The following is a 66,647-nucleotide window of genomic DNA, read 5'->3' as shown; positions in this document are numbered from 1 at the left end:
CTGATGAGCACTGTGGGCCTTTGCAACACAGGCCGTTCTGTATGATTCTGTATTTGCTCTGAAGAGATTGCTGACAGTTGTTCTAATGAGACTTCAGGTGCTGCCAACCAACTGTCAGTCCCTTATAATAAGGTATTTAAGTAACAAATCTCTTGTGTAATACTGGAGAGAAGAGTGTAACAGGAAGGCTCCTCAAGCCAAAACCATCCGAACCTCCACAAGAGGGCTCTATGGCCATGGCTATACTCTGCGGCTGTGCTCATGCTCAGATAAAGACTCTGCAGTGAGAGAATCAGAAATACTCAAGAGCTCGCAAACAGCCCTGTCCCTGTTCAGCTCATTCAGAGCATCCCTTGTGAAAAAGGAGGCAGATAAGATCTGACTTTTAGGCAGGAATTAAGGAAGCATACTTCACATCAGTTGTTATTATCACTGCAAATAATATCCCTGTTCAGGGGGTGTCTGGATAGGGAGCTAGGAGATATGGTTTAGTGGTTTTCTGTAGGTATGGTAAAGGGAGGACGGTTGGACTAGATGATCTTGTAGGTCCTTTCCAACCTTGTGATTCTATGGTTCTAACAGCTGAACAGAATACATGTCATGATGTTCATTTAAACTAGACACCTTGGCCTTATGGATATAAATTTTCACCCTTAGTGTGTGATATGGCTGACCTTTACATGCTTACATTAAAAGACAGCCAAACATACCTCCATAATTTCCCAAGGAGCTGCACATTTAGCCCTTCTGTCCTTAAAAGCCAAAGCTTTCTTAGTTTGCAGCCTTACATACTTATAGTAATGGAAAAGTGCAGTTACACAGCATGTCAGAAGTTTACTGAGGCTTTCACCAACTGCTAGGGACTTCTTAATTGAGTAGGACTGTTACTGGGGTGACTCATCAGTCAAAACACATCATATTTGCAAAGGATGTGCTGTAATTAAGCACAGATCACAACCCAGAAGCTAGTGTTGCTTTAAAAACTAGATCTCATGTTGTGCTGAACCAAAGGAGCATTTCAAGGGTAGGTACTAAGGAGAAACTTCTTTGGCCCTGAATTATCCCAAGGCACCACCTTGTGTGGCATCCCCAGAGACCATGGCGGAATGCCATAGGAAGACACTTTATTCTTCCCCCAGCAGACAAAAGCAACACTTGTTTTGTTGTTTATTTTTCCACGGGGTTGTTTGCTGTGCCTGCATTTTAGCACGTCTTCCAGCAGCAGCAAAGTTCACACTGATACGCTTCTCTTGTGGTCACTGTTGTTCAGTCAGAAACAAAGCAAAATGCCCGTCCATTAGGGCTTCTCATCAGAGATGTTACAAAGGAGAGGTCTCATTTCACAGACAGAGAAATGAAAGCACCGAGGACTTTCCTACCTAAACAGAGAAACTGGAATGCAGTGCTGGCATCCCAAGCTCAGTGGGAACACAAATGGGAGTTAATGCTGTGTATTGATGCAGATAATCCCGCAGCCCATGCTATCTCCTTCCTCCACTTCACTTGCCTGATACTGCAGTACGGCTCTTCTGAACCCAATGCCATTTTGTAGTGCAAAAGAGCTAAATTTTGTTTACTACCTCTCATTAACATAGAAATTTCTATAAGTATAGTTTTTAAGCAATGCTCTGAGAGAAAAATCCATGTTCAGCATAGCTAAAAGCCCAAGCTGGGCTCACCATTCAGCAGCCTGCCTTCATGCCTTAGCTGTATTTCTTTAGAGAGTTGCTGAGCACAGAAGTCCTGTTCCTACCCCAGAAAGAGCTGCATAATGGATGGTACAAGTCTGCACATCTCAGAGGACTCTGTTTAGGTCACAAAGTGCTTTGAGGTTTACAGCTCTTAATGAAATGGCCATTGTTATTCTTGTTTTTAATAGCTGCTGACCATCGGGAGGAAGGAGTTGTGTTCCTGAGCAGAACTTTACGTGAGGACTCCATTATATGTTTGGGGTAACTTAAGAATCATTATGTTAACGTGCCTGGATTCACACAAGAAACCACAGATGGACTGGAATCAGACTGATACAACAAAGACTGGCATTTGCACGTCTCTTTGTGGGACCAGATTATAGCATGACAGAATGGTTGGCATTGGAAGAGACCTCTGGAGACCATCTAATCCAATCGCCTGGTTAAGTTAAAGATGTTGTATGCTTCATCTTTGCAGGGATAGCTTGAGTTTACTGGAGCCTGAAACTGAGCATTTCCGTTCCGTGGCAATACAGTTTCACACTGTATTTTCATTCGGAGTGTGAAAAAGTCCCCACAAGAAGAAAAAACTTCCTGCCCACGTAGAAGTGTGTTGCTTTTAAGCTACGTCTCCAATATATATGTTCACATGGATAAGAAAATTCACTACAAAATGAATGCCTGAGATTAATCAAGGATGAAAACTGCTTGGGCTTGTCTCCACTAAGATCTTATGTTGACTTAGCCATCTGACTTAGAGATGAAAACACCTTTCTGAAGCTTGTCAATGAAGATGTTTGGAGTGGAATTCTTCAGACCACATGTGGGTGTCTAAATCTGAGATTACCCCAGGCTCCCTTTATTGTCAATTGGAAGAAGAAGACATTTAGAGTGTGAGTCATCTGGCCTACTTTAGATGTCCATTTTGGAGTGATGAGTTGTAGATGAAATGCTGATTCTCTTCATTGAGTACCTAATGAGTAGAGGGCAATTAGCTTAGATACAGATGTCTAATGGGATTAGACGTACTCCTCCCATCCCCATTTCAGAGTACAATGAGGTTTTGCTTTGCCCTGTCAGCAGCAAATAGCTTCATCACCCAACCAAACCCCGTAGCTAATATGAAATATGGCCCAAGACTAATCTGCATGGAGATTAGAATAGCCAGCGGAATATCCATCTCCACTTGGGAATGATTTACAGCTTCCTGAGGTTAATGGGAATCTTTCCATTAGCTTCAGTGGGCTTTGTAAACCATGGGGTTCAGGCATACATTTATTTAGCAGATGAGTGCCACAGTTTAAGATAACATCATTCTTCTGTTTTTTATTATTCATGTTTTGCCACTCTCAAAGCAGAGCTGGCAAAGCAAAGTAAGCTTACAGACTAATACAAGGTCTCAATCAACATAAAGGCTGGGTAAATACTAGTCTGTGTATGTTAGCAAGATAATCCCTTCCTTTAGTGCACAATTCTCTTATATGGTGGATCTAGTTCACTGTCTTCATTATCACAGCAATCAATATTTAATCCCTCTGTGTTTCTAATCCAAAACTACCACTGGCCTGTGGTTTACAAAGAGAAGCATCCCTATCCAATCTCAGTCTTATCCCCTTTGTCAGAGACCCAGCAGTCTGATCAGTTGCCTCCTCAGGAGTAAATTAGGGTGCCTAACTTAAACAGATTAGCTGGGATCTTATTATGATCTGTAAAGGTCAGATCACCTGTGGTTAAATGGAGATGGGATAACGTTTCACGTGGATGGTGCCCAACTGTGCTTTACTGAGTCTGTCTGGATTGGAGTCATAGAATGATAGAATGATAGAATGGCCTAGACTGATTAATCTACTTATTTTCTATGTGTAATTTCTAAGATTCATAAAAGCAAATATGTATAGTTAAAGTCAATAAAACTCATGATACTAAAAGTGCGCTGAAAGTAATAAATTCATGGTATAATTCATAGAATGGCCTGGGTTGCAAAGGCCCACAGTGCTCATCACCAATAATAAGTACCATAAAAGAACACTGTAGATTTTGGGGCAAGTGAAAACTGTGGAGAGTAAATGTGAGGGTTTAAGCATTAGTTTTCTTTTGTGGCATTGTGGGTTCTTTTGCAATACTTTTACTCACCCCACTGCTTCAATCTTCCTTTTCAGTTTCTGGGAACAATTGCTCTATTGTGCTTGGAATGCCCAAGAGAACATGGTGTTGCCCACTGGCAGAGCCTTACAGGTGCGTACAATCCTCTGTGGCAACAAAGCAGCAGCTTATGTTGTTCAGGGCACTTGCAAGCAGCATCTGTCCTTCTTCAGATTACATGCATCTCCATCCAGAGCTCCTCCCTTTCACCACTGAGTCTAGTCAAGGTCTGGGAGATGAGTTTGGACACAATCTGAGACTTTTAAGTGGTTGTGTTTAGCTGAAATCTGCTTCTAATGTTAAGGTTATCAAATCAATGAAGGACATGTGATGGACAGAGATTCTAATATGTTTAGCAGGAGGTTTAAATAAACCTTGTTTCTAATGTTAGGGTTATAAGTACATATGATAGACAGTTGGATATTTACATATATTCCATTACAGGCTAAACCAAACTAATATTCTCCTGTCAGCTCCACACAGTAAAGTAAAAACAAGTCAGGATCGCTGAAACGATGAGTAAAGAAAGCATCTTAATTATGGCTCTTGACTTACCTCATGGACTGTGTGTTACATTGCTGTGGTCAGGGTTTTTTACATAAATGATGGCCTAGAATTTTCCCTTCTGAAAGAATAGAGAAATTCTCTTCTAATGAGGAAACGGGGCCTACAAACAAACAAACAAACAAGCAAGTTTGCAACACAGACTGAATAGAAAATGCTTCTGGGGAGGGATGAGGGATGCTCCACCTATGTGCAAGCGTTTTGATGGGTACAGACAAGAAGAAATCTTTATTGACATCCATAGCCATTTGGGGGCATGAGGCACAGAAGAATTTAATCACTTGCCAAACAGCCAAGAGGAAGGCTGTGGCAAGGCAAGGAAATGAACCCAGCGCTCCCCACAGCCCCCACCCACCACAAAGCTGGTTTGGTTCTTTTTCCCAGGCTAGGTTTATCTCTGGTTTTTCAGTGTAATTGAGTGCAGAAATTATTACAGTTGTTGTTGTTGTTTTTAAGCATGGTCTACTACAGAATAATCTGAACCAGCGTCTTAAGGGTGAGGTAATATTTTGAAGGCTGAGAAGAAGACCTGAACATGAGGTTGTGGACTTGATAAAGAGCCCCAAGGCGACAGAGGGTCTTGAGATGAAGCTTCGGGTGCCATCCCTTGAACTCACTCAGCCAAGCAGTATCTTTCACAAGAAGATAAAGCTGGGGAAGTTGCCTTAGCAGCGGGATGCATCAGCAGGCAACTGTGTCCATGGCTGTCTTTAACAAGGTCGTTTTGAATGGTCCTCTTGGTGCCACCAGAGCTTGTTGTAGAAGTTTTGTCTTCCCCGGTTCCACATAATCAGAATTTGGTATCATCATTTGTCTCCGTTGTGTCTTTGTTTCTCAGTCTTTCTGCCCTCTTTCTCTATTAAACATGTTTTAGACTGAACAAGGATCCCGTTCTTTTCCATCCAATAGAAGCATCTCCGTGTATTTCCACTTACAGTTTTCACTACGGCTTTTACGGCATTCAGTCTCTCAGCTATTTTCCTCTCTAAACAATAACTTGTAATCCCAGCATTTCTGAATTCCCAGTGTGGGTCCTTTTAGAAATTAGGAACAGGAAAATTAGCCAAATCCTAATATGAAAGAAAATTGGCCTCCTCCTTTAAACTATTGTTGTTGCATTATAATGGTGCTGAGAAGCACAAGTCAACACTGCATTGCTTCCACACCCTGAGCAGAAATAGTAGGAGGTCAGTGAGACCTTGACTAATGCACAGTCTCAGGAGATAAATCAGAAGCAGAGAGAAGAAGGAAGTAACCTGATGAGTGCCATGCTGTAGGCAATGGCAGGGTGGCAATAGCAGGGTTGGAGTAGGACTTTCAAGCCCATCTGTAGTGCCAAGTAGTTGAGTTCCTGATTGCACCCTTGAGCCCTACACCCCTGTATGTCTGCCCCAGTATACATTTCAGCTCTTTTCTTGCAGGTAGTCAAAATTACTTTGATCTCTTGTAGCAACCTTTCCTCCGACTGCCTTTAAATAAACACAACTAGCTCCCTTCAAAACAAATCCCTCTTTTCTCTCCTCTGGTGCAGCACACAGCACAAAAGCAGAATGCAATAAATGGGCTCTACTAGAGGCAGCACTGGGTGTATTCTGTTGCCCTCATACCTGTGTTCTAAAGAGTCCTCTTGTGTTTGCCCTCCCATGTGATGCTCTGCCAGACATCTCTATTTGTGGCCATCAGCACCACAGCCTCTTCTGTCCTGTGTCAGTTCTCGAGATGCTGTACCTGCTAACAAAAGTCATAAAAAGCATATGAAATCCAAGCAGGCTTGCATTACATCAAGTTCCACGCTACAGGCAGTGTTATTCAGGCTTCTCTTTTCCTGACAGAAGTTTTCATTTCATGTTAGCACCTTTGGTGCCATTTCCTGCCCACTTGCAGTGTATTAGTGTCTATCTTATCACACCTTGCACAGAAACAACTGCAATAAGCTTCACGCTGGCATGTCGAATTAACCTTTTCATCTCTCATTACTATCTTTCCCTTCTCACCTCATGCAGTGTTTCTGCCTTGCCTTGTTTTCGCAGTGACTCTGAAATTAGTGCCTTTCATTTTAGAGCTGGGAATTGTTCAGATATATGCATGTCTGTGCTGTCCTTGAGAGGGCAGCCCATTGCCCTGTTGGAGAGAGCTGGCTTGTCGTGGCAGGGTCACAGCACAGCTTGACTCTAGTGGTTGGTGACCCTGCATGTAGCAAGAGGTTTGGGACGAGATGAGCATTGCGGTCCTTTTCAACCCAGGCCATCCTATGACTCTGTGACTCCACATACGACTTCACTCATGGCTGCACATCTTGCCCTCTCCTTTTCACAAAAGCAAACTGGTTGTGAGCCACAAACAAATGACAGCGTTGTTGTTTAATGGCTGTGAGTCTCTAGCTTCAGTTCCAAGCTGTATTTAATACTGTTAGCACAGAATTGCACATTTCTGTTTCCTCATATTTCAATAACCGGTCACTCATTTAATGTCGATCTGCTCTTTACTCTGACCTCAGAATATCAGTAGCCAAATCTTAAAAGGGAAGAACAAGAGTGATGCAAAATGTGTTTAAATCAGCTTTCAGTTCTGTATGTACAACGTGGTTTCAGGTTTGGAGTCCATTTTCCTCCTGTGACAGTGTGAAATGGGGTCAAACACTCATTGGTATAACAGCCGCAACTTGGGTCTTCCTGGTCAGTCTCCAGTATCTATGGAGATTACTTATTACCTATGAAACTCATACACTTCTTTACACTGATGATAAGAACTTACATAGATATTTAGATATCTATAAATATAGATATTTACATAGAATGATTTCATTATGAGCTCGTCTTTTGGTTTAAAGTGTCACATGAACTTTATGCATTGATCAGGGGACAACTTTATTCTTCCATCTGCCTAATTTAAAGCCTGCTTCCTTAAATTGAGAAGAAGTTTCACTAAATGATTCTAAACTGTGATCCTCCAGAACCGGGCATGTCAAGATGGAAATGTTTGACTGTGCTTCAGTTGTAAACAGAGAATACAGATGGATCTGAAGTGCAGAAAGATAATAAACACACTGTGTACAACTTGCTATTGTTGAACGGCACATGAATGATGCTGTGGGTTTGGGATCAGTCAACTCTTCTGTTTTTAATCATTGGTTTTCTTTCACCCATTTCATAACTGAATTGTTGATGTAATCCTACCCCGTGTGATGTGAGGTTCGGGGTTTCACAATAAATGAAATGCCATCTCAACCAGCAGGAAATATCCACACAGTGTTATCTAAGTGCTATCTACCCATACATTTTGCCTTTCCATCATTACTGCAGCTCAGTTTTGACAGGAAGCTCACAACATTTGTGTCTTCTGTGATGAGATCTATCAGCCCAGCAATTTCTATCATTGCATGTGCTTCATGAGCTTTGGAGAAGAGCTGGTGGACTGTCCCGTCTCCTTGCACTTATCATAGAATCATAGAATCACCCAGGTTGGAAAAGACCTCAAAGATGATCGAGTCCAACCGCAGCCTAACCAGAACCCTAACTCTAACAACCCTACACTAAATCATATCCCTGAGTACCACATCCAAACGGCTCTTAAACGCATCCAGGGATGGCGATTCAACCACCTCCCTGTGGAGCCTATTCCACTACCTAACTACCCTTTCTGTAAAGAAGTTCTTCCTAATATCCAACCTAAACTTGCCCTTAGAGTTTTTCAAACTCCCTGAAGTTTTCAGGGCAGAGTTCCCTTGTGTGTGAACCCCAGGACACTTCAAGAAGGGATGAGGACAAAGACATGCAGCAAACCCAGGCGGCAGCATTTCCATGCATGGCCAGTTTTGCTTTATGGTCAAACTTGGGGCTTTTAGAGTCCCTGAGATTCCCAAGGATTTTGGAAGTTTCAGGTTGCTTGGAGATCTTACAATTCCCTGTGTCTGGACAGAGTGAAATAGGCCAAGCAGAGCATGATGCTAATGCAGCTGAGCACATCCATGAACTGGAATTAAATAATTGAGAATAGATCAGCTCTTCACCGTGGTGGCTGCATGCTGCTTGGGCTGAAAGTCATGTTAATAGCATTGCAACTACAGGTCTGTATGCTGAGCACACCAAAATCCAGGCCTGCATTGTACACTAATAGACGCACCTTATTTGGAGCCTGGAGCAAAACAGCCTCGTTTATGACGGTGAGAGCGTTATAATAACTTTAGGCTCAGGTACTATAAGAAGAACATAGATTTGGATGGGAGGTTTTACTCTGGTTGCTTCCCCGGTAACAACAGAAGAGTGGCACTGGGATGATGCAGCACTCGGTTCTACTGCTCTGCAGCTGTGCTCACTGCACAGAGCATCCTGCAGGTTTGCCCACCTGCAAGAACAGCCCAGGTTGGAAGGGACCTCAAGGATCATGAAGCTCCAACCTCCTGTACCATGCAGGGCCACCAACCTCCACATTTCATACCAGCCCAGCCCTGTAAGCACCCTGCACATCCTGCCTTCAGTGGTGCAGCTGTGAGCCTTCAGAACCCTGCAGCAAACAGCTCTCCTAATTCCCCCCACCCCAGCCTCCAGTTTCCCCTACACATCCATAAGACTGCAAAGCAAAAACCCTCATCTGCCTTCCCCTGCGCTATCTTTCAGCCTGGATTTATTTCCCACGGCTGCTGATGGATGAATGACAATTGTTTTTGGCACTCGCAAGGGATGTGCATTGTGAAGCTGCTTGACAAGACAAGTGGTGGGAGAGGAGGGGTGGGAGGGGAGATGTCTGCCAGGCAGGCGGGCGTGCAGTGCCACTGGCTGCACTGAGCTTTCGCTGTGTCCCCAGGGGCTGAGCCTTCCTCTCACCCCAGCCTTCTCCTCTGCCACACAAGAGGGGGAGAGAGAGGAGATAGCAGAGAATTCCCTGGCCCTGGCAGCATCCAGCTGCCTGGCTCACATCTGCAGCAGGTGAGCCATAAGGAAGAGCCTCTTTGCCACCACGGTCACTTCACCTTCAATTTAAAACCTTCACGTGCTTCCACAAGGGATGATGGAGGAGCAGTACATCTCCAAACTGCATCCAGTAGTGGACTATGGAGCTGGGGTCTTTCTTCTGATCATTGGTAAGTTCTGCTTGTGCAGCCTGTTATGCTTGAAGCCTGGCAATGAACAGAAAGGGGCTGCCCCATCCTTTGCTTTCAGGACTTCCCAGCACAGGTTTGCCTCTGTGGCATCACAAGTATTCAAAGTAAACTGTCTGCCCCTTACTGCGGCATCCCAGCCCTGCACAGTGAGGGAGGGGGCAGCCTGTCCTGCAGGGTCGAGCAGAGAGGGCAGTGTGTGGTGTGACCCTTGGAGGGTTTCCTTGTGCGTGAAGGGCAGCTGTGTTGCATGGACCCTGTTTGTGTACAGCTGTTTATTTGTAGAGGGGCTGGACTGGGTTAGGTGTGCAGTCCCAGGAAGATCAGCATATGTATTTTAGTGTGTTGAAAGGAAGGATTTTGGCAGCAGCACTGGCATTAGGGTTTCACATCTCACACCTCTCCTTGCGCTGCTATGCACTGTCCCCTCGGTCATGCTGACAGCAGAGAGTAGAATTCATCATAGGAAAAATCAGCATCTGCACAACAGTGAAAGGGTTAAATAGAAACCAAACCGGGATGTCAGCTGCTTTCTCACCGAGGACCAAATATAGAGCTCAAGTAATGGGATGGGACAGCAAGAAAGGAACTCCTTTGGCTACTGCTGCTGCTGTTGTGATATTGTTTGGGTTGGAAGGGACCTTTAAGACCATCCAGTCCCAAACCCCTGCTGTAGGTAGGGACACCTTCCTCAAGACCAGGTTGCTCCCAGCCCCATCCAACCTGGCCTTGAGTGCTTCCAGGGAGGGGCATCCACAGCCTCACTGGTCAACCTGTGCCAGTGTCTCACCCTCTCTGTTCCTGTATCCTTTCACTTCTAAATTCAGAGGACACCTTTGCAGGAAAGCCTTTGATCACAGCATTGCTCCAGTGCAGCGTTCACTTATAAGATATGATAAAATGAGTTGTTTAGATGCATGTACTTTTGACACTGTTGTCCTGAACACTTTAAAGCCCTATGGCATCACTGAATAATGTATATCTAACAGGTACTTCTGCAAAGCAGGCTCTCCAGTTTGCCTCTGGCAAAACAACTTCTTCTCATAGAAAGTAACCAGGGGTATTATAGAGAGCAATGGAGGTGGATAGGTCCATTCTACCTATGCAAGGTACTCTAAGAGAACAGGTGTGAGCTACTTACATAAGGTTGAATCCAGGGGTGAAGAAGTGGAACGTAGCACATGGAACAGGGAGAGGAGTAATGTGGACGTCTGGTGATGGGAAGGGGCTGCTTTTCATATGACAAAATTCCTCCCAGTCAGTGAGGCTGGCCAGCACCTCACCGAATCATGGAATCATTTGAGTTGGAAGGGACCCTTAAAGGCCATCTGGTCCCATACCCAGAGGCTGCGGGAAGAAATGCAAAGCCCTCTTTGCTCTATCAAGTCCATAGCAGGACCATAGACTGACTGGTGAGTCTTCCAGTACATCCCATCCACCTTCTACCCTTCAGCCCCAGGCGAACAACTGCATTTGTCACATCCTTTGTGTAGTTGCACCTCATAGGTGTGCTAAGTCCATGGTATTATTCTATGCCGATTCTTCTCTTCCAGCCATCCTGACAATCCTTGGAAATTCCGCTGTCCTTGCTACAGCAGTGAAACGCTCTTCCCTCCTGAAGTCACCGGAGCTGCTTACAGTCAACCTGGCAGTGGCGGATATTGGGATGGCCATCAGCATGTACCCGCTGGCCATTGCATCTGCCTGGAACCACGCCTGGCTGGGAGGAGATGTGTCCTGTGTATATTATGCCCTGATGGGTTTCCTTTTTGGTGTCTGCAGCATGATGACGCTGTGTGCCATGGCTGTGATTCGATTCCTTGTTACCAACTCATCCAAATCTAACAGTAAGTCACTGCGTCTCTGGGAGCCTCATAATGATGCATTTGGGTCATTATGTTCAGAGAGGGACTCTGCTGAACATGGGGTGGAATATCAGATCAGTAACTGTCTCAACTTTAACTGCAATATCAAACCTCTACCATCCCTCAACTAGAGGGATCTGGCTGAATTCCTTACTAAGCAGTGAGGCTTTTCACTTCTAAGTAATATCGATGGAACAACTTAGTTGTTGGGAATGGAGATCCCAAATATTTGCTGAGCCAGATTGCCCTATCTTCTCGTTTCTCTGCAAGCAGAGGTACTGAAACTTGAGTTGTGTGCTGGTGTTCCATGTCTGGGACTGCAGTACACTCAACCCTGTATAGCAGCATGACTTAGCAAGCTGTAGGCTGGCACTGAGGGCTGCACTCATGGCTCTCACCTGACCCATGGATACCTCAGCATACTTGTAGCCACCATCCTTACACTGGAGAACTTGCAAAAACTGTGGCTGAGGTGAGATTCAAGTAGATTTGCTCTCTTCTTTCTTGCAGGTAACAAAATCTCTAAGAACACTGTTCACGTCCTGATTACTTTCATCTGGCTCTACTCTTTGCTCTGGGCCATTCTGCCCTTGGTAGGCTGGGGCTACTACGGCCCTGAGCCATTTGGCATCTCTTGTACAATAGCCTGGAGCAAATTCCACAGCTCTTCCAATGGCTTTTCATTCATCCTGAGCATGTTCTTCCTGTGCACAGTCCTGCCTGCTCTGACCATCGTCGCTTGTTACTTGGGAATTGCCTGGAAGGTTCATAAAGCATACCAAGAGATCCAGAATATCAACAGGATCCCTCACGCAGCTAAACTGGAGAAGAAGCTGACGTTGGTGAGTTATCCCAGTGAGGGGAAGGGTCTGTGGTGGCCAGGGAACTGCTTCTGTTCATACATGGTCTGCTCATGACCCTTTGTTGCATCTGTCTAGTAACGGTGAAAGATGGCGATGTAGTTACAGCCCCACCCATACTCTGACCCCTTCAGGAAGCTCCTGGAAACTCTGCCATTTCAGGAGCATGGTCAGGATTATATGCTGCAGGTACCATGCGAGCTATCTGTAGTCAGATATACCTGTGATTGTTATGGACATAGAGATTTCTAGTCATGCTGGAGTAACTCATGAATCCATTCACACGGTAGTTGGAGTGGAGGTCCTGTCCTGCCCAAGTGTTTTAAATGACTGAGTGACTGCTCCAGGTGAGAGCATCAGGTATTTCACATGAGCCCATGCCACTTGCCCTGATCAGGCAGAGGACTGAAGCCATGTTTCCCTTTCAGATGGCCGTGCTCATCTCAGTTGGTTTCCTGAGCGCGTGGACGCCGTACGCAGCAGCCAGCTTCTGGTCCATATTTAACTCCAGCGATTCCCTGCAGCCCATCATCACGCTGCTGCCGTGTCTGTTCGCCAAATCTTCAACCGCCTACAACCCTTTTATTTACTACATCTTCAGCAAAACCTTCCGTCATGAAATCAAACAGCTGCGGTGCTGCTGGGGCTGGCGAGTTTGTTTCTTCAGCGCTGATAACTCTGCGGACAATTCTGTCTCGATGATGTGGAGTGGGAGAGATAACCTACGTCTCTCCTCCACTGCAAAGGTGGAGAGCCAGAGGGCTGCAATGCACTGACACGTAGTGATGCTCACAGAACATACGTCAAGATTCTGACTCAACTCGTGGGTCCAAATAAGCAGGAATGCAGCACACAGAGTTGTTACTGAATATCTCATATTAAATATTAAGCTGTAAGTATATACTTTTCAAACCGCCCCCAATTACTGTTTTTAAGATGCACAACAAGAAGAATGCTGTCTTTTTTTCAAGAATTTCCACTTTAGAGGAAATAGATCTATGTGCTAAACAAGACCATCATCACCTTTGGTCGCACTTACATTCAGGGAAACGGCTATAATTAAAACATATATATTTTTTCCTGCTTGTAACTTTTTAATGCAGACTATATGGGGACCCTTGGCTCTGCCAGTAGCAGCCATCAGAATGAAGCAAGGGCTGGACACAAAGCGTTACCAAATAACTACAGCTGAGAAAGCAGCTTTCCTGCATCACTGAATGGTTTGGATTGGAAGGGACCTTGAAGCCCGTCCAATTCCAGCCTGCTGCTGTGGGCAGGGATACATCCCACAGAGTGGGGAGGTTTAGGAAGTTTTTCACCCAGTGGGTGGTGACACATGGTAACAGGTTGCCCAAGGAGGCTGTGGATGCCCCATCCCTGCAGGCATTCAAGGCCAGGCTGGATGTGGCTCTGGGCAGCCTGGGCTGCTGGTTGGTGACCCTGCACACAGCAGGGGGTTGGGGCTGGATGATCACTGTGGGCCATTCTATGATTTATCTGAGAAACAGTGAAACATAGGAGAAGTAATGTAGGCTAGAAGTACGCAGTTGCTCCTATATGGGTTATGCAAGACCCAACATTATTATCTCATTAAATGAACCAGAAACTTAGAAAAACTATTGTTTATTTACTTACACACAAGTGAGTTGAGTCTGATTAACATTAACATCGAAGTGCTGATTAAGTCAATCACATCTCTGCTGAACTTTAGTGATTTTGCCTGAAGACTCCAACACCTGCCAAATACAGGCTTCCAAAATTCAAATGGTTATCTGTATGCAAAAGTGGTCAACCAAAGAGCTTGAGCTGATATTTTATTTATCAGTATATCTAAAAAAAGAAAAAAAAAAAACCCAAACCAACAGCAAATCCACCTACTGAATTCCCTTGATTCCTTGAATTAATAGCTTCAGAGATAAGATTTTCTTGTAGGTTAATACATAAATAACCCTCAAACAGAACAAGCAGAGAATTTATAACTTTCTTAGAAAGCACAAAGCACCAGACCACGAGGCACTGGAACCAAAGGAATGTTGCTGGTCATCCTTCGCTGACGATTACATTCCAAAAGTGATTAATCTGAGGCTGGTTGAGTAGTGTTGCACTTCAGCATTACATGGATTGCTGCCTCTTCTCCAGGCATTTCTCAATATCATCCAACACTTGGACTGCTGCTTTAGGAATGCGAGTCCCTGGGCCAAACACATTGGTAACGCCGGCTTTATATAGGAAATCATAATCCTGTCCAGAAAGAAAGGTGACATCTTTTATGTAACGGTGCAACAGAAAATTGACACTCACAGTGACTGTATGTGCTGGGCCTGAGAAAATATGCATCAGCTCCCTGAGAGAGGCAACAGAGCACCAAGGGAAACGGCAAAAAAAAACCCAGTAACTGAAAGAATAAAGGAATATTAAAAGCATGTACAAGAAAGGTCTTATTTGTTTATGATCAGACTGATATCAGAGGTCAAATGGTCAAATCACTCTGAATCTCTCCAAACAGAAGACAAACCTAAAGATGTTACAGACACATCTGATTGCGAGGGAATCCAGCAAGGTTGGGAGAAATAGTTAATGAGAGGGACTAAGCTTGATGACAGAGAACATGAGGAGCAGCTAACTAGGGAATGAAATGTGCAGCCTACAGCTGCTCTGATTAGCCATGTCTCTTAGTCACTGTGCCTCTTCAGAACCATTACTGAGCATCACAAATTCTCTTCAGATGGGAGCTAGCCTGTACCAGTACCATGCAAGGTGCTGGTAACTGAAACTAACAGAACATGAAAAACACTTCCCTGAAGCTGTTCTCCTCACAGCAGAACTTAATATTCCATCCAACAAACAATGTAAGTTAAACCAGGATGTGGTGTACAGAAAGCTCTACCAACAAGATGTGGCAGCACTCTGTGACCTTCCTGCAGATCCGTGCTGAACCTGGTGATGGCACCCAGCAGCCTTCAGCACTGTATGACATCTCTCACATTCAGAGTCACTAAGAAATAGCTAAAACTAGCAAAGGTTGAAATGATACTGATGCATACCTGGGGTGGGATGACACCTCCACATATGACAAGAATGTCTGGGCGGCCAAGGGCATCCAGTTCTTTGATGAGTTCAGGCACAAGAGTTTTATGACCTGCTGCAAGTGTGCTCACACCAACACAGTGTACATCTGCATCAACAGCCTGCTGGGCCACTTCACGAGGAGTCTGTATGGAAAGAGGATTATATGACAACTAACAGCCCCAGCCTGGTTGCTCAGTGAACATTAGGGGAAAAACACTACGTTTGAAAGACATGGAATCAAACACTGCTGAGTCAGTCATACCTGGAAGAGGGGACCTATGTCCACATCAAAGCCAATGTCTGCAAATCCCGTAGCAATAACTTTAGCTCCTCTGTCGTGGCCATCTTGGCCCATCTTTGCAACCAGTATACGGGGCCTGCGCCCCTCGCGATCCATGAACTTGGTAACTCTGATTGAAAACACCAATTATCTCATGGTTAGTCACTGTGATTCACTAGAAGCATTTCCACGAGTCTAAAATAAAAGCAGCAACTGCAGCTTAAGTTCTGTACATCAAATAAATGATCTTCCAAATCATTGTTTGCTTATGTAGTTGGCACAGTTCTAACATTTATCTTATATGATTACTAATCCATTTCTTGTACTTACTATTCTGAACAATAAAATATTCTTTTTTGAAGAAAATCACTACTTTTCTGCTTTGCAATGATAAAAATACTGCTTTCTATTCCGGTGCCTCCCTTTTGTTTAGTGGCAGTTCAGATGTCAGTTGAATTAAAAGTGACTGTGTAACCACAACCCCAAAGATTAATCCATCACCTCACCTCTCTTCATGCATATACTGCCATTATCTAATCCTTGAGCAGGAAGCAAAGACAACTGATTCTCAGAAGCATTACTAAAAAGAGTCTTTTTTAATATTGATTATATTATTCTCAGTGTTCTTTTAAATGATGGAGCTGGTGCATCTCCAAGCCAAATGCTGACTTGACTGGGTTAGTCACTGTAGGAATCCATTGGTTTAGCCTGGGGAAAAGAATGACTCAAGACAAAGCATTTATCAGCACAGAATTAAACAGTCTCAGTAGACTGTGCTAGGAGAAGAAAATGCATCATGTAAGAGCAATAAATAAAGCACTCACACATCCTAAAAGTGAATATCACAAGAAGCAGACTAACCAATCTTCTGCTTGAGGATCTAGAGGAGTTGGGCCTGCCTTCTCTGCTCCTAAGGACCACTGAAAATACCAACCAGGTAGTATCTGCATTTATTTATGAAGTCTTACAGTTCTTCTCTCTATTGTCTTCTTTTTAATGTATAATACTCAACAGAATCACAGAATCATAGGGGTTGGAATGGACCTCCAGAGATCATTGAGTCCAACCCCCCGTCAAAGCAGGTTCCCTACACCACATAAACGCAGGGAGTTGCACCCATCAGCCCATATTACATCACTGCCCACTGTAACAATTCAGTCTCTTCACTTAGGAGAACAACAGCAAAGGCAGAAGCTGCCAAAAGGCACAAATACTCACTGCTTTCACACATATTACCATCTTCTGATGTTTTCTCCCAAGTGATATGACTAAGTAACAACCACAGACAGGAAGTTTTATGTTGATATCCAGGCAGATCTGAGCCTTACAATTTTAGGAACAATAAAGAAAGAAGCTGCAGGGACGATTTGTGAGCAGCAGGTTTTACAGATAGGAATAATTAGAAATATTTGTAGAGATTACTATCACACAGTCTTCAGACAAAGCAATCCAGTATATGAGGATTTCAGACAGTGTTTCTCAGCTCTTCCTTTTTTAACCCTAAGGCTACCTCATCTGTTTCAACAAAGTCCTCCAACTAAAAAGCCATCTCAGTGTCTGTTCAATTAATTGTTGACTTTTGTCCTATTGCACTTACTGTTTTTTATCCTGCTTACTGGCTTACTGGTATGGGAATGCCTGTTTTGTTACAGGGAAGGCTTTTTTAAAGCACAGTAGCATGTACACTTAATGTGAACCTGTGTTTGGCTTCCTGCAAAGCTCTTCTCACCTGTTGATAGCATGAAGGATTTCATCGCTCTCCCCAAACTCCTGTCGGTAAGCTCCGCTCACCATTCGGTCACTGGCTTTATGCTCCCCAAACACCTTCTTCATTGCATCTGTTATTTCTCCAACGGTGCACCTAAGATACAGAAACAAAGTATTAATGCTATCAGCTTATATGGAAACAGAATACAGAAATAACTGGCAGCAGCCTAAACTATTCACCTTGCTGTAGGAGCAAAATCAGTTACACTCACTTCTCCTGTCAACCTGCAGCTCTGGACATCTGACTTGCATCTCACTACTGGAACATGAAGAGTATTTGTAAGAAAATACTGTTCTACTGATGTGAGAAGTGACTTTACATATGATGAGGCACCTGGGGCTGTTACATGGCAAAATACCACAGGGAATATTTTAATGCTCAGCTTGCAGGATCCTACATTTGGACTCAAATACTAAGAAAAGAAAAAGAGCACACATGAAACCAGACTGCAACGTAACTTGTTGCTGGAATTTGTTTGCCTTGACCTTGCTGTTTATATTTTAGTACTTCTTATCTGCTTCCAGCATAGCTATTTTATTGACTGACAGGCAGAAGAAGCTGGGAAAATCCAATTCCATGCAAGTGGCAAGCTTTGTTTGCTACTTGAGACACTGAGCACGCTAGGAATGATACACATTTTACTGTTATAGCACAATTGCCAGAAGCAAACCAGGCTGTGCTGCCTTCTCATACAAACAAATGAAACAACAGCTTCTGTTGCAAAGCATTTCAAGTCTTGTGCTTAATGGATTCCACCCTTCCATGTAAAATCTCTCATGCAGAACTGTCCCCAAAAGACAATGCTGTGTTTTAATAACAATTGAGCCTACAACCAAATACTGAGGAAAGGAGATGGATTTTTGCTGTATCAACTGGATCCTTTGTACCTCTCAGGGATGTGTTTTACTTCCTGTGGCTGCCCAGCTATTTTGCTGCACTGTCACTGGCTCATGTGTAGCATAGTCATCAAACTTAACAGTAGTTATAATCTAAAGCTACATCAATATCAAATGGCAGAAACAGCACCAATTCTATCTTGAGCATGTAAGCAAGATCTCTAATGCATATGCCTGATGTTTACTTTGAAGCAGAAAATAGCCTTAAAAGCATCTTAAGTGAAAAAAAAACACAAAATGAGACATCTTCCACTGGGCTCTAAAAGAAGCCTGACTGCTCTATTCAGGAAGATCTTTCACACTGTTGTTTGTCTAAGGAAACTTATTCTCCTTCAGTGATAAAAACGTTTTCACACCAAGCTCTAGTGCAGGGGAAGATGAAGCAACAGACCGTGCTAAGATTGTGCACATCCCTTTTCACATCTCAGACACTTCTCAAGCCCCCTGACCTATGAAATGGCAGGGTGGCAGAAAAAGGTAGTTGTATCTTAAAACTGCTAAGATTCAGAGCTTGAAACAACACAACTTCTGTGTACAACATCGATTCAGATGAGATACTTTGTATTCCCTTTGTTTTTCAGTAGATATTCATGCATAGCTTTAATAGACTGTAAAATGTAACAGTCCTATCTTACAACGTCCTATGCACAAGTCCTTATTTACTTCCATCTCCAAAATAAAATCCAAAAGACCTTGAGACCAACCTCACTGACACCATTCCCAAGAGTAGCTGAAAGATTAATTACAGAATCATAGAATAGCTTGGGTTGGAAGGGACCTCAAGGATCATGAGGCTCCAACCGCCATTTGCCACAGGCAGGGCCACCAACCTCCACATTGATACCAGCCCAGGCTGCCCAGGGCCCCATCCAACCTGGCCTTGAACACCTCCAGGGATGGACGGGGCATCCACAGCCTCTCTGGGCAGCTGTTCCAGCACCTCACCACTCTCACAGTAAAGAATTTCCCCCTGAAAATGAACAACCAGTTTTTAGATACCAGCCGGATTTTCACCTTCATCCCTAATACCTTGAACGTGCTGCTTCCACTGCAAGAGCCAGGATATTGCCTTCACCTGTGGCTGCACATTGTGTCAGAGCATCAAGGCATCGCTGAGCTGCTTCAGGGTCTCTGCTGGCCTTCACCTGAAGTAGAGAAGAAATGTTACATGCTTTGAGTGTAAAACATGGCACTGAAATTAATGACTACTGAAATTAATGAACTGAAATCCACCTTCTCCACTAAAGACTAGAATGGATCCTAAGTGATTTAAGGGTCATGTTTTTGGGAAGCCACGTTTTCTGTAATATTTACTCAAGTTCTATCTGCGATTTATTTTTAAGAAGGTATTTCCCACCTTATTAATCTTCTCAATTTGCTTGTTACGGACTGAAGAATTATCAATAGCCAGAACTTCGACTGTCTCCTCTTTTTCTAGCTGATATTTGTTCACTCCAACAATGACTTCAGAACCTATTTCCAGTGGAAACACCAAAGACTTAGAATATATGAGCAAACTAGTGTGAAAAGACACAGTATTTATAGGAGAACATTTTAAGTAATAAGATACGGTGCTTTGCTTTATAACATTTCAAATACTTTAAAGAAATATAAGAAGGACTTAAGTCCATTTCTCATATTTTGCTGTAAGAGATGATTATATGCATGATCAATCAACACAGTTAACACTACCTAACACTAACTTCATAGTGTTACTCCTCTCTTCAGGACAAAGTAATTCACCTCGGGAGAGGAAACATCTTAGGATTGTTCTTTACTGGTCTTAGTCAAGAATCTGCTTCAAATTTATACTTAAAAAAGGCTTGTACAACTTCTTTCCTGTTCAAGTTATCCCTGTAGACTAGAAAAACTGAATAGAGATAATAAACATATATATATATATATATATATATATATATATATATATATATACATACAAACACGTATTATTACAGATATACATGTGTGTATACATGTACATATTGGCACATAAACACACACCTCCACAAACACTCATTGATTGTGATTATGTATCTATACATATATAAAGAACTGCATCATCTCCTAATATGAAATAACTGCATTTTTCTGCTCTTCAGGAAGAATAGGCTCTTCTCAAGGAAACTGAGACGCTTGGCCAGATGCATTCAACCATTCAACACTGCCATCTGCTGGCCACCACAGTTTTACACCCAGGAACAGCAGTTTAGATGTACTATCTCAAAAAGAAAGAAAAAAAAAATCCCTTCTTTTGCCTTCTTGCTCCCTACCAGAGTCAATCCTGGCTTGCCTTCGGGCTGCACACTCTTCAATACGAAGTTTGGGAATTCCTTCAGCAACAGCTTTGGCCATTCCACCCATTTCTTCAATCTCCTCAATTAGCTGAAGCGCAGAAGATTGAGAAAAAGAGGATTAGTAAGGTTCACAAAACGAGCTTTGCAGTTGCACTACCATCCAAATTCTCACTGCATCCAAATAATTGATCAGATCATCTAAATCTCCCCTCTTTTAGTTTAAAACCATTCCACCTTGTCCTATCACTATCTGCCCATGTAATAAGCTGGACTCCCTCCTGCTTATAAGCTACAAGTACTGGAAGGCTGCAGAGAGGTGTCCCCCATGTCCATCATCTTCAGGCTGAACACACCAAGCTTTCCCAGCCTTTCTATATAGGAGAAGTGCTCCAGCCCTCTTAGCATCATTGTGGCCCTTCAGTGGATCCATTCCAACAGCTCCATGTACAGTTGGACAATTTAATTCAGGACTGCCACTAGTCAGGCTACTCTTGTGCTGCACCTTTTATTTGCAACTAATAACTAGCAAATGAAATGTATTATTTGGAAGAAAAAAAATAAAACTTGGCTTGCAATAGCATCCAGTTTCTAAATATGAAGCAGAGTAACACACACATGAGGAGACATAGAATCATAGAATATTGTGAGTTCTAAAAAGACCATCAACTCCTGGCTCCACATAGGACCATCCAAACACTGTACTTTATTATAAAGATCATCTACACAAAATCATTGAAGCTGAAATGTTAAATAATTCCTCCCTGAGAAGTTAAAAAGATACAAAACAGTCATCTCTCAAAAATTCTATAGCTGAAATTTTCCTACAAAACAGAAAAGGTTGGATATTAGGAAGCACTTCTTTACAGAAAGGGTAGTTAAGTACTGGAATAGGCTCCCCAGGGAGGTGGTTGAATCGCCATCCCTGGTTGTGTTTAAGAGCCGTTTGGATGTGGTGCTCAGGGATATGATTTAGTGTAGGGTTGTTAGAGTTAGGGTACTGGTTAGGCTGCAGTTGGACTTGATGATCTTCAAGGTCTTTTCCAACCTGGGTAATTCTATGATTCTATGAAAAGAGCATTTAAACCAACCTTCAGAGCAGCCTCATAGACATCATTGGTGAGACACTCCATCAGGTAAGATCCCCCCCAGGGATCTGCCACCTTTGGAATCCCTGATTCCTCTTGTATTATGATCTGTGTATTGCGAGCAATGCGAGCACTCTTCACTGTAGGCAAACCCAAAGCTTCATCAAATGAATTCGTATGCAAAGACTGGGTGCCTCCAAACACTGCAGCCATTGCTTCAATTGTAGTGCGAATAACATTGTTAAAGGGATCCTGAAAGGAAAAGGAAAGCTCAAAAGATCAAAGCTTCTGCCACAGGGCTGAGGTGCACTGATTTAACTTATACTGCTGAACATAAATCAATGCAAGATTCCCAATAGAAGAACTGTAATCATACCAAAAGCCGAAAAAGAAAGCAGTCAATGGGAGACATCCAATGAAACTGATATATCACTCAACAGTATTTCAGGCAAAGAGATTCATCAATAAAGCAAGCCAGAATTATTGATGTACAGGTAAATTGGTCACAATAATAAAGCAAAGCCCAGTTTAGATTTAGTTGGGTTACAAATAGCTTAATTAATTCAAAGTAAAACATGAGAACGTGTTTTAAATAGGAAACAGAGTACAATTTCTAACCTGCTCAGTGAGTGACCAGCCTGAAGTCTGACAGTGAGCTCTCAGCAGCAGAGATTTGGGATCTTTGGGCTTGAACATTTTCTCTATCAAGTGAGCCCATAGCTTCCTCCCTGCTCGAAGTTTAGCTATTTCCATATAGAAGTTCATGCCAATTCCCCAGAAGAAGGAAAGCCTGGAGTAAGAGGAACAGGATAAAACATTAAACCAATCTAAAAACTTAATTTCAGTAAATGACAAGAGCTACAGTAAAGCCCCCAGTTAAAGTAAAGCCCCTCCTTCTTTTGACAACTTTAGTCCAGATCCAACATCTGCTTAATGCAGATAGAAAATAAGTAGATTAATCAGTCTTTACATTTGTAACTTCAGTCCATAAAACCTGTGATACTAAAAGTGCGCTGAACGTAACAAAGTCATGGTATAATTCATAGAATGGTCTGCGTTGCAAAGGCCCACAGTGCTCATCCAGCTCCAACCCCCTGCTGTGTGCAGGGTCACCAACCAGCAGCCCAGGCTGCCCAGAGCCACATCCAGCCTGGCCTTGAATGCCTGCAGGGATGGGGCATCCACAGCCTCCTTGGGCAACCTGTGCCAGTGCGTCACCACCCTCTGGGGGAAAAACTTCCTCCTAATACCTAACCTAAACCTCCCCTTCTGATGAAGATTAAAATTAAACTCCAGGGACTTTACCAAAAAATATGAGTATATTATTTAGCTCACCTTGGTGCAAATTCATCAATGGTAAGGCCGGCTTTCAGTCCAGTTCTGCAGTATTCCAAGCCATCTGCTATAGTATAAGCTAATTCCAGAATGGCATCAGCTCCTGCCTCTTGCATATGGTATCCACTGATTGAAATGGAATTAAATTTCGGCATGTACTGCAAAAATAAAAGAAAGAAAGTGTAAGAAGGGAGGAGGAAACTGAATTTCCAGGGCATAAACCCAGGGCTTCACTCCTTTCCTTATCTGCTTTCTATGCTTTGTATCACAACACAAGGCCTTTAGATTTTCTGCCTCCTTGCTCCTCTTACAGCTGAATAATGCTTCTTAACTATGTGGCTTCTCCCTTTGTACAACAAAAAGCCTCTCTACTCCTTGTATCCAAGCTTCCTGACACCCTTTCAGGCTTGCCTGAATCTGATTTTGATTTGCATTTACTTAATCCTAACATTTATAAATGTCTGCAAATGATTTGAGACCATAACTTGTCTTGATTTGTCTTCCCACCTTCTTCTACAATTGCATCTTTGTTCACTATGGCAGGTCTTCCCGTTCTCTGCTTTGTTCTGCATTGCTACTTATAAACAGAATCATAGAATCATAGAATTACCCAGGTTGGAAAAGACCTTGAAGATCATCAAGTCCAACCACAGCCTAACCAGTACCCTAACTCTAAAGACCCTACACTAAATCATATCCCTGAGCCCCAAGTCCAAATGGCTCTTAAACACAACCAGGGATGGCGATTCAACCACCTCCCTGGGGAGCCTACTCCAGTACCTAACTACCCTTTCTGTAAAGAAGTTCTTCCTAATAGTTAACCAGGTATAAAAATGAAGTACATACACTTAAACAATAAATACCTTTGAGGTGTACTGGAAGATGTCAGCAATAATCCTCATTGATGGTTCTGGAGGGAAAATGTATGTATTTCGGACCATGAACTCCTTCAATATGTCATTTTGGATTGTCCCTGTCAGCTTGGCCTGAGGCACTCCCTGTTCTTCCCCAGTCACAATGAATGTTGCCAGCACAGGGATGACTGCTCCATTCATTGTCATAGAAACTGACATTTTCTCTAAAGGAATTCCATCAAAAAGGATTTTGGTGTCTTCCACCGTATCAATGGCAACTCCAGCCATTCCAACGTCCCCTCGGACTCGTGGATTATCTGAATCGTAGCCACGATGGGTGGCTAAATCAAAAGCAACAGACAACCCCTGTTGGCCAGCTAAGTGCAGAAAAGAAAACAAAAAGAGAAGAAAAAAAGGTTTAGAAGTGTTGAACAGCTGCATTAGAACTGGATCTCAGCTCTCTGAAAGGGTGGATAATAGTAGGACAAGGGGAAATGGTTTGAAGTTGAAGGAGGGAAGATTTAGGTTGGATGTCAGGGGAAAGTTCTTTACTATGAGAGTGGTGAGGTGCTGGAACAGCTGCCCAGAGAGGCTGTGGATGCCCCGTCCATCCCTGGAGGTGTTCAAGGCCAGGTTGGATGGGGCCCTGGGCAGCCTGGGCTGGTATTCAGTGTGGAGGTTGGTGGCCCTCATGATCCTTGAGGTCCCTTCCAACCTGGGCCATTCTGTGACTGATCTAATTTTATTCAGTTTATTTTTCACCACTCAGGTTCGTGCAGTAAAACCATTTGTTGCTGCTTCCTGTTCAGATTTCTCCAGAGTCATCTAATACATGGTCATTTTCAACTTGCAAAGCTCAGCTGACCAAAAAATATTGTAGTCTTTCCATCTCAGCCACATAAGGCCACATTAGGTTGGATATTAGGAAGAACTTCTTTACAGAAAGGGTAGTTAGGTACTGGAATAGGCTAAACAGAGAGGTGGTTGAATCGCCATCCCTGGTTGTGTTTAAGAGCTGTTTGGATGTGGTGCTCAGGGATATGATTTAGTGTAGGGTTGTTAGAGTTAGGGTACTGGTTAGGCTGCGGTTGGACTTGATGATCTTCAAGGTCTTTTAAAACCTGGGTAATTCTATGATTCTATGATATGAGATAGAAAACCAAAACAGCAACAGAATGAACTGATTTCATAAACCTAACTGACAAAGCTCAAGTTTTTTTGTCTCTACAAGCTTCTACATGCTCACAAAATGAGTGAAGCGTTCCATGAATTCTCTACTCTTTGGACCCTGGGATGCTGCCAAATTTTGTCAGCGTTAAGTCAGAGTAGCTAAAGATAGCATTTAACACGTTCATCTTTCCATCTCAATAGCAAAATGAATTAAGGGGAGTTTCAGAAGTGATCCAGCACCATTGGGAAGAACCTGTCAGAAATCAAAACTCACAGCGCTTCATAGAATAGATTTACCCAGGTTGGAAAAGACCTTGAAGATCATCAAGTCCAACCGCAGCCTAACCAGTACCCTAACTCTAAAAACCCTACAATAAATCATATCCCTGAGCCCCACATCCAAACAGCTCTTAAACACAACCAGGGATGGCGATTCAACCACCTCCCTGGGGAGCCTATTCCAGTACCTCACTACCCTTTCTGTAAAGAAGTTCTTCCTAATATCCAACCTAAACTTGCCCTGGTGCAAATTGAGGCCATTTCCCCTCGTCCTGTCACTTGTCACTAGTGAGAAGAGACCTGCAATGATCACATTTGCCATATAAGTTTTCATGTGAATGTTTCCCATTGCTTAGCTCGGTGATATCTTTCCCCAGCACAGCTGTCTTACCTTTTATGTTGTCCTTGTAGAACTTATTGCTCTCCTCCACAGTGCTGAAGCCAGCATACTGGCGGATGGTCCATGGCCTGTATGTGTACATGGTTGGGTACGGTCCTCGAGTGAAAGGTTTCACCCCTGGCAGTTCCTCAGGAAGCTCCTTTGTGTCCCTTTTGGAGTACAAGGGCTTGATGTCGATCCCCTCTGGGGTATGCCAGATTAAATCCTTTGGATTCTTGCCTTTCAGCTGCTTTTCAGCAAGGGCAGCCCACTCAGGGTGCAGTGGCTGCCGGTGCATTGAACGCCATGTGAGCCTGTGGGCTGGAAGCTGCGCTGAGCAGATGCAACGGCAGGACTGCAGGTATAGAAGAGCATCCTTGGCTCTCAGCATATTTGATCCAGTGGGAGGCCAGTATGGTGTGAGCTGAAGGGATTAAAACCACATATTTTATATTATCATATAAATCTGACGTGGGAGAAGCGTGCATGACAACTCAAGCAATCAGCTGAAGCCAAAACAATTACTCAGGGATAAAGTCATAGCATCACAGAATCATTAAGGCTGGAAAAGACTCCGTCATCACCACGGCCATTAAACCATGTTCCTCTCTGACACACCTACATGGTTCTAGAACACCTCAAGGCACAGTAACTCCCACAGTAACTGTGCTGCCTCTACCAATGCATTACCACCCTAATATCCAACCTGAACATCCCCTAGTGCAACTCGAGGCTGTCAGCTCTTGTTCTATAGCTGTTACCTGGGGGCAGAGCTGACCCCACCTCACCACAACCTTCCTTTAGAGGGCTATAGACAGCAATAAGGTCACCCTTGAATCTCCCTTTCTCCAGCTCCCTCAATCCATCCCCCATATCCTCCACATTGAATACCAGCTCAGGCTGCTCAGGACCCCATCCAAGTGCCTTGAATAGCACCAGGGATGGACGGGGCATCCACAGCCTCTCTGTGCAGCCGTTCCAACACCTCCCCACTCAACATGAACCTCCTCATACCCAATGTAACGTGCTGTATCTCCCCTTATCACCACAGACACTAGGGATGAACACCTACCCATGCAGCAAACACCACAGAGCCCCGCTCGGCCCCACAGCCGGGCCCTCCGCTTCCACACCCCCCTCAGTGACCAATAAGAGTGTGAACGGCTATTTGAAGCCTCCCTGAGGCCTCACAGCCCCTGTCCAGCAAGGAACGAGGAAACTATAAGGCTCAGAACCGACCCCAAAGCCACCCCGGCCCCAACAACCCGCTACCTGCTGCCAGCCCCCTCACGGCACAACACACACCGCTCTCTGCACTGCGCATGCGCGTATGGCCGCCCCTCTACGCAGCGGGCGGTGGCTGCCAATGCGCATGCGCCGGGTTGGGCGCGCTATACGGTTTGCTAATGGCTGATAGAGCAGACGCAAGTAGGCCGCAGTGGGATCGCTAAGCAGGTTTTAGAGTGGTGAGTCTCTATGGGGATCTATGGGGTCTCTATGGGGATCTATGGGGTCTCTATGGGGATCTATGGGGTCTCCTGGGCAACCTGATCTAGTAAAGGTGTATGTTTGGTGGCCCTGCTAGGCAGGGGGGTTGGAACTACATGATCCTTGAGGTCCCTTCCAACCCTGGTCATTCTGTGTGATTCTGTGGTAAGCGTGAGGGAAAGGCTCCTTTCTATGTGTCATGGGGTTTCCCTTCTTTGGGCTCGTTGCTGGGTGATTTGGGCTGTCTGCAATTGGGTTGGTGGGTTCTTTGTGTTGTTTCCTCCTGTTCTGTGTTGCTTACAGACCATGAAGCGCCGCCGTGCATCTACTGAGAAAAGGGGAGAGACCCCCGATGGGGGAACGGCAAAAAGACCCACCAAGGCACGCAACCAGCAAGGACCTGCCAGCCGAACCAAGGGAACAGGGGGCAAAGGAAATAAACGCGATCAGAAAAGAAAGGTAAGTCATTATTGTGGGTAAAGCGAACTAGAAATGTAACCTATGAGGGAGTTCTGCCTGCTTTTCTGGTGTAATTGATAATGAATCCCTCATTAAAGCTAGTCCTTGTGAGGAAGTGCCCATACAGACACTGAACAAGGCCATGAGGACCAACCTTTTGCCTGGACAGAGATAAACCAAATCTTTGGCCACGTATAAAATACATAAGTTGCTCAGAAATAATGCCTCGTTTTTATTTCCATGGGAACCAGAACAAAGAGTGTAATGCCACCATTTGATAGAGAAAATTCTCAGCTACAAAGTGCTGTTTTTCAACGTAGCCACTACCATTAGGTGTGCATTTTCACTAGTCACAAACAAGAGCCTTCGTGTTACCCTCTTGAAAGTCTACACCAGTGGAGGTGACCACTTTTGCTGTCCCCACTGCTGATAGGCACCACCAACCCCTCATATGCTGTCAGACTGTCTGTATGTAATGGGCTATTGATCATAGAATCATAGAACCCAGGTTGGAAAAGACCTTGAAGATCATCAAGTCCAACTGCAGCCTAACCAGAACCCTAACTAAAAACCCTACACTAAATCATATCCCTGAGCACCACATCCAAATGGCTCTTAAACACAACCAGGGATGGCGATTCAACCACCTCCCTGTTTAGCCTATTCCAGTACCTAACTACCCTTTCTGTAAAGAAGTCCTTCCTAATATCCAACCTAAACTTGCCCTGGCTCATGATGATGGGTAGGTTCAACCTCTACTGCCACCTAAGTAACACTTGACTCTGATATCATGGGCCAACATCATAAAACAGGAGGCATTACTTTCAGAGCAGCCCTTCCATGAACTATAGTTGATGTGTATAAGCAACAGGTTTTTTATTTTCTTTATTTTTATATTTTTATGCAAACATAAAATGAGAGAAAGCAACAAAATTATAAAAACAGAGGGATACATGACCTGTTTTTTCAACGCTAATATATCAGGCAGATTCTAAGGCCCTGGCTCCCATTCATAGTGAGCTCTCAAGGTGTTTTAAGGGGTTTTCAATGAAATTTTACTCTACCTCTGCTTCATCCTTGAGAGTAGTTGTTCACAAATGTACGTACTGCCAAAAAGAATTGACATGAATAAGGCATGATTGTGGATCGAGGGATATCTCTCCCTGGAAAGACAGTGCTTAAACAAGTCTGATAAAGATACATGATTTGATTTTGTTAGTCCAATGTCTGATTGCAACCCCATACAACCCATGTGAAAATCTGCAGATAATATGCCTATGTTAACAAAGGTGTAGTTGCAAATACGTCAAAAAAATTATGATTTTTTCATCAGTCCTGAAACCTGTTCTCAAACTCCTTTATCGGGATAGAAAGCACAGCTACATATCTTTCTCTGTTCACAGGAGTGGGTTTAGTCAATGCATGAAAATGGATAACATTACTTGCCATCACTTGACTTAGCACAGCCCTGGTTAGCCAAAAATATTCTGTATTTCATGAGCCATCCATCAAACAGGAGCAACAAAGAAGAATGAGTTGCTTTCATTAACCTGCTTGAGATGAATTACAGCGTTATGGTTCAGAAAGCTGATTTTGTTGTTGATCACTGCAGTGCTTTCCTGTTTTAGAGCAGGTTTCTGGTAGTAAATAAGTGATTGCACAGTAAAGAATGTTTCAAACTTACAGCGTTTGTGGTAAATATTTCTTTTCAGCATGTCACTCAGGCAGTCAGAAGGAAAGATGAGGAACATGATGATTCTTCCTCCGCAGGTCAGATCGTGTTCTTCCCTTATTTTTTTTGTCTCATACAAGAATAGTGCTGGTAGTAACTGCTCTGTTGAAGTCATTGATGTTTAAGATACATCATTGAAATAAGTCAGAGGGAACTTCTTATTTTTTGAACAGTAATGGTGTATATTTGCAGTACAGCTCTGCTGTAGGAAGAAACCTGTTTCTATGAGCCATTACATCTTTGTCTGCTACGTGAGCAAGCTGAATCATGAGGCTGTTTACCAACATTTGGCAAACCATTTCTTCTCCTTTCTGCTTTTGTGTTAGCAGAACTCAGAGGTCATTCAAAAAAGGTGAAGCTATCCAGTGCTACACTAGGATCATGGCAACCGCTCTCGGATAGCAGCAGGAAGTTTCTGGAAAGTGTAATAGACTCAGAAATACTGTAAGTGTTGAATATCCTGGTGATTCTTTTCTGCTTCACAAGGAATAGACTAAAAATAATAATGCTGCCTAGGTCGGGAAAGTTTTGGAGCTCTTTTGGGTGATATAATTGGCTAGATAGGTTTTTACTTGTCATAGAATCATTTAGTTTTGAAAAGACCATTATGATCAAGGCCAACCCTAACCTATCTACCAAGTCCATTACTCAGCCATGTCCGTAAGCACCTCATCCATATATCTCTTAAATACCTCCAGGTCTGTGTGCTCTACCACCTCCCTGAGCAGCCTGTTCCAAGGCCTGGCTGCCCCCTCCATGAGAACATTTTTTCTGGTCCTCAATCTAAACCTCCCTTGGTGCAACTTGAGTCTGTTTCTTTATGTTTTATCACCTGAGAAAAGAGACCAACACCCATCTCACTCCATTCTCCTTTCAGGGGAGTTGAAGAAAGCAGTGAGGATTCCCTTCAACCTTCTCTTCTCCAGACTGAACAACTGTTTTCCCCTCAGCCTCTCTTCACATGTCTTACTTGCTCATTCCTTCACCTGCTTCATTGCTGTTCTCTGCACATGCTCAATCAAGGCAACTCAGTGTTTTCCTTGTAGACAGGGGTCCAAAACTAGACACAGTACTTGAGATCTGGTCTCACCTGTACTGAATACAGAGGGGCAGTCACTTCCCTAGTACTGCTGGGCACTGTTTCTGATGAGAACCAGGATGCCATTGGCCTTCTTGGCCAGCTGGGCTCACTGCTCACATTCACAGGGCTGTTGACCAAAACCCCCCATGTTTATATTTCTGCCAGAAAATGTATGATATGATATACTTTGACTGAAGCGAGGAATTTTCATCTAGAGAAGTTGTGACTGTTTCCGCTTGTCTCGATGTATTCTTCCTGTTTTCAGGCTTTCTGATAAAATGTTTTCCTTTCTTTCCAGATCTATTTTATGCCAACAAAGTAGGGGAAAAGAAGACGTTCAGAAACACCTCAATTTGCTGAAAGAAAGGTGAGAAGTTATAATCTGGGGTCTGGTCATCTGGTTTACTGTACGTGTGGTATGATGGCAGTCAAGGTGATCTCCATGACTTTCCCTGGCCCTGAGATCAGACTGACAGACTTGTAATTCTCCAGATCCGCTTTCATGCCTTTCTTGTAGACAGGTGTCACATTTGCTAACCCACAATTCTAATGAATTTTAGAGTTCCGCTTTGGAAAATAACATAAGACAGCTTTTCTTCCCATCTTGATCCTTTTATTTCACTGGCAGCAATTGTGCTAAATTGTTTTATTTCTCCTCAGAGAAGTCATTAGTTAATTTTCTTTTTATTTTGCAAAAAAAACTCATGACAGGTCATTTTCTTTCTTCTTCTTGTAATGAAGGGTGCTGAGAGTCTTCAAGACCTTAAAGGTACCCACAGGGAAGCAGAGCAACCTGAAAAATGTCCTGAGCTTTCAAGTGGAACAGGAACAAATGCTTGAGAAGAATGAAACAGCTTTGGTACAATTGCAGGTATGAAATGTGCAGAAGGGAAGGAAATTAGTTTTAAGCTTTTGCTATTCACAAAATGGCCTGAGTTGCAAAGGCCCACAGTGCTCATCTGGATCCAACCCCCTGCTGTGTGCAGGGTCACCAACCAGCAGCCCAGGCTGCCCAGAGCCACATCCAGCCTGGCCTTGAATGCCTGCAGGGATGGGGCATCCACAGCCTCCTTGGGCAACCTGTTCCAGTGCGTCACCACCCTCTGGGGGAAAAACTTCCTCCTAAGATCCAACCTGAACCTCCCCTGTCTCAGTTTCAAACCATCCCCTTTGTCCTATCGCTATTCCTTAGTGTGCTGTAACTCTGTAGTAAGACTGCTGGCTGTGCCTGCACTGCTGTGAAGGTGCAGTCTGCTGTTTGTCACCAACCTTTGCTGCAGAACAGAGTATCTTTTAGTTGTTATCAGTTGTTATCAAACTGTGATTGACTTGCAAAGTACTAATGAAGATGGAACTTATTAAAGAATCTTTAAGTTCAATTGCTGTTCTGTTTGTTTTTTGTGGGTTTCTTTTTCCCTGTTCTTCATGACAGTGTATGTGGAGGTTTTTATACATTTTCTTACATACAGAATTCTTGCTGTTGATGTTGTTCTGTTTTTGTTGATATTTCATCGTAGGAAGAAATAAATGAAGCTGAGAAATCAGCAGAACACACAGAAGAAACTATGCTGAGTCTGCAGCACGACATCCAGGTGCTCAAAAGCCAGTTAGAGGAAGAAGAAAAAAAGGCCAGGAAGGTACTTACAATAGGTATTGCTACATTACAGGAGAAGCTGTACAGAAGAGCTAGCAGAACCAAACTGTTTTGCAGAGGATGTTGTGTCAGGAAGGCCTCATCTGCCTTTAGAAATGTACCTTTTCAATTTTTCAACTAAAGCTGCAAAATTAAATAACACGTGGGTGATGACAGTTTATTTTCCTACTCATGTGTCTGATATTTGTTTGTACTTATTTGTTTTATTTATTTTTCCCTTCTAGCTGTTCTGGGACAGTGAAACTAAAGAACTCCACCTTCCAGAACTCCCCAAATGCAGTTTACAGGCACCCACATTGCAGGTGAGTGTGGAGTATATTTTCAGATGCAATTTGATTGAGAGAAGTCTCCTACTGCTTCTTAATGGGAAGGAAGGCAGCAGAAAGTTTGCTTATCATTTAACCAGTGCCAGAAAGGCTCATCTAGCTGAAAGTTTTTTGCTTCTTCTTTCTTTTTGTTCAGAGCATATAATTGTGTTTTTAAAACAGAATGAAGCAGTAGAAAACATGACACTTAAAGGAATACTTGTGTTTGGAACCCTATGGTCCTAGGGAGCATGTAATCATTTCTGAAGCATATCTATGGATGGAAGGAAGCCTATCTCATTATGTGCTTTTGAATCTCGTTTATTTTTAGCTGTATCTAAATACAGTGAGGCTGCATGAAAGTGTGATGGAGTGAAATTCCTTTTGGATTTAACTTAATGAGTTTTTTATTGCCTATTCTTTCTTTTCAGGAAGAAATTTTGATGGTAAAAAATCAGAAGGGTCTTTTAGAGGATATGAACACTATTCAGCAGTCAGCTGATATGAGGAATATGTTGACCTTCATTGAAAAGATCTATGAGAAGGTGGATGTTGTTTGAGAAACAAGTCTTCTCTGAAACAAGAGTTATGCCAGTGTGCTCTGTGTTACAGTGGGATGTTGGTCTTGGAAATGGCACTTGGTTCTTGATAGCTTCACTGTTGTGCTGCTGAATGTAATACAAGCTGTAAATTTGTATCTGCATTTTATTTTCTTGGACCTATTATTGCTTCTTATAATGCTGAAGTCTGTTGTCTTAGGAGAAGGAAGGGAATAAGTTGTGCATCCATAGGTAATTTTATACAATAAAGTAATGTGTTGTATTTGGACATTTTGTATTTTATCTGTAAATTGTTGAAATCAGTACATCTCAAGCTAACACTTGTTTTGGGATTAAGTCCTCTTTAAACCTGAAATGCAGTACAAATATGTTTATCTCATACTCAGTTGCAAGTCTCCTTATCAACTTTTTATTTAAAAGTGACCTAATGAAGCCTCCATGGCAGGAGATAAAAATTCCTGTTGAACTGGTAGAAACTGTTCATTTCTGTTTATGTTTTAGAAGCAGCAAACATGAAAAATACACTTGTATGTTGTTTATGCTCATGATTGGAGAAAGCAGGTAAGAAAACAATGGAGCAAGTTTCCAAATTGCAAGTTGTGTGCTCACCTCATTTCATTCATTGCCAGTTATTTTTCAGCTTTAGTGAAAGAAAGCAAAGTCAAACATCCATTTTCACATGCATGTAGGTGAGCTACAAGCCTCTGATTTCATAGACTCACAAGGTTGGAAAGGACCTACAAGATCTAGTCCAACCATCCTCTCGTTTGTTGAGATACTGCAAGATGTCGATCCACGTTCCGTATTGGCTCTACCTTGTGCTGAAATGAAGCATCCTTCTGCACTCTCTGACTAATAACATTTTCACGTTGCTTCTATAGATTCTACTGTATGGTATAAGTTACCAAGTCATGGCCAAAATGGCAATATATGTTAGTATTGTCAAGGTCAACTAAGCATTGAACAAAAACTCAGGGCAAATGTGGAGGTGTCACCTCAGCTCATGCTTGGGACGGCATAGATTAATTGTTATTCTCTCTAACTCCAAATTTGTTATTGCAATTTGGAGCTATGAGACAGAACACGTAAGCATTCAGGTAGTCTGTCAGTGCAATGTTTATTTCTAATCTGAAAATACTTCCAGATATAGAATTATAAGAGCTGTCCTTATGTAAATGTAGCTATTAAATACATGTGATGCATCTAGGTATAGTTATGTGTGTGCTGACACAGAGCTATGGTGAAGCAGAAGCAATTTTCCCCTTCAGCACGGTGAAAAAATGCAAGTGGGAGCTTTAAATAAAGATAAATATGATTGGAGAATGAGGTTTTCTGTTGTTTTAATTTCTACGTTTGCTGATTGAATACATGAAGCAGTGGGAGGGCTTGATCCTGGTGGTGGATCAAATGGATGCTGAAAGGTGGCTTCTTATCTGAACACCAAAGTCTTGAGTTGAGCAGTCTGAGCTTCAGCAGGTTCTTTTCTTTTGTGCTTTTGTTTGGGAGAAATTCTCTTTGCAGTATTAATTCCATAAACTTTTGGTTTTGCTTCGTCAACAGAAGGGTCAGGAAAAGCAAAAAGCATGCAGATAAATCTTTCTCATGCTCTTGGTGAGGGGAAAATTCCCCTATGCTATTCATGGTGATGGCTCAGCAAACAGCATTGTGCAACAGCATAAGGCCAAAGGGTCCTAATACGTTTGTGTGCCAGCCCTGAGTCATGAGTACTTCTCAGCTCCCACTATTTGCTGCATGAGAGCAAACTGTGAAGCGGGATTGACCGGGAGTTACATTTGCTCTCAATTTCCACTACCTTTTACCGTCACCAGGAGGTGGGAGCCCTCTGCCAGCTGGAATTTGCAGACAGTGTTTATGCAATATTTGATAGCTAGTAAGAAAGTGTTCTACAAAAGCAGCAGATATTTGCCAGGGTTGTTTGCTGTGTTTACCTAGGTTATATAGTTACAGAAAAATCAGGAATGATCTTTTGGGGTTTCTGGACTAAGGTCAACTTGTTTACTGCTCAGGAAAAGTCTTAATCCAACTGTTATTTCTTCTCTATCTGTGGTGGACTTGTAGGATACATCCATATTAATAAAACAAATGTATTGGGTTGTAGTGTTGCAAGTCTTCCATTGTTGCAGAAAATCAGTAGCTGCTTAACAAATGCAAATGTTGTTTAGTGGAGGAAAATTTTGTTTCCTCTCAAGGTGAGAAGCAGTCAGACAGCTGCTGTGTTTGAGAGCAGCATATCCAAAGCGTCCAGTAGATAAAGTATTGTCATAATTACTGTCATTAGCCCTTCTGGTGGCCAGCAGTCACTGACTTATGTGAAGGTGCACCCTCAGGAAAACACAATGTAGTTGTATCATCTCCTTCAAGCACTGAAGTTATGCCTTCAGTTATCTCATTAGGCCTTGAGAATTTTCATTTGTAAGATATTCAAGATTGGAATATGGACAAGCTGGATAGCTGGGCTGAGACCAATGGGCTGAAGGTCAAAAAAACCAAGGGCCAATTGTGTAAAGTTCAAGTAGACAAAATTCCAGGTCCTGAACTTTGGTTGCATCAACCCCAGGCAACTCTACAGGCTTGGGTGGTCATTTTCTAAAGCTGTTCTCACTGACTTTTAATACTTCTTCTCTTGTCAAAGCCTTTTTCAGACTTTGCCTTCCGTGGAACCCACCCTGTATTTTCATACATGTCCACTAACATTTATAGTTCAGAGGCAGAAGAAGAAATGAAGTTGCTCTGTTATTTAGCCCAGTTTAGACAGTTAGGTTCATCTGTGAGTCATCATTAATTCTGGTCAACAAGAAGTGCTCTCTCAGTAAATGGGTTTTTTTAATGGTTTAGTGGCTTGTGGTAGCGATGGTAATGGAAGGATGGTTGGACTAGGTGATCTTGTAGGTCCTTTCCAACCTTGTGATGCTATGATTCTAAACAAAATATAATGTTTTGGTTTAGGTGTACTGAAGACCTTTATTAGGGTGCAGCACTGTGAATATTTTTGGCCAAAGGAAATCATGGAGAAGTCATAACATTTTCAAGTCGAATTTATGCTGATTTGAGCCTTAAGAACGTGCTACAGCACAGATTTTATAGGGTTTGGGGACGACGTTAAATGAAATAGCAGGGCTGAGGTCCAGGTCTGAGGGAGAAACTCCAGGAGGAGGCTGGAAGGTGAACCTCTGCAGGAGGCTGGTGAAGAAGAGGAAAAGCTCCATTTTGGCAAGAGTCTCACCAGCACAGATCCTCCTCCCTGCAATGAAATACAGAATGTGTGGGAACAGAATCAGCTGGAGCTGCTTCTTCAGTGGTTGGAAGATACGAAACACCTTCGAGCACCTTTTATCCCGAGGAAGAACAATGACTTGAAATGCCATGTCCCAAGTAGGAACAAAGGACAAAGCTGCACTCAAGTACATGAGAGCATGAGAGAGATACTTGGATACTTGCTCTTCAAAGGAATGATTATAAACTCTCCTAGTGATTATTTTCTTTTCCTAAAGTGGGTTGGTAATATGCTTGTATTTGGGGATAAATGCAAGGAAATACCATCTAAATTTCTTAACTCCAGTTTTCAACAAACTGTGTATTCTTCTTCTCCAGCAGGGATTTATTTTTAGTTCCTTGGCCAACTGTGACTGGTTTTGTCCAGACTCTGGCAAGCTTAGCATAATCCAAGGCAATTTTTTATGTTATATATTGACAAAAAGACCTCAGAAACTCACTAATGTTGGCTAGGGCAGGACAGAGCAGTGAGAGGGAGGAAAAACTCTATGGAACACCTTATTGAAGCCTCCTTTAAGATCTGTTGTGAGCTTAATTTTTTCTCAGTCCTGGTCAAATTCAGCAGCTTCTAAACTTCTTAATAATAATTCAAGGCAAGAAATAACAATGGCTTGAACTAAGATTTGATTTTAAGTCCCCTTTTTGACAAAGTAGAAAATGGAGCACTATGGCATTGTTGTGCTATGAACTAAACCTTCCAGGGAATGCCCTGATCTCACATTTCCTGGGTGTGCTTTCAGCTGGGATGTTTAAACTTCAATCTGACAAGGAAGGTCTGTGGATTGGGAATATCAGACATTCTTTTACACACACACACACACACACACACACACACACACAAAGTGGATTTTACCATATTTTGGATGTTGAATATGATGAGAAAAAGCATATTCAAATGTCACACAAAACATATTCCAGTCCTATAAAAAGTACAGTGTCCTGTGGAAATGTTGGCCAGAAATTAATTATAGGAACTGAACTGAACAATAACAGAGGCTGAAGAACAAGTGAAATGTCTGAAAAGGAGAGCATTGTTGTGAGGGTAGGAATGTCCTGGCCTTTGGAAAACCATGCAGTATGTAAGATAAGGTGATCATCATTCTCTGTATGAGGCTCAAGGGCAGCCTCTTTACATCCTTTGTTATTAAAAGTAGCTTAGGTATTAACATAATGGAACCCTTGTTTGTTGTATTAAGTATTAGCAGAAATACATCCTGAGAAAGTTGTGAAATATAAGTATGGCAATGGTCCCATGAAAAAGGCAGTATGGGGGCTTTGATAGCAAAGAACCACCAGTCCGAGCAGTCTAAGACTGGTACAACAGCAGTAAATAAAATGAGAAGGTACCTGCTGAAAATGGCATGAAAGCATCTTTCTTCACAAACTTTCCTTTGGAATCAAGAAAGTGCTCAGGATAGAACGTGTCTGGTTTCTCCCACTGGGATTTGTCTCGTAGGACAGAGGTCAGTAAGGGGATGATGTAGGTTCCCTGCAAAAAGAGGCAATAGAGATATTCTGTGGTCAAATATTTCAGTGTAGGTTATGGCAGTAAGATTTTACTTAATTAGTCTGACTGCTGTTGTGTAGCTTCACAAAGGCATTCACCTACCTCACATTACCAGGGTTGAGATTGGAGAAAGGCTAAAAGAAACACTCCCATAAGCATCTCACCTTGGGAATGAAATAGTCCTTGAGAATGACATCTTGAGCAGTCTCATGAGGCAAATCCAATGGCAGGATATTAGCAAACCGCTGAACTTCATGGATAACAGCATCTGTGTAGGGCATTTGAGTTCGATGCTCAGTGCGAGGGGGGTTTGACCCAATCACTTGCTCTATCTCTTCTTGGACCTTTCCTGAGGAGAGAAACCAATGCAAGAAAGTGATGATGATTCCTTCATCCCTCAGACCTACTGGGCTGCACTGATGCAAAACTATGGAAGATCCCGAGTAGAAGCCATACTCTCTCCCAGTCTCTTAATAACGGGAGGTGAACAGAACTACGGTGCCTGATTGTTTCTTTGCCAAGAAGATGGATAATTTAAGAAGGCTCTTCAGTAGTAAATATTTTTCCTTGTCAACTATTATATTATTATATATGTGAAAGTGCATATAAGTTCTGTTTTCTCATATATCCTTGCATTAAAATATTAACGATGGAACCAGTAAAATTACTTCTTTTTTTTTTTTTTTTTTTTTTTTTTTTTTTCCATTTCACGTTCTCTGCTGGGTTCTGTGTTGCTTTCTGGAAGGTGGAAGGAGCAGTTTCAGATCAGTTCCCTGAATACTCTCAGGGATTTGAAGTCTCTTCCACTGGTTATCCACGGGGTGTTTCTGAAGGAAATCTGGAACAACTTCATCGCCCAACTCAGGAAGAGCTCTGTTCTTTTTTGTTCTTTTTCCCCCCTAATTATTGAGATCTTACTGAGAAAAGAACTTGGCCCGTATAAGAATTGTCAGCATTTTACAATGTAGACTGGTTAATGTGTCCGTCACTGGGTCTGAACCGCAGGGTGTAGTCATACCTAGATAATAATTAACTGAAAATCTTGTCTTTCTTTTTAGCAAATTCATTAACCATCAAAGTTGCAGTTCCTAAAGAGCTGAGTTCAACAGCATCTGTTGTAAAGCCACTTACTCTGAATTTCAGGGTACTTTAGCATTAGCAGCAGGCTCCAGTTTAGTGTGGTGGAAATGGTCTCAACGCCAGCAGTGAACAAATTGCTCACCAAGCTTAGCAGGTTGCCATTATGGAAATACCCATTGGTAGCGGATTTCTCCTGAAAGAAGTGGGTGAGGTAGAAGGGTGGAAACTTAAAGCTTTCCATGAAAAATGCAATACAGACAGCGAAATATTTGCTAATAAATTCTCTATTTAATATAAAAGACAAAGAGCTTTGGTCTTATACCCAGGCAGCTGTTGTCAGAGGTTTTGTTTTGCATAACTCTTGCTCATATTGAGGCCAGCTTCAAAGAGAGTTGGTTTATCAATGTAAAAGGTAACTAAGATGAATCACAGCCACCAAATAAGGATCCCAGTAGAGCCCAGGGAGATCTTTTGCTCTGTAATGCATTATGTTTTTGGAGGAGTCAGGAGGACTCGGACAGAGTGTATGGAAAAGTGTAGCCTTGATAAAGATACCCAAATAGTCTGGAGAAAAGCTTAAAGAAAGAAATTTTTGCTGATTGAAAGGGGTCAGAACTGCAACAGAGTGACATGCATTCATTCAGAGTGAAATATCCATTTATACCCACTGATTCCTCAGCCCTGTTTGGTTGAAGATAAATAGCCGAAGAAAGCAAGCTATGGTTATTAGTACTCAAAGGAAATGGTGAACGACTTCACAAAAGCATTGAAGTTTGAAGAAAAAAGATTCAGTTACCTCCTGCTGTTTAACAAGGAAAGCATCTATGAAACTTCTTTGATCATTTTTGTCCAGAGTTTTGAGGTTCTCTAGAAAAGTAACTTTTACATAAGCATGGAATTCATCTCTGTTTTTGAGAAGGGTCTTGTTGGCCCTCAGGAGGAATCCAAGGTATGGGAAGATGTTATACATCTACAAGAGTGAAAGATGTTAGCATTTAGCTGCCAGAAGTCTTAATGCCTTTTACAGGGACAAATGAATAATATCATGTTCCTTTTTCAGATACAAAGAGCAAAACTTCACATTAATATTTTGTTAGTTAGAACATGATAAGACAAATTCACAATGAATACAGGGAAACAGCAAATATTCAAGGAGTACTACAGTTATCTTTTCAGTCCAGATTTAACCCTCATCTAACTCTAAGTTGTTATGAGGTTAAAGATTTGGCTGTTGGCTTCATGATGACCTGATTGCCTTGTAAGCTTTGTTTTGTCCCAAAGTGATTGTAAAATTATTATCTCTCAATATCTTAGTCTTTTCTTTGTTTAATATCGTCAATGAACTATCGGCATAATTTCCACTATAGAAGAGCAACATAAGGAGGTTTAACATTACCGTAACCAAAGGTTTTCCTGCAAGCCTCATGCTTTCATTGGTCAGATGCTGAAGCCTTACAAATCTTGAGTCTTTGTAGTCAAATCGTTTTCCGAGTAATATTGATACAATAATGTTAGCAACTGCTGCATTAATCATTTTACTAGCATCAAAGGGTTTTCCTACACGATGAACAAAAGAACCCATTACACTGTGGGAAGAGACTACATAAGTTAAGCACTAATTATTACTATTTATTTCTTTTTATTATTAGTGATTAGCGTTTATGGTGAGATAATCACACCAAATCAACAAAGAAAAAAGCCAGAGGAGCCAAATTAATCAAATTGATTTATCTCAAAGTAATCAGCTAAAGAACCTGAGAAGGTTATTGTCAAGCCTGGGTACCTGGGCTGGATGGGGCAGTGTGCAATCTGATCTAGTGGGTGTCCCTTCCTGCAGCAGGGCAGTTGGAACTGGATGATCTTAAAGGTCCGTTCCAACCCAAACCATTCTGTGATTCTATGATAATTCGGACAAGACCTTAGAGAACTGAAGAATGTCTCATCTACCCACCTTCTTGTGACCCGATGTTGTCTATCAGATAGCCATACTCCTCCACAATGCAGTCCTCAATGGCTCTTTTCCCCATCCCGAAGTCTCGTAAGGTTGTGAGAGTAAATCTTCGCATCACTTTCCAGTTTTCACCATGAGCAAAAACAATCCCTGACACAAAGAGGAGATTCCAGGGCAGTGGCAGATTTAGACTAACCAGTTTGCAGACATGACAGCGGTAGCAGTAAGTTTGGAAACAGGTTAAATTCTATCTGACCAAGGAAATAAATGTTTCCCTAAATTTGTTCAGGCTTCAAAAAAAGAAAGAAAAACAAAATTTGGTTCAAAATTGGAATAAATCCACTGAAGTCAATGAGGTTTTGACTCCCTATTTCCAGTGCCTTATATTTTCTCTGATTATAAGTGACGTGACATCCATATTTTCTCTGATTATAAGTGACATGACATCCTCTGCTTTTTATGTAGGAAACAAAGTTTTTTGATTAGGAAAAAGGAAACCAACTCACCATTTCCTCTGGTCAGATCTTCAAAGATTGGGATTTTAGGTCTCTCTGCAAACGCATCTGCCTGGTTAATGAGAGCTTCCTTCACCGTCTCATACCCAGAGATCACCACTATTTTCCTCTGCCCCATCTGGACGCTGAAGACAGGACCATATTCTTTTGACAGCTGTCAGAAGAAGTTAGCAGTGACTTAACAACTTTTGCAGCCTACAGACAAATTGACCACTTTTTCAGTGCTGCTTATTTACCTGCCTATGAAAATGTTTTCATAAGTAGTTTTGCCTGAGCTGATACCTTTTTATCTTGGTTTATTTTTACTTAATGTTTTTGGTCCTCCTAACAATATGGGGTGGTTTGCATGACTAAATTCCTTTCTAGAGTGTTTGTACAGGGAATCTGAAGGTAAGCATTTAGCACTGGCAGTCAAAGCCATCAGCAGCCAATAAGTAAGTGTACTTGTACAAAATGATGTAGCAGCAGTGACATTTGTCTGAATTAAGGCCTTGGGTGGGGGTATTGTCATCCCAGACTCTTGTATCTGCAGCAGAATTTGATCTTTACAGAGGGTGTTCCTCACTAACAGCCTTCTAACATTTGCAGTGTTGGTGCTGAGGATGAATATATGGTTTCCAACTGTGTTTATGCGCAGAATATGTGTGAATTCCAAGCCTTGTGCTGAGCTGAAGTTGGGGGATCAGCATTCTCTGATAGAATAGACACAGCAATTACAGCAAAGATATACTGTTTTTCTTGACCTGCTTTTGCCAAGCCAGTTAGATTGCATGGGATATCTACTCATTATTTTTCAAAACTGCATCTGAGTGTTCTTTCAATCCATGATTGTGGCATTCATGCAGATATGTAAGTACAATTTGTTACTTTAGTTTGTTTAGATCTTTTCTGTATATTCTGGCAACCACAGGACCTGAAAATTAGAAGTTTATAGCTGTCTTAATCTTTTGGGAGGAAAGGAGGAAAGGAAGATGAGAGAGGCTGCTAAGTGTGTGAGGCAGTAGGCTATGGTTACATAACCCACACAACCAGTGGAAGATGGAGGGAATTATGAGCACTTGTTATTGCTGTGAGAACTGCTTGATGCTGAAAACCAAATGCATGAAGCTGCAGTGAAGGGAGTTATTATAGCAAAGAACAAACCTTGCTGCATTCAAATAACTGCTCAAATGATCAACTCCTGTCCTCACTGTGGGTCATCTGTGAGGTAACATATCAAATGAGGTAAGGGAAATTCTCTGACATCTCTGACTGTGCAATTACATGTAATTATGAGAACAATAGGATCATAGAATATCCTGAAGAATAGGATAGGATAGGATAGGATAGGATAGGATAGGATAGAATAGAATAGAATAGAATAGAATAGAATAGAATAGAATAGAATAGAATAGAATAGAATAGAATAGAATAGAATAGAATAGAATAGAATAGAATAGAAATCCTGGAAGCGATCTACAGGGATCATTGAGTCCAACATAAAAGATAATGACTACCTGTAAGTAAGTCCTGTAGGGTCTCTTCAAATCAAACAGATGAAGGTTTCCAATGATGGGTAATGCCCTTGGTCCTGGCGGAAAGTTCTTTCTCCGGTGGTTACTCCAGACACCTCCAATTTTCATAATGAACAAAAACGTCAGGATGAACACTAAACCCACGGTAGTGCAGCTGCTCCAGTCCATCTCTATTCAGCTGAGTGTTAGCTACAAAAGAGACAAGAGCAATTGCAAACTCCGGATTTCTGTCTTCTTGGAAAAAAAAAAAAAAAAAAAGAAAGAAAAAATAAAAACTATAAGAAAAATTAGTCCGTATAAACCTCTATTCCAGCAAAGGGTGTTGTGCTTGGTGACTAGTTTGCTCTCTTTCCCTGTGCTTGTTAATGAGTTACCAGTATAGTACAGAGTCAGTCAAATGTTTGCTAAGCCTGTGTGGCTGGGTGACAATCCTTCATTGTCCAGTAATAATAGTCCAGAGGTCAATAATCTGATCTTTGAAATAAAAGTCATGAGCTCTGCATGTCGTTTAGCTTACTGATAGATTTTCACCCCTAGTACAAGCACAGCATTGATACACCCTGAGTGCTGAAATCTGAATGCCGATACCCAAATGACTCATACACAGGGATATTTTTGCTAAGTGATAATGCACTTTTGTAACTTTGATCTCATTGGATTGATTGGGAATTTCAAATCACACAATCATGGGATCATTGACAGTGACAGGGACCTGTGGAAGTCGTCTGGTCCAATCCCCTTCCTCATGCAGGAACACTTGGACCTACTTGCCTGGTGTGATCTACAGATGGCTTTTGAAGATCTCCACAAACGGGACTCCACAGGCTTTTTGGGCAACCTGTGTCAGCGCTCAGTTACCTGGATAGTAATGTTAGGATCACTGAATCATTAAGGCTTAAAAGAACTGTAAGATCATTAAGTCAAACCATCAACCATCAGCCCTGGGCACCTGGGCACACTGCAGGCTTATGTTCAGCCAAGCATCAATCTGCATCCCTGGATCCATTTCTTCCACACAGTCTTCCAGCCACTCTGCCCCAGACCTGTAGCGTTGCTTGGGGTTGATGTGACCAAAGATCAAGATCTGGAATTTTGTCTACTTGAACTTTATACAATTGGCCTCAGCCCATCAATATGGTTTATCCGGGACTCACTGAAATGCCTTCCTACCCCCAGGCAGGTCAGCACTTCCTCCCAGCTTGGCATCATTTCTAGACTTTTAAGGATGCACTCGTGACCAGCTGTCAGCTGGATTTAACTCCATGCACCACCACTTTCTGAGCTCAGCACTGCAGGCAGTTCTTTATCCAGCAAAGATTGTACTATCAAAGCCATGAGCAACCACCTTCTCTGGGAGAATGCTGTAGGAGACAGTGTCAAAGGCTGTACTAAAGTATAGATATGCTACATTCACAGTATGTTCACAGGAAACCTCTGGTGTTCAAGTTCATACTCATTGCCTTTTGTACTGGCACTGGACACCATTGAGCAGAGCCTGACTACATCCTCTCCGCACTCTCCCTTCTAGTATCTACGGACACTAATGAGACTCTCACCAGTATGCCCATGTCTCTCTAGTATTGGGGGTTCCAGAAATTGGCACATCACTCTGGCTATGACCCCACCAGTGCTGAGAAAAGGAGCAAGTCTATTTCCTTTGACCTGTTGGTGCCTGATGCAGCCTATGACACAGTTAGCATTCTTTCCTATCCCTTCTTTCACTCAGAGGGTGGTGACGCACTGGCACAGGTTGCCCAGTGAGGCTGTGGATGCCCCATCCCTGCAGGCATTCAAGGCCAGGCTGGATGTGGCTCTGGGCAGCCTGGGCTGCTGGTTGGTGACCCTGCACACAGCAGGGGGTTGGAACTGGATGAGCACTGTGGGCCTTTGCAACAGAGTCCATTCTGTGATTCTATTATATGATTCTATAATGGCACTTTGTGGCTCATGGTGAGCTAGGGATCCACCAGGATCCTCAGGTCCTTTTCTGTCTAGCTGCTTTTCAGCTGGGTGATCCTCATCAGAGGGGGAGCAATTCATGGGCCTGTTCTTCTGCAAGTGCAGGACTTTGTCCTTTTCCTTGTTGAACTTGAGATACTTAACAACCTATTTCTCCAGCCATTTGATATCCATCTGGATGACAGCTAGATCCTCTGGTATACCAGTCACTCCTCTTAATTTTGTGCCATCAGCAGTTTTTCTCAGGTTACATTCTGTCCCTTTATCTACATCATTAATGAAGTTGTTAATACTGGATACAGTATTGATCCTCTATGACTTACTGGCCCTGAACTACACTTGGCACCACTGCCCACCACCCTCTAGGCCTGTTTGTTCAGCCCTTTGCAACCTCTCTCACTGTCTCCCCTTCCAGACCATTTTTTATCATCCTCACTGTGGAGGTCTTAAGGAAAATGGTGTTAAAAGCTTTGCTTAAGTCCAAGACCAGGTCGTTTTCAAATGTTCATTTGACTAAAAAGCTACAGCAGGGCTCTTCTATAAACAATTCGGAAGGGCCCAAATGGTGCCATGTGAGCACTGGTTTGCCCAGATCCAACTGGAAAAACAGCACTGATTTGTTTCCGACACAGTTTCCATTTCAGGTGCAAAACTGCTCAGTTACGAAGACAACAACAACATTGGTGATGGTTTGATTTGAAATGGATAATTTATTGTTTTCCTGTATTTTTCTAATTTTTATTAGTATACATATAATTCCATAGAAAATTAAATTAATTTCAATTTCCAGATGATGTGCTATCCTCTATGAGTCCTCTATGTGACTGCACTGAAGTTCTGCATTAATGAACATCTTTCACTTATCTCACATTGAACCGTCCAGTTATGTTCCTGTGTGTATCTTTGCATACATTCAGGGCAGTGGAATGGGGACAAAAGGTGTAATGGGTCATTTTCATGGGGCAGCTTGAGTGCAGCCGTGCTGGAGGAAGAAGGTGAATGTCCTTGTGTGTGTGTATGTGAGATCTGTGCAACACCGTGTGAGCTTTGGCCACAGGTCTGGGCCCAGACTCTTTTCTTGAGTGGAACATGCAGTGGTGTAGGGATGGACTCATTCATCCTAACAGGAACCACCATCAATTTGTTCATTCAAGGAGTAGCAGAAGGTCAGGACTACCACCTTTTGCAGTGGTGGGTGACACAACTCTTGCTATGAGTCAAGGTGTGTTTGGGCTAGAAATCACCTACTAGATTCAGAAGTACCAAACTTCCCTGGTAGGAATAGAGGTGAACTAAGATATTTCATCTGAGCGTTCCAGGACAAGAAGGCAGCTGATAAAAGTCCCTAGGAACGTGATATTGCACAGACCTCATGAGTTACTGGGGCAATGACAAACCTAGTGGTGGCAGAGAGATCCAGGTCTGAGGGGGAAACTCCAGGGGGAGGCTGGAAGGTGAACCTCTGCAGGAGGCTGGTGAAGAAGAGGAAGAGCTCCATTTTGGCAAGAGTCTCACCAGCACAGATCCTCCGCCCTGCAATGAAATGCAGAATGGTCCATAAGAGTCGGTGGGAACTGTTTATGTGTTTGTTTTCTTTTTCAGTTGTGAGGGACTTTGAGCTTTAGGAGAGTGAATTCAGAGTTCAAGTCCAGTGGGTAAAGCTGAGCTATTCGAGTTAGCAGATGTAGATGGAGAGAAAAGGAGAGGCAACATCTGGGAAAAGTCTGAAATACTGGGTTCAGTGAGAAAGAAGGAATCCCAGATATCCAGTTCCCTTCAGAGCTCAAAGAGCAGAATAGAACAAACCTGCTGAAAAAGGCATGAAAGCATCCTTCTTTACAAACTTCCCCTCCGAGTTGAGGAAGTGCTCAGGGTGGAAGGAGCATGGTTTCTCCCACTGGGTTTTGTCTTGCAGGACAGAGTTGAGCAAGGGGATGACATAGGTTCCCTGCAAACCAAGACAGAGCAGTTATTGCACTAACAGTGGTGTTGTTGGGAGCAGATTCTAGAGCTGAAGTAATATAACATATTAACATATTAAGAGGGTAGCTGCTGCTGAAGTAGCTGTGAGAACCACAGAGTGAGCGAGCATCCTTGGATGTAAGACAGACTAGGAAGGAAGAGGTGTCACAATGGAGATAGATGGAAGGAAAGAAGTGCAGCTGGTGTCTTACCTTGGGAATGAAATAGCCTTTGATAGTGACATCCATGGTAGTCTCATGAGGCAAGTTCAGTGGCAGGATATTAGCAAACCTCTGAATTTCATGTACAACAGCATCTGTGTATGGCATTTTAGTTCGATGCTCGGTTCTTGGGGGGTTTGATCCGATCACTTGATCTATTTCTTCCTGCACTTTTTCTGTGAAAACAGATCATACATACACTGTTCAAATCTCTCTTTCCCCTGATAGGAATAATGGGGATAAGGGGAACTTGCTTTTTATTCAGCCCCGCTTGGTTGCAAGGCAAGGTAACCTAATGAAAAGAAAGCTACGGAACACCCAGTTTCCACTTACTCTGAATTTCAGGATATTTCATCATGAGCAGAAGGCCCCAGCGCAAAGTGGTGGCTGTAGTATCCATGCCAGCTGTAAACAGATTTCTCACAACCTCAATTAAGTTTTTATCATCAAAAAATGTCTCGGCCTTTCCCTTCTCCTGGAAAAAAAAATGAAACAATATTGTTATCAGCCAGCTAAATACCCAAGAAGGTATTTTTTCATTTCAGAAAACACGGAAAAAAAGTCATACACAAACCGCAGGGAAGGATTAAAAGTGTAAAGGAGGAGAAAGTTTTGAGGGAATGCCTTCAGAAGCCTGTAATAATTTGAGTCTTGAAATACTGAGTGCTTGGACTGACTCTGCTCCTCACAAGAACACACAATCAAGTTGGCAAGGTTAATTTCAGTGATAACAAGAATACTTTGAAATATAGGGAGAAGTCACTGGGTTAACCCAAGTGATGCAGTCAAGTTTTGCATCTCCTGTGCCATGGAGCAGAACATATCAAAGAATGCATGTATGCAGTGAAAAAGCTTGAAAGAAAATGGAGGTGGTACGAAGAGGTGGCTGGCATTCAATTACCTCTTGTTGTTTGACAAGAAAAGCATCGATGAAGCTCCTCTGATCATTTGTGTCCAGGACTTTGAGATATTTTGTGAAAGTAACCTTGATAAAATCGTTGATTTCTCTTAAATTCTCAACAAAACTTTTGTTGGCCTTCAGGAAGAATCCAAGGATGGGGAACATATTGTACAGCTGCAAGATGCACAGATGTAGAGGAAGAAAAAGCAGCTACTAAGTAGATGTACCACTATTCAAGAGTGTATATTAACAGAAGACCTTACAGAAAATATCATATAACCTTATAATCTTGATGCAAAACACTCTTTACCCACTTTCTTCCCTACCCATCTATGTAAAATTGTTAACATTTGCTCTCTCTTACATATTAGTCACACTAGCTGATGGTCTAGAAATCCCACGTTTATGCATGTGTCTTTGGCATAATTTCCTACCTCTCCACTCTTGAACTTCTCATCCCTCCCTCTCCAACTTGGTTGGAGCTGGCTGTCTCAAGAAGCATTTACAATTTAAGGGACAGTTGCAGACATTTCCTCAGTTTTTACATTGCTCTCTGAATGGGAGATAGGAAGTCATGGGCAGCTTCAATCACCCAGGGACACTCTCCTTTTATTCTATATCATGTTCTCCAGTTCTTCATGAAAGGAAGCTACACTCCCCCAGACTAAGAGAAACCCATATGTAGTGCCAAAGCTCTGCTTCCTGCCATTTCATGATGTATCTGTCATACACAGATAGATGAATTTCAGTGACCGGGAGTGGAGTAGATGCACCGTTCTCACTGTGTTGTGCATGATTTTGAAGAGAAACATTCAAACTGTATGAATTACCGACACTGAGGGACTTCCAAAAAGCCTCATATTTTCATTCATCAGTGACACGAGTCTTTTGAATGTGGGGTCTTCATAGTCAAAGCGCTTTCCAAGCAATACGGATACAATGACATTAGCAACAGCAGAATTCAGCAACTCGGTCATCTCAAGGGGCTTCCCTAGCAAAGGAAAAGATGGTACAAACAACACATGGTTATTGTAATTAATTAAAATGTAACAATAGCATGTAGAGTCTCATTGAAGTCTGGGAAATGATAGGCACAGAGTTGGCTTATAAGAATAATGGAGAGAGATGTTTTAAAAGGGAATGTAGCAATAGGACAAGAAGTAGTATTTTAAAGTGGAAACAGGGTAGTTTTGGGTTAGATATAAAGAAGAGATTCTTCACCATGAGGCTGATGAGGCAGTGGAACAGGAGGCCTGGAGAAGCTGTGGGTGCCCCATCCCTGGAGGAGCTCAAGAGCAGGCTGGATAGAGGTTCTGAGCAACCTGATTTAGTGGAAGCTTTCCCTGTATTTCCCGGGGAATTTGGACTAGATTGTCTTTAGAGGTCCCTTCCAACCCAAGTCACTCTATCATTCTATGATTCCATTCTAAGTCCTGCTGTTGGTGACTGAACCTAGTGACAAATAATCCTGGATGATGCTGTAGAAATGCATAAATGAATCTTCTGTCTCTTACTTGAAGGCATTTTCCAGGCATCTGCCTCTAAGGGCAATTGATTTTTCAGACTAGATGTGCACATCCTTGCAATTGCCTTCTCTGTTTCTCCTCAAAGTCTGTTATCTATGGAGGTGCTGTACATGGAATAATAAGCCCTTTTCCTCAACTGTACTGTTTTGTATTAAACTCTGTGTTTGACTTCCAGTACTTCAATAAAAGCTCTTCATTTACACACCAGGCAATTGCTTGGTAGAGAGACAAGGAGACAGACACAACTCATGTTACTCATCACAGCACTGATACTGGAGAGTGATGCATCTCTGACAGAAGACTGAATCTCTTCTTCCTTGATGCTTGATATTCCTGAAAAGACCTTCTGAGAAAAGTCAGGTACATGCTATCAAATTAAGAATCTCCTTACCCTTCTGTGACTCGATTACGTCTATCAGGTATCCATACTCCTCTACAACATGATCTTCTATGGCCTTCTTTCCCATCCCAAAGTCTCGTAAGGTTGTAAGAGTAAATCTTCGCATCACTTTCCAGTTTTCTCCACGAGCAAATACAACTCCTGAAATGGAGAATTAAAACACATACACGATGGTTTAAGCAAAGATACTTCATCTATACTGTGGTTGTTTGACACTGATGGAATGCTGAGGTTCATCACGCTTCTCTTTCACCTGCGCCTCCTGAAAAGAACAGGGGCAGATGATGTGAGAACAGCCCACTCACCTTTTCCTTTTCCTGTTTCTTCCACAATTGGGATTTTCGGTCTCCCAGCTAATGCATCTGCATGATTCACCAGAGCTTCCTTCACTGTGTCATATCCTGACAGCACCACCACTTTCCTTGGCCCCATCTGAACTGTGAAGACTGGGCCATACGTTTCAGACAGCTAATTGAATGAAAAGAAAGAAGAAAAGGATGATGTTTGGCATAGTGAAAAACACGTGTTTTTCAGCAGGCTCAATGTTCTTCTTCCCACACAGCACTATTTTCACCAGATCCCTGGGGTTTTGGGGTTTCCTGCTACCAGGTTTGCAAGAATACACAGGGAGGTTTTTTTAACTTGCTTGCTCTGGGAAACCAGGAAGTTTTCTCCATCAAGAGAGAGGACCAAGAATTTGTTTGCTGCCAGCTTTCCAAAGGCTGAGTCCAGTAAACAGCTCTGGTCTCCCCTCTAATTGTTTCAGCAGTCCCTGATAAAGTTTCTTTAATAAGAAGAGATCCAGGACCCCTCTCTTCTTGTTACCCTTGCCTGAAGAGAGCTAACATTTCTTCTGTTCCACAGAAGTAGGTCAGTTCTCTTGATAACGTGTCTGGAAGCCAATTCCTTTGCACTACACAGTATCATATGGTAGGAAGTTACTGCAAGAAATACTATTGTGTTTGCAATTCTCATGCCTTGAGATCTTTGTAACCCTTTCAGGAGGTCAGTCACCTTCTCAGCCTGAGAGCTCTAAGGAAAGGAACAACAGAAATTACCTGTAGCATTGTCTCGCCAAGTTTCTTTAGGTCCAAGTTGTGCAGATTTCCTATGATGGGTAAAGGCTGCGGTCCTGGGGGCAGTTTCACTTGGCTCCCCCAGAAATGTTGTGTTTTCAAAATCAGCAGCAGAATGAGGATTAACAGCAACCCCACAGGAACAAGGCTGGCCCAATCCATTGCCTTTCAGCAGAGGCGTAACTGAAGAGATGGTAAGCAAGCTCCTATCAGTTGTTTCAATCAATAATGGCACTTCTGCACCAAGAGGTGTAGAAGTTCAGGGATGAGCTTCACTTCTTAGAAATGCTAGAAGTGACAACTCTTCTGCAATTTAATCCTCATGAACTACCTACTAGGCAGTTCCAAATGCGCTCATTTTATGCTCTCCTGGTTACTGTTTAATGAGCTATGCCTCGGTTAGTGTTGTACATTGGTAGATGTGTCTGGGGGCACAAATGTAGCAAGGGCAACTCAAATTCTGCCTTGAACTTTGAGATTGAAACCAGCAGACCATAATGGACACACGGAAAACTAGTGAAGTGTGTTTGCCCAAGAGATGCAGGGGTCATCCCTTTCATTTAAATGCTCTGTTCTTAGCCATTGCTGTCTCATCATCCTCTTTAAAACTTCCAAACTTTCCTCAGGCAATATAACCCAAGGATCCCTAATCTTATCATCATAAAATTATATTCACAACTTTTGATACATCCACTAGCTCTTGTTCTCACTCCAGTTTTCCCTCTTTGTCTCTAGTCTCGCTTCACTTCCTTCACCCCTCTTCTTATCTATTTATGTCCTTCCTCAGGTAGGTTGGATGCCTGAAACCTTCTTGTGACTGCTGGGGTCAGAGAGCTCAGTTCTTGGAGGCCTTTACTCTGACGCTGTCTGATCTATCTTTCTCCATTTTGATGTTGATTGCCAAGCAAGAGACAGATAAGACTGCAAAGTGAGGGACAAAACTTTCAGGTCCCAGAAGAGACAGACATCTCTTAGTCTCAACATCCAGTTTTGTGTGTGCTCTGTAGCTCAGTTAATGGTGTATCCACTGTGGTAAAGCAAAGGTACTTGGGTTTCTAAGCTCAAGATAACCACAGCAAACTTTCTTTTGGAGGCAGGAGGAGGAAGAAATACAGACTACAGCTGTTTTACTTACTTTTGTCATCCAACTGTTTCTGGAAGAATGACAGAAAGAAGAGCTTGTAGGATTATCTCTGAGTTGAAAGCCAGGCCTGGTGGATACGGTTACTGAAGAAAGATGGCTGAAGCACTGTCAGTGGCTCAATGTCTAGATGTAAATTAGTGACATGTGGTGTCCTTCAGGGATCAATACTGGGACTGATGCTCCACAGTGTGTTCATCAATGACATTAACAGTGAGATACAGTGCACTTTCAGCAGTTTGTGGATGATACCAAGCTGTGTGGTGCAGTCAACACATACAAGGGAAGAGATGCCATCCAGATAGACCGAAATAGGCTGAGCAGTGGTCCCAGGTGAACCTCATGATGTTCAGCTACACCAAGTGCAAGGTCTACACCTGGGTCCCATCAGCCTTCACTACCAATACAAGCTTTGGGACTTGCTTGTACTAGATAGAATAGATAGATAGAGAGCAGCCCTGCTGAAAATGAGCTTTGGGCACTGGTGGTTGGCAGCTGGGCATGAGCCAGCAACGTGCACTTGCAACCCAAAAAGCTAATCATATCCTGGGCTGCATCAAAACAGACATGGCCAGCAGGGCAAGGGAGGTGATCTGCTCTGCACTGGTGAGGCCTCACCTGGAACACTGCATCCAGATGTGAAGTCCTGGAGAACATGAGAGACTTGGATCATAGAAATGATCCAAGGGATGGAACACTTCTCCTAAGAGGACAGGCTGAAAGATCTGGGGCTGTGCAGGTGGAGATGAGAAGGCTGCAAGTTGACCTGAGAGCAGCCTGTCAGTATCTAAAGGGGAGCTACAGGATAGAAGGGGACAGACTCTTTATCAGGGTCTGTTGTGACAGAACAAAGGGCAAGTATTTCTAACTAAAAGAGGGGAGATTTTAACTGGATATAGGGATTTTTCTTTTTTTTTTCTTTTTGAACAGGAGTAATGAAACACTTGTACAGGTTGCCCAGATGTGTGGTGCATTACCTACACCTGGAGGCATCCAAGGTCAGGCTGGTTGGGACTCTGAGCACCTGATGGAGCTGTGGGTGTCCTTATTCACTACAGGGGTGTGAGAAGAGATGGCCTTTCAGGATTCCTTCATAAACCTGTCTGGGAGCCTGAAAGAGGATCTAGTGCAAGCCTGCTCTCTCAGTTTGGCTCTGAGTCTGCTGCTGCCACTTGGGTCACTGGAGTAAAGGCCAGGTCATTTTGCTTTCTTGGATGAAGCCCTAGAAAACATTTAAAGATTGTATCCAACTGTGTGCTAATTGGTGTGTTTCTTCTGTACCTCTGCAAAGTAGGTAAAAAGGCACTGTGACCATCATTCTTGCCATACACAGACAAGATTTAATTATTAACAAGGGGTAATACTGACACTTAGGTTATGAGATGAAATGGTGATTCTGAGTTTTTTGCTTACAGATGGTCAGGAGTTAGACCTGTACAGAATTTCAGAACATGATCAGCATTTCCCTGCACGTACAAGACTTACCAGGTTATTGGAAAGATGTTGTGGGACTGAAGATGTCTCCAGAAATGCAATGGGAGAAGGAAATAAACCCCCAAGCTCCACTGTCCTTGCCTGCTCAGCCCTGCTGGTTCCTTCCAGTAGTTTTCTGGCTCCTGCAATGCCAGCAGGTGGTGAGTGAGCTGAGTAGTGTGGGTTCATTACAGATCAGGGTGGTGGACTCTGAATAGCTTTTCCCTGCAGGACACATCCCCACTCATAACTGTGACATCACATTCAACACGGGTGACCTTTATTGATGTTGATTAATGTTATGCTTTGCTTCTTCCATGCTAATGAAAGTTTATTGGCTCTTTTTCCATCATCTTGATGTTTTCGGAATTTAAGGGAACACTTATCCTAAATAATCACCACCTATTTGCATCAAAATATATACTTAAGAACATTCTAAGCCATTTTACACTGTTTCCTAGGCTTAACTAGGCTTCTTGGGCTCTTCTTTGTCAAAAAGGAAACATGGGCTTTCCTGAAAACAACAGCTGGGTTAGGTGGGATAGATTTCCATGTAGAAGAACCCATCTCTCTGTTCTAGCTTTTGACCCTGAAGAAGTAATTACTCATCTGGCAAAAAGAAGAGGTCAGGAAAGAGTGGGTGAGTGTCCAGTTTGCTACAGAAAGACTAAGAAATGGACAACATAAGCACAAAGTTTATATATTTTTTCCCTTTGTTTCAATGAGCAAAATGTAACTCATGAGGGGACCATTCTGGGAGATTTACTCATAGTAAATTGTTGTTTCTCACTGAGGCATTCCTTTGCAGTCAGAACCCAGTGCAATTAACTCATGGCTACATGTGAATAAATGACCCCCTGAATCCTCCAATAGGATTTCAGCTGAACGTAGTATAAAGTTTATCTTTATAAAGTTTTCTGAGGAAAAAATGCATGGGCAGAATAGGAAAAATCTTCTGTGCCATTCCATATTATGGTCTCCCCCTTCAATCTGATAACTAAGCCCTTTGTTAGCAGGGGTTCATCAAGGGAAAGTCCTGACTGAGAAATTTCATTTCTTTCTCAAATTGCTTCGCCCGAGCTTGACATAATGACCACTTCTAATAAAATCAGCCTTCTTCTTAATCTTACAGAAATATAGCTACCTAATTGCTCCTTCTGGAAGATATCTGGGGTTAGAAAAATTTGGGGGTGTTGGTTTTTATCATGAGAAACAGAAAAGAGCATCGTAAGGACATATATATGTTTTTCTACATGATAGCTTCAAATCTGCTGTGCTCATCGTAGTGGTTGGAATTAATTTCATGCAGTTTCCCCTCTTCTGGAACCTGTCGTAGAAACCAAAGAACAGTTCAGTTGATGAGATAAAGATATCCATTTTGTCACAGAAGGAGACAGAAGTGTACTGAGAATGTAATTGTTTGCACACGTTATGTGTCTATTTATTAATTGTGAGGAATTTACTGACGCTAAAGGACCTTCAAGTGAGCAGCGTAGTTACTATTGCTGGTCAACGCAGGCTGTGAGTCACAGGAACAGAGAATCATAGAATAGCCTGGGATGGAACAGACCTCAAAGATCATCCAGTTCCAGCCCTCTGCTATGGGCAGGGTTGCCCACCACTATGTCAGACACCAGCTCAGGCTGCCCAGGGCCCCATCCAGCCTGGCCTTGAGCACCTCCAGGGATGGAGATCCACTGATCTTTTGATTCACAACTTCCCTCTGAGCCACAAGCATTCTATGACTAAAAGACAAATTGCTTGGCTTGTACTGGAGTTTAATTCATTAAAAAATTAATAAAATATTGTTGGTGGTTAACAACGTTTTGTTGATATGTACTGTATATAAGATATAGAGCTTTAGCTTAGAGGTAGCTAATTAAATAATTAAACATCCTTGGTAACCAGCGTGGAATAAGAAAACTATTTAGATTTTAATTAACTAAGACTGGGCAATGTGTTTGAAAGTCAACTGATGTGCAAACCTCAGTGTGTTGTGTCTCTTCTAACATAATGAAACTATTGTTCCTTTGTTGTGATTGTCTTAACAGTGGTTTGTATCTCACCTCCCAGTAAGCAGAGTCATCAAAGCAGTTCTGGTCAGATACTTGTCCCCAGATGGGCAGCTTTAAAATAGCACCTGCGGATAAAAAGACCTCATAAGTTGAAAAAAAAACAGTGCCCAAAAATGCATTCTTCAGATATGTCCTGGAATAGAATTGTAGTCTCATAGAATCACCAAGGTTGGAAAAGATCTCCAGGGTCATCCAGTTCAATTGCTCACCTACCACCAACATTTCCTCACTAAAACATGTCCCTTAGTACAACTCTGGGGCTAAAGAAGGCACCACTATCCAGCTGTTGGGAGGTCACGCGTTTATTTAACAATATTAAGTCAAAAGAAATCACTAAAATATCTCAGAGGGCTCTTTTCCTAATAAAAAGCAGAAAAGAAGTATGGTTGAAATCCCACTGGATACAGGCCAGGTGTAGCTCTCCTGTAAATCTTGTGTTGTACCTACCAGTCCACTATGGATGTCTCAGACACCCTAGTGTAGAATGAGACACCTACATATGAGTAACAGAATCACATGAAAACATGGGACACCCAATGGGATATGACCTAATCTCAAACTAGTTTCTGTTCAGCAATTCTTAGGTTGAAATTCTCCCTGAGCACATCTCTAGCATCACTTATATCCCAACTGCTGTGTGCAGTTGTGAACTGCATATGTGAAATGTATGTGAACTGACCTGTCAGTGCTCCACCAAGCAGTGCAATTCCAATTGTGCTGCCCAAGGCAGCAGCCTGTTTGCCAGCAGTAAGTTCGACACCTTTCCTGAAACAGACAGGAAAACAAATCAACAATAAAAACTATGAAATTTCAGAGTGAGATTTGGAGAGTGGAAAATTAAAATAGACCTTGAGTAAAAGGGACTTGTTTCTCTTTTCTGAGTATAACTTACTTAGTTTGGGGTTGTATCGCTGTTACTATGATGCCTGCAATACCTCCCAGTATTCCAGGTAAGCCATGTAAATTATGGACTCCACACGTATCTTGAATTCTCAGCTTGGATGCCAAAACAGGCTGAAATGAGGGGAAATATAAAGTTCATGGTGAGTTTCGTCTCCACTCTGTCAAGAATGACATTCAAAAGAAAGTAACAGAGAAGACCAAGAAATGGTTGGACACTTTTCAGATATACAAAATGTAGCCTTAAAATCTGTTATTTTCCCTTTCACTGTGAAATTATACAAAGAGAGAAAATCGAGTGAGTACCTCTAGTGGTACTCCATTGTTCAAGTTACCATCACACATATAGCACTACAGAACACAGAATGTCAGTGGTATTCCCAATGTCTTCAGCCACAGAAGTTATAAGAATATAATTCAATCACATGCATTTTGAAATAATAATTTGAAAATAATAGAGAATTTACTCTCCGTAGTGTATCAGCCAGTTTCTTTCTATTAAAGAAAGCGAGCTGCACTAAAGTTGGTGAAGCAGAAAGTAGGTTAGAGAGGTAGGTCCTGTGTACTTACAGTCAGGAAGTGGAACCCAAGGACAGAGATGATCCCAGCGATGCTCCCAATACACATAGCAGCAAAAGGGTATATTGTCAGGTCAGCACAGGTACCCACTGCTACTCCTCCTGCCAGGGTGGCATTTTGAATGAGAACCTGCACAGTGCACAACCATGAAGATGCTAGACATGGAACAGAGGTTTGTTTTGGAGCTGAATGACTTGTAAGGGACTTTTACAATGAAAAACAGTCGGGAATTTAAAACAGAGTTCTGTGTTAAGTGTTGAGGGTGCTGGTTCAAAGCAGTTCTAAGCCAGCAGATCTCTTTTGGGTACTGCAAAACAAAAACTCAGGCAAGATCATCTTTGGAATAAGACCCAAATGTCCTTCTTAATGTTGAACCACAGCAGGTTCTGCAGACATGAGAGTGGAACCATCCTAGCAGTATCTAGGAGCATTCTACTCCTCACATGCAGTGATCCCATTGTGAAAGTAAATTACATACATAAAGCAGAGTGGGTTGACTCGGAGCACAATATGACATTGCAGCTTTCTGAAGCATAACAGCCCTTGATGTGTCTGCAGTGTAAGGGCTCCAGATAGCTCATGGGCACTGGGAACCAATCTAGTAATCCATATTATAGGGGGATTTATTGATTTAGCAGAGGTAGTGGTAGGACTCTTACCATACTGAATTTGCCTCTTTGATCCAGCAGGCTGGAGATGGCAAATGTTATAACAGCACATGCCGCCAGGGCGTAGTAAGTGTTGATAATGGTTTTATTCTTGTCATTTTCATCTGCAATTGCAGAGTTAAAACTGGGCCAAAAAAGCCAAAGGAACAGGGTACCTGGATGGGCAAAAGTCAAAACAAAATGAGGAGTCTTAGGTCACGAGAGGCATTTCACTGTGAAAGATACAACACAACAGCACTAAGTACATGAAATGAGATAGATGGTCAATGAAAATGTAAAATAACCAGAAATTCTGGAAGAAATAACAGTCTATGGCAGAAGCTTTTGACTTTGGCAGTTGGGACTTTGATGTGTGATTGATGACAAATCTTACTGTAAGACTTTAACATATTGCCAGCCCTCACCATGCCCCACACACTGCTAGAGCTCACTAACACTGAAAATGCCTGAGCAGGATGCATTAGCCAGGGAGCTCACATGTAAATCTTTGGTCATTTTGTTATGCAACTGAAAGCTTTCAGTTGATAAATTGATCTATGTGTAGATATCGTGGGCAGAGGGATCAAAACCCAGTTCAACACCCATGTGGTTTCTAACATTCGGTAGCAGGGAAGCATAATAATAGGTGATCATAAAAACGTATGGGTGAAAGAGGGATGGAGAGCTGTTCATCTTTCAGTGTTACTTCACTGTGCTTCTGTTACTTACCAATCATGGCAAATATGTCTGAGTGATAGCTAGATTCCTCATTTTCATGCTTGTTTTTCAAGCCAGGACGATACAAGATGAGTGTTACAGCCAAGCCAAAATAAGCTCCAAAGGCATGGATGGTCATTGAGGCTCCAATATCCGTGGCCTGTATCAGGGACCCAAAGTAGCAGCACAACATTTACACAACAAAGAAATGAGGATATGTTGAAGGAAAACCCAGCATGGCTGGAAACACATAGTGAAAACGTGTTATAACAGGAAACTGTGAGATCAGGAAACAATTATTTCTAAAGAGTTGTACCTGAAATATTTCCGTAACTAGATGTTCATTGACTGCAAAGACTGTGATCTCCAGAAACGTCAGAAGAAGCATTTGAACAGGGTTGGTTTTCCCCAGGACTGCTCCAAATGAAATCAAAGCAGTTGCTGTGCTGAAGTCTGCATTTATCATGCTGAGGGTGAGAAAACAAATGCAAACCAAAAAGAAGTGAGAGAGAGAATCAGCTTAATGGGACCTGAAATAAAGGTGTATTCAGATTTGTTATGTCATTAAGTGACAGCTCAGTAAATCTTCAAACAAAATGCCTCAAAAAATCTTTCGTAGATAAAAATTATACCAAAATTTCCTAGTTGGGTTGTGTGGGCTTCTTACAGAAGGCTGAGGAGAAAACTTGGGGAAGTTGCCTCCTACTCAGCTGTCTGAGATTACAGACAAAATTTGTGTTGAAGATGTCTGTCCTTATGCATTAGGGTTGAGCTTTCTTTCAAAATCTACAAGTTTTACTAGAAAGCAGAACTGCATACACGGGAAACACTCTGAGACCCTGCTAGAATCAAGATGGATCAATGGAGGAAGGATTAGAAGCACCTAGAGGCATTACTTGTGAAGTCCTTTGTTTTGAGGTTGGGCTCCAAGCCCTGTGTTTACACAAATTATTCCTCCCTAAGGAGGAAAAAACCTCATGTGTGGACTGATGGACTGCTTAAGCCTTTATTTTGTGACCCTGTGTGCCATGGAGGAATAGATCCTCCATGGGTGCAGTAGGGATCTTCACTACTGATAATTCTCCATGGCTCCAGAGATTCCAAGCAGTCTCTCTACATGTTCCACACGTAACTTGTCAGCTCAGATTTCATCCCATATTCCCTTGACCCAGTGCAGCAGGTGCTGCCATTTGGGTGAAAGACAGAAAGGTTGATAGCAATGTTCCATCAGAAGTTCATGAGTTTGGAAGACTAATTTCACAGATGTTATATCTTTATTACTTCTGATATGTTAAGGGATAGAAATTTAATTCCTGGAAAATTTCATATGTACCTTTTGATGTTAACAGGAATTTTCCCTCCTCTACCCCCGTGCAAAAATCCTTGCATTAGAGTGCCCCACTGAAGACCAAAGGCGGCAATGAGCATGTTGATACCAACACTGGTGAATCCATATTTCTTCAGAAAGGTCATCAGGAAACCAAATCCGATAAATATCATCAGGTGGACGTCCTTAAAGACTGAAAGAAGAAAATGTCTGAGTAGACAGATAAAGGAAGATTTAGCTGAAAACTGAAAGGATTCTGCACTCATGTTATCAGTGTGACCTGTCGTCCCATCCATTCTGACCTGCCTACTAGCTGAGCTTTTGGAAAAAAATGGGTTATTTTTATAATTTGTCATTATGCAAGGAATACTATATCTCTATGTGAGTAAAATTAATATGCCCATAGCTTTCATCTGGACCTGAAGCTACCTGAAACATCACAGCTTCACGTCCTTACAGAAAATTTTTATTTCCCTTGAAATAAAGGTTCTTAAATCTTGGATTTATGGTGCTGAGATATTTAAGGAATACGAATCAGGCCCTGACCTGCAATTTTGAGAGTACAAATCGTTGAGTGGAAGATGTAATTAAACCTTTGAGTTACAGCTGAAGTTATCATCTCAGGGCTCCTTGGGATAACATGGAAGGAAGTTTGAAGCCACCAGACTGGGAACTCAGGGAAAGTCGTGACTCAGGATATATCCCAGTCCATCTACACAACTCTGCCATTAACTGCCTGCCAGGTGCTTCTGCAAAATGGTCGTGTGCACTTTGCAGATGGGGATGCTTGAGAAGAAGATGGACTTCAAGTGAAAATACAGGTGTTAGGACATTCTTCTTTCCTTCCAGTTGTTTACTGAGGATTAGATTTACATACTCCTAGGTCAGCATCATAAAGTCCAACATCAAGTCTGTGATGTTTTGTTTTGTTTATATCTATGTTAGCAAACTGAACAGCCCAGAGCCTGTCCTCTGGCCAAAGAGCACATGGCATGGCTTGACTGGTATCTATACATGCTCTTCCCTCCCAAAGCATTGCTCCCAACTGTGTTGCCTACCACGAATAGCCTCTGCTTTTGCTATGCTTAAAGCCATGACTAGGAGGAGGTCGAAGCCAGCACCACGCCAGAATCTTGCTAGTGGTTCTGTAGTGTGAACAGCTGGGTACAGCATACAGATTACAGCACAGTCACACACTGCCTGTGCAGGAAGGCAGAAGGAGGGAAGACAAGACAAACTTTCTGTCATGTTTAGACAGTGAAAGACTTTAGGCAATCCCTAACTAAATAGCTTGCATTTAAGATGGCACATCATCTCCCTCTGGAAGACCTGAAGTTCAATAAAAAGGAATCACAGCAATGTAAATGGCCACTCAACACTGTTAAACTGATACAGTAAGCACAAGATTCTCAGGCACCTTTCTTCATTTTACTTGGTAAGGGGAACTCCAAGAAAATATAAGACAAGTTTATACAGAGCTGGGAGATATGACATTTAGGAGAAGGCAGTTTTCTGTGTTCTTGTAGGAACAATGGACTTTAATCCAAGTCTGAAGGATACATGACCTTGAAAACATCCTTCTGGCTTACTAAATTTTACCAGGATTCCCCAAACACTGTTGTTCTGTGGCTATATTTGCTGTTTTGGAGGACAGCCAGAGAAGAGGTAGGCAGAGAGGTATTTTAGGAAATAGCTATATTACTAGTGCTGCAGTACAGATGTGTAACTACTGTATATTTACAGAGCAATATAACATAATATATCAACATGTCACTGAGACACGGTATAGTTGTCTGAGATGCTAAATTACTGAGCAGTTGTAGCCATAGCCTGGCTCATGGTGGGCCAGGGATCATTCCCAGCATGTGCATAACCTGAATTCACCTTTGAAGTCTACAGCTTTCACCCCTCAGAGGCTTCTTTGCCTTGTGGTCTGCCTTTCTTTTCAAGCAGTGTTAGTTGATCCCCTAAGTTATTCAGCAGTCTCAGTTAAGATTAGCTGAAAGCAATTCTAACTCCTATAAATCTCAGCAGTACTTACACGGATACAAAGTGATGTTCTCATCGTCATACTCCACAAATAGTCCAAACAAAATGATGAAGACCACTTCTAGAAGAAGAGCGATGATCGAGAACTTGAACCTCATGTTGGTGTCAAGGGCTGAAGGCACTGCGGGAGAGCTGGAGGCTGCAAGGACCTGATAAAGGAGGCTCGCCTACGACTGAGCTGCCCAGTTCTGTGGGTCTGGGTGATACAGCCAAAAAAAAAGAGAGAGACAGGCAAACCAACCGTCACACCCACTATGGGAGGGAAACAGTACGGGACAATATTGCCAACTCTGTTTCCCAGGCTACATCTGTGTATGATATACTGGCTTAAATATTCCTCAGTTTGCAACGCAAAGCATCTTCTTTAGCCACAGATACGTTCTTTGTTTTCTTATGCATATTTTTTAACAAAGGAAGTAGCCAAGAAGTAAATCTCACAGTCTGATTTGTTGCATGTAATTGCAGTACGCAGCTACGGTCAATTGTACAGTCATTTCCAAACTCCTGTGTTGTACCTACAGTCAATTCCTGTAGTCCATCTGCTTCTCCAGGCTGTAGCTTTCATCTGAACAGTTCAGACTTTCTCATCTTATGTGAAGCATGAATGATCTCCTGTTTCTTGAGAACAGGATAATTTGGGAAAAGAGAACCGTGTTTCTCATTCCACTGTGAATGAAGTGTGTCTGGTGAGGACATGAGTTCTCACTGTGATCTGCTGTTCTAAGAGGAAACAATTCTGTTTCAGCAAAAGAAAGGAAAAAAGAATCTTCCAAGTTCTTAAAAGACAAAGCTGTTGGGTTTTCTTCAATTTAAATTATTGCTTTTTGAATGTCCTTTGGCTCAGACAAATAGAAATAATTCAGACACCAGATTTCTTACATGGTTTTTATAAGCTCAGCTCATCAACTTTCTCATGAATAAAGAAGCTAAATAAATTTCATTCAACTTATGAGAACGTGGTCAGTCATCCTTGAGATTCACACTGGTTGTCAAAGGCTGTATTGAACCTCGAGTGTTTTGTGTTTTGTTGGTAGAATATTTTATTGATGTGATACTGACAACTGGCTCTGATCATTCCACATTTAGGCCAAAACTGTATGGTAGGAGACTTTATTTCAGGAAAACATCTCCCAGAAAAGAGGTCAATTTAATTTGCAGCTTTCAGCTCTTCAAACCAAGTGATTGACCCCAGGTAGGCTTTAGGAATGGTGCCCTGCTCATTCTACTACCTGGACTACACCTTCTTGACAGAGCTGCTGTAATCTTAGCATAAAATTCCAGGCACTATTCAGCTTTTTAAGTATGAGGACAGAATTAGGCCACTAATTTACACAAAATTTAAAATGATCTCAGGCCTTTCTTCTTTAAAATGAGCCTGCAGCATCGGGAAGAAAGAACATAGCGGTCTGCATCTGTAGCTGCAGTGAGAATATGCACGTTTTTCTTTCATAGTGACTGTATTTCATTTGAACAGCTCAAAGAAAGGAAGCAGAGCTTTGTTAAAGAGATACTGATCGTTCTTGCTGCCCTAGAGGATAAGACAGCCAGCACTGCATGACTGTAAGGAGCAGTGAGCCCCTTCATTTGAGCAGGAAGTAATAAAGCAAGAACAAAATCAAGAATAAAGTTATTATTATTATTTTTAATATTAAAAAAAAACAAACATAAAACCACTCAGTTTTGCCATGAATATCTCTTATTTTTCACTGCATTGTGTTTTTCCAAGCGAATATATATGTGCAATCCTTACGTTAAGTTCATTCACAGATGTAGGTTCTCCTAGTTGGAATCCTATTTGGAAAAGTACCTTTTAATAAGCATTAAACATTCTATGTGGATCAAATTCATTTAAGCATGATTATTTAACATTTTTGCTCTGTATCAAAAATTTCATGTAGGTACATACACACACTATAAATATTGTAAAACTGTTAAGGAATGCTGAAGTTAATCAAGTTTCACTGCCTTAGTGGCTAACAGGAACTAACGTGCATCTCAAGAAGATGGTAAACCTCATCTCTTTTTATCAGCTGTCTTAGGAAAAGATGCATCATGCTTTATAAGTATACATTTATTTTCACTGATTACCATAAGAGACTGCATCAAGTATTGAGGCTTAAGCATTGAACTCCTAGAAACTTGAGTCAGGACCAGTAAGCTTGGGCTTTTCAGGTAAGGATTACAAGGACTTGGAAAAATATATTCTTGTTTGCTCAATGGTAGTCCATGCAACCTGTGCAGTGAATGGACAGGGGATTTGTTACCTGAGAGTGCAAACAAAAGCTGAAGTAGCAGCACAGTTGGAATATAAAATATTTTAGCTTTTATTTTGCAAACTTCATGTTGACATCTTAGCAGGAGGTATATAGCTTTCCCCATGACCTTTTACTTTTGGCTGTATGTGAAAAAGAAAGGGGAAATTCAACGGCTTTCTCAGTGAGGTGAGCTGATGTCCAGCCAACACATATATATGGCACTTATACACACACAGGTCAATTACATATGATTAGGGATGCTGAAGATAGTATAGTCCAATAGTCAGGTACTCCAATATTTGTGTTTCATTGGTTGTGTCCAGTAAAGGGCTGATCCTGCAGCCCTACATCAGAGAGGGAACTCTGTCTGTAGGACTGTTGATGACAGTGCGGATGGCTGTCTCTGTCATTCCCATCTTTGTCATTGACTGTCTTATTTCAGACATAGCCTTGACAGCTGATGGGAAGCAGCCACCTACAAAACCTCATTTCAAAGTCCAGAAGTCATTACACGACCATCTCACTGCAGCAGAGTGTAATCAAATTGTACACGTCCCAGAGCAGATAGTCTTTAGCATCTAAAAAATTCCCTTGTGTCCCCCTATTGGCTTCAGCTCAATCACAACTACTGAAATAGAATGGAAGAATTGAGGGCGCTCTGTGATGAGCATTATGGCACATCTGGATCTATCAACTAACTGGTGTACGTGTGTGTAGGGGTAGTTTGAGCGATATCACGAAGCAAAGAATGAGAAATATTCCAAAAGAATACCCTCAGACATCATTAGCAGTTGCATTCATCTGAACAGATATAAACCATAGATTTTTGTGTCTGATATAACCAGTAATGCATCTCTTTCAGAAATACGGAGAAGAGAAATAGGAACTTCCAAGAGCAATTGATTTTGCCTTAAAAGAAAACATTTCAGACAGGCTAAATAGACAATTTGGGCCCTTTTGATCATATTTGATGGCTAATTCAGGCTTTACTCAGATTTGGGATGTCTCTTAGAAGAGAGACTGCCTGCTGAACAGCCCAGCATCATTGACAACCCTGAGTTCATCCCAGTGAGTTCTGAACTACAAATATTCCTCTTCTGATTGTGTGGATTTACAAACTGCAAGTTGAGAAAATGCCAGTCTTTAAACCAGCTGAATAAGGCTTTTTGAGAACACAAACATTTGTGTTCTCTGTGTCTGTGGTGTCACATTAGTAGAGTTACTTCATTATACATTAACTTTTGTCATATTTTAAATCAGCACAGTGGAACAGAACTTATCCTGAGTTGGAAGGGACCCAACTAGGATCACTGAGACCTGCTCCTGACATGTATTCCATCTCAAGCCAAAAACTCAACTACATAAGTGAGGTTTGTCCACAAAGTTCTTAAGTACTTTCCTTCATCTCAAAGGGGAAAGGGACATTAAAGGTGTTTTTCTGATTTCTCAGATAATAGCAATATCCTTGCCTTGGGTGGACCCATATCACTGTCGCTGACATTTGTGTTCTGCTTTTACTACAAAAGCACTGTGTAGAAGGACTAAAATAGTAAGGAGAAGCTATTGATTGAGGTGTACAAGCAGAAGCTATTAGTTGAAAAGTATCCTAATGCTACAGGAAAGCTGTTTGCAAGAGATAAAGGTGTTCCTGCTTCCTTACAAAAGGGCCAGTTTGTGCTGCTCCTGTAATCAAAAAGGGTTGAATGCAGGAAGGTGGATGATTTACATGCACCTTAAAGCTTTATTTATTTTTTTCTTCCCAGGGAAGCAATAAGAAGCAGAATAAAACTTAAAGTTTGAGATGCTGTTAATAAAAGGTGTTTGTGAGAACAGCCTCTGGCAACTCCTTCAATGTTCCTCAGTCAGTTGAGGTGAAATGTAAGTGGACTTTCAGCACTGGAGAAAAGTCCTGATCAGCTGTGAAACTACACAATATCTGCAGTGCTGTTTTCCTTCATTATATTCACCCTTCATTGAAAGCACTGTCAGGTCTGATTTGCATTCTGATGATGATATCAACCCCTTTCATCTTTATAAATGCTCCTTTCTATTTATATTCAGTTCTTTATTAGTTACAGTTCATCTTAGTACAATGCTACTCCTGCAAAGGTCCCATACACCCCAAATTGCTATAAAGAATGGCTCTATCACTGGGGTGATGACTTACAAGCAAATTTATGTGCTTCCTGTTTCAGCAAAAGGGCCTTCCCCATCTCTGTCCCTTCATTGTGCCCTCCCACTGAGAAGGTTAAGTACTTCTTTCTCCAATGAATCTTGTACAGCACACAAATGGTAAAGCACTCTCAAGTGAACTCCATAATGCAAAGTTCACGGCAGTAATTGCAGTGCATGCATGTTTCCAATGCAAGTAGAACAACCCATAGACAAAAAAATCCAACAGGAAACTCACATACTGCTTATTTTTATCCCGCGTACAACTAATTTCTCCTTCAGCTGCCTGAATATTAGGCAAACAGACTTCTTTGTTTGCAGCTTGAATGCTGACCAAATACAAGACATGATTTGTGGCATACATAATTAATTTATATGTCTGTTTTTAGTTTCCACGAAGTGGGTACTAAATCACTGAATATACAGAATTAGTCCTGTGCTATTGAACTGACAAGATGAATTTATTACTTGCTTTGAATGGGCCAAGCAATATTTCAG

The 66,647-nt window shown here is 42.2% G+C and overlaps 6 protein-coding genes across 8 annotated transcripts; 2 read left to right on the top strand and 4 right to left on the bottom strand.

The window, feature by feature from the left end:
* Window positions 1-9,163: 9,163 nt before the first annotated feature.
* LOC107312452 (opsin-5-like) lies at window positions 9,164-13,132 on the top strand. Its single transcript, XM_015859905.3, has 4 exons — window positions 9,164-9,477; window positions 11,049-11,342; window positions 11,871-12,202; window positions 12,649-13,132. The coding sequence occupies exons 1-4, from the start codon at window positions 9,402-9,404 to the stop codon at window positions 12,994-12,996; spliced, it is 1,050 nt and encodes a 349-aa protein (XP_015715391.2). The 5' UTR covers window positions 9,164-9,401; the 3' UTR covers window positions 12,997-13,132.
* A 695-nt stretch (window positions 13,133-13,827) lies between these two features.
* Window positions 13,828-26,947, bottom strand: MMUT (methylmalonyl-CoA mutase). Of its 2 annotated transcripts, none has more exons than XM_015859900.3 (13): window positions 26,702-26,947; window positions 25,642-26,053; window positions 23,811-24,178; window positions 22,948-23,105; window positions 22,231-22,402; window positions 21,616-21,864; window positions 20,504-20,615; window positions 19,591-19,706; window positions 19,263-19,378; window positions 17,299-17,430; window positions 15,552-15,699; window positions 15,265-15,432; window positions 13,828-14,461 (listed from the first exon to the last, which is right to left on the bottom strand). In XM_015859900.3, the coding sequence occupies exons 2-13, from the start codon at window positions 26,018-26,020 to the stop codon at window positions 14,333-14,335; spliced, it is 2,247 nt and encodes a 748-aa protein (XP_015715386.2). In that variant the 5' UTR covers window positions 26,021-26,053; window positions 26,702-26,947; the 3' UTR covers window positions 13,828-14,332. The 2 variants fall into 2 exon arrangements, with proteins under 2 accessions (XP_015715386.2, XP_015715385.2); XM_015859899.2 differs by having other exon boundaries at window positions 26,902-26,947.
* A 50-nt stretch (window positions 26,948-26,997) lies between these two features.
* Window positions 26,998-33,176, top strand: CENPQ (centromere protein Q). The gene is made up of 9 exons (XM_015859906.3): window positions 26,998-27,095; window positions 27,421-27,576; window positions 29,289-29,346; window positions 29,638-29,752; window positions 30,688-30,756; window positions 31,131-31,260; window positions 31,907-32,026; window positions 32,268-32,345; window positions 32,780-33,176. Exons 2-9 carry the CDS (start codon window positions 27,424-27,426, stop codon window positions 32,906-32,908), a joined length of 852 nt encoding a protein of 283 aa, XP_015715392.2. The 5' UTR covers window positions 26,998-27,095; window positions 27,421-27,423; the 3' UTR covers window positions 32,909-33,176.
* A 1,055-nt stretch (window positions 33,177-34,231) lies between these two features.
* LOC107312449 (cytochrome P450 2K1-like) lies at window positions 34,232-43,184 on the bottom strand. 2 transcript variants are annotated; one of them, XM_015859901.3, is made up of 10 exons: window positions 43,072-43,184; window positions 42,752-42,958; window positions 41,247-41,409; window positions 40,741-40,890; window positions 40,186-40,346; window positions 39,586-39,759; window positions 38,841-38,982; window positions 37,874-38,058; window positions 37,550-37,691; window positions 34,232-36,170 (listed from the first exon to the last, which is right to left on the bottom strand). In XM_015859901.3, exons 2-10 carry the CDS (start codon window positions 42,935-42,937, stop codon window positions 35,983-35,985), a joined length of 1,491 nt encoding a protein of 496 aa, XP_015715387.2. In that variant the 5' UTR covers window positions 42,938-42,958; window positions 43,072-43,184; the 3' UTR covers window positions 34,232-35,982. The 2 variants fall into 2 exon arrangements, with proteins under 2 accessions (XP_015715387.2, XP_085398431.1); XM_085542305.1 differs by lacking the exon at window positions 43,072-43,184 and having other exon boundaries at window positions 42,752-43,058.
* Window positions 43,185-45,418: 2,234 nt separating this feature from the next.
* On the bottom strand, window positions 45,419-51,147 carry LOC107312450 (cytochrome P450 2K1-like). Its single transcript, XM_015859902.3, has 9 exons — window positions 50,797-51,147; window positions 50,044-50,206; window positions 49,730-49,879; window positions 48,643-48,803; window positions 47,813-47,986; window positions 47,245-47,386; window positions 46,903-47,087; window positions 46,535-46,676; window positions 45,419-46,261 (listed from the first exon to the last, which is right to left on the bottom strand). The coding sequence occupies exons 1-9, from the start codon at window positions 50,974-50,976 to the stop codon at window positions 46,074-46,076; spliced, it is 1,485 nt and encodes a 494-aa protein (XP_015715388.2). The 5' UTR covers window positions 50,977-51,147; the 3' UTR covers window positions 45,419-46,073.
* Window positions 51,148-53,686: 2,539 nt separating this feature from the next.
* On the bottom strand, window positions 53,687-61,928 carry RHAG (Rh associated glycoprotein). The gene is made up of 10 exons (XM_015859903.3): window positions 61,715-61,928; window positions 59,680-59,866; window positions 58,663-58,813; window positions 58,359-58,506; window positions 57,642-57,805; window positions 56,974-57,111; window positions 56,396-56,517; window positions 56,183-56,268; window positions 55,495-55,568; window positions 53,687-54,755 (listed from the first exon to the last, which is right to left on the bottom strand). Exons 1-10 carry the CDS (start codon window positions 61,818-61,820, stop codon window positions 54,678-54,680), a joined length of 1,254 nt encoding a protein of 417 aa, XP_015715389.2. The 5' UTR covers window positions 61,821-61,928; the 3' UTR covers window positions 53,687-54,677.
* Between the last annotated feature and the right edge of the window lie 4,719 nt (window positions 61,929-66,647).

Source organism: Coturnix japonica, chromosome 3, assembly GCF_054131305.1.
Source record: "Coturnix japonica strain WE chromosome 3, WE-NBRP24, whole genome shotgun sequence".
In the NCBI taxonomy this organism is placed as follows: Eukaryota; Metazoa; Chordata; class Aves; order Galliformes; family Phasianidae; genus Coturnix; species Coturnix japonica.
Note: the sequence above shows the minus strand (reverse complement) of the source record. Positions and strands in the feature narration are given on the sequence as shown.

Bases quoted from the DNA above. Each gene is read 5' to 3' on its own strand.
- LOC107312452 (XM_015859905.3), top strand. From the start codon at position 9,402: ATGATGGAGGAGCAGTACATCTCCAAACTGCATCCAGTAGTGGACTAT. The intron at 9,478-11,048 runs GTAAGTTCTGCT...CTTCTCTTCCAG, and splicing joins GGTCTTTCTTCTGATCATTG to CCATCCTGACAATCCTTGGA. The intron at 11,343-11,870 runs GTAAGTCACTGC...TCTTTCTTGCAG, and splicing joins CAACTCATCCAAATCTAACA to GTAACAAAATCTCTAAGAAC.
- MMUT (XM_015859900.3), bottom strand. From the start codon at position 26,020: ATGCTGAGAGCCAAGGATGCTCTTCTATACCTGCAGTCCTGCCGTTGC. The intron at 22,403-22,947 runs GTGAGCTAAATA...CTCTTACTCCAG, and splicing joins ATTGATGAATTTGCACCAAG to GCTTTCCTTCTTCTGGGGAA. The intron at 15,700-17,298 runs GTGAGAAGAGCT...GTTTTCAATCAG, and splicing joins ATCCTTCATGCTATCAACAG to AGTTACCAAGTTCATGGATC.
- CENPQ (XM_015859906.3), top strand. From the start codon at position 27,424: ATGAAGCGCCGCCGTGCATCTACTGAGAAAAGGGGAGAGACCCCCGAT. The intron at 29,753-30,687 runs GTAAGTGTTGAA...CTTTCTTTCCAG, and splicing joins GTAATAGACTCAGAAATACT to ATCTATTTTATGCCAACAAA. The intron at 31,261-31,906 runs GTATGAAATGTG...ATTTCATCGTAG, and splicing joins CAGCTTTGGTACAATTGCAG to GAAGAAATAAATGAAGCTGA.
- LOC107312449 (XM_015859901.3), bottom strand. From the start codon at position 42,937: ATGGACTGGAGCAGCTGCACTACCGTGGGTTTAGTGTTCATCCTGACG. The intron at 40,347-40,740 runs GTGGGTAGATGA...TTCATCGTGTAG, and splicing joins CAACATCGGGTCACAAGAAG to GAAAACCCTTTGATGCTAGT. The intron at 38,983-39,585 runs GTAACTGAATCT...CACTTCTTTCAG, and splicing joins TCCTTGTTAAACAGCAGGAG to GAGAAATCCGCTACCAATGG.
- LOC107312450 (XM_015859902.3), bottom strand. From the start codon at position 50,976: ATGGATTGGGCCAGCCTTGTTCCTGTGGGGTTGCTGTTAATCCTCATT. The intron at 48,804-49,729 runs GTAAGGAGATTC...TTCCTTTGCTAG, and splicing joins CGTAATCGAGTCACAGAAGG to GGAAGCCCCTTGAGATGACC. The intron at 47,088-47,244 runs GTAAGTGGAAAC...CTGTTTTCACAG, and splicing joins GAAATATCCTGAAATTCAGA to AAAAAGTGCAGGAAGAAATA.
- RHAG (XM_015859903.3), bottom strand. From the start codon at position 61,820: ATGAGGTTCAAGTTCTCGATCATCGCTCTTCTTCTAGAAGTGGTCTTC. The intron at 58,507-58,662 runs GTACAACTCTTT...TCCCTGATACAG, and splicing joins TAGTTACGGAAATATTTCAG to GCCACGGATATTGGAGCCTC. The intron at 57,806-58,358 runs GTAAGTAACAGA...TTGCCCATCCAG, and splicing joins AGACATATTTGCCATGATTG to GTACCCTGTTCCTTTGGCTT.